The sequence below is a fragment of the Pinus tabuliformis genome, chromosome 4_2, assembly GCF_031772625.1.
Source record: "Pinus tabuliformis cultivar Carrire ecotype Pingquan chromosome 4_2, CPIR1, whole genome shotgun sequence".
Classification (NCBI taxonomy): domain Eukaryota; kingdom Viridiplantae; phylum Streptophyta; class Pinopsida; order Pinales; family Pinaceae; genus Pinus; species Pinus tabuliformis.
In genome coordinates, this window is record NC_142304.1 from 742,328,188 (window position 1) to 742,400,276 (window position 72,089).

Consider the following 72,089-nt stretch of genomic DNA (forward strand, 5'->3'; position numbering starts at 1 on the left):
AAGCTATGCATGGGAGAATATGTATTGAATAGCCCAATGCTTTCCATTCCAATGGGAGGTGCTGATGTTGTACCAGGAGTCAAATGGCTACAATCCTTTGGTACAATAGCTTTTAATTTTCAAGAACTTTTCATGAAATTTTATATTGAAGGAAAGGAAGTTGAATTAAGGGGTATTGCAGGGAAACTGGGAAAGATAATCAACTCTAATGGTATGAAAAAGCTTCTAAAAAAGGAACAATGAGGTGTAATTGCACAATTATGTTCGCTAAATGTTTCCACAACGACATCACCTATTTCTCCAAATCTCCAAAAGTCTTGGACAACCATTCCAATGTATTTGAGTCTCGCAAAGGTATCCCACCTATTTGTGATCATGATCATGCTATTCATTTGATTCTAGGAAGTGTTCCTCCAAACATCATGCCGTACAGATATCCCTATGCCTAAAAGAGTGAAATTGAACGTATGGTTGCAGAAATGCTATAGGATGGTATAATTCAACCTAGTTAAAGTTCTTTCTCTGCTCCAGTAGTATTGGCTCACAAGAAGGATGGATCATGATGCATTTGTCTGGTTTATAGGGAGCTCAAAAAGCTCACTATTAAAGATAAATTTCCCATTCCTATCATTGTTGAATTATTGGATGAATTGCATGGATCAATTTACTTCACCAAGTTGGATCTTCATTCAGGATATCATCAAATCAGAATGAATACTAAAGACAATCCAAAAATAGTATTTAGAACTCATGAGGGTCATTATGAATTTTTGGTCATGCCGTTTGGCCTTACCAATGCACCTTCTACATTTCAAGGTTTGATGAATTCCATTTTCAAACCCTTCCTTAGAAAATTTGTGTTAGTATTTTTTGATGATATACTAATCTACAGGAAGTCTTGGAAGGATCATGTTCAACATGTTGAGAGGGTGCTACAACTATTGGATGAGAAACAATTATATTCAAAAAGATCCAAATGTTTCTCTGGAGTATGAGAGGTGGAATATCTACGTCATATTGTATCTCATGAAGGTGTTAAGGTAGACCCTAGAAAAATTAGAGCCATTAAGGAATGGAAAATCCCCACATTGATAAAGCATCTGCAAGGATTTCTCAGGTTGACAAGGTATTATCGCAAGTTTGTTAAGAATTATGGGAGAATAGCAGCACCTCTAACAACATTTTTGAAGAAAGATGCATTTTCATGGACTCTAGAAGCAACAAAGGCCTTCGAACATCTTAAAGAGGCAATGTGCCAAGCACCAGTCTTAGCTACACTGGACTTCACAAAAACCTTTATTGTGGAATGTGATGCTTCAAGAAATGGAATTGGTGCTGTTTTAATGCAAGATGAAAGACCCATTGCTTTCGAAAGCCATTCCATCAAGGAAGAGTATTTACAAAAATCTATTTATGAGAAGGAAATGTTGGCAATACTACATGCACTTAAGAAATGGCGACCCTACCTAATGGGAAGACACTTCAAGGTAAAAACGGATCATGATAGCCTTAAATACTTTTTAGAACAAATATTGTCCTTTGAAGAGCAACAAAAATGGGTCACAAAGATGTTGGGTTATGACTTTAAAATCATCTACAAAAAAGGGAAGCAAAATGTTGTGGCAGATGCACTTTCAATAAAGGATGAGGATGTGGAAGCATTGTTGTGTGCCATTTCTATTATCCAACCAGATTAGATAAATGAATCAAGGGAGAAATGGAAGAATGATGAAGAAGTGTGGGCACTTATTCGAAAGCTACAACAAGATTCCAGTACATCTAATACATTTAGCTGGAAAAATGATTCGTTATGGTACAAAGATCGCTTATACCTCTGTAAGAATTCCCAACTCAAACAAAATATTCTTATGGAATTGCACAATTCTCCCTTAGGAGGGCACTCAGGATTCTTAAAAACTTACCACAGGGTTAAGAAGAAATTTTTTTTGGATGGCCTTAAATTGGATATTCAAAAGTTTGTGGTGGAATGTCTTCTTTTCCAACAAAATAAAGTTGAAACAATTAAGACCCCAGGTCTATTATAACCTTTATCCATTCCAAGCCAACATTGGGAGGAGGTTACAATGGATTTTATCACAAGTTTACCTAGGTCTGAAGGAAAGAGTGTCATCATGGTGGTAGTTGACAGACTTACCAAGTATGCACACTTTTGTGAATTATCACATCCATTTAAAGCCAGTATAGTTTCTACTGCATTTATGAACACAATGCAAAAGCTACATGGAAACCCAAAGATTATTGTAAGTGACAGAGATCGCATTTTCACTGGAAATTTTTGGACAAAATTATTTTCTTGTCTTGGTACTCAGTTAGCTCATAGATCATCTTATCATCCTCAATCTGATGGGAAAACTGAGATAGTAAACAAATGTTTGGAAGGATATATTCATTGCTTTGTATCTGATAAATAGACACAATAGGTCAAATGATTGCCTTTGGCTGAATGGTGGTATAACACTTCCTTCCATACTGCAACAAAAATGACCCCATTTATGGCACTTTATGGATCTCAGCCACCATCCATCACATCATATTTAAGAGAAAATTATAAGGTTCAAGCAATGGAACATCACATCGAGCATCAACAACAAGTTCTCAAACTCTTAAAGGATAACCTCGTGTTGGCATAAAATATAATGAAACAACAAGCAGATCAACATCACAACGAAAGAAGTTTGGATGTAGGTGACTGGGTATTCCTACGGCTACAAGCATATAAACAAATCTCCCTCGAGAAAGCTAAGAAGGATAATAAACTATCACCAAAGTATTATGGTCCATACAAGGTGTTGCAAAAGATTGGTACTATGGCATACAAATTGGAGCTTCCTGCAGCTTCTCGAGTACACCCTGTTTTACATGTTTCATGTTTAAAGAATGTTATAGGCGACAAGCTCCTAGTTCAATCAATATTGCTAGAACATGACGAGGAAGGAAAAAATATATTGGAACTGGAAGCAGTCACAGAAATAAGAACTCGACAACTACGAAATTGATCAATTTCGGAGTATCTCATCAAGTGGAAGAACTTATCCGCTGAAGATTCCACATGGGAGGATGAGAATTTTATACAAAAGCATCCAGAACTACTCAAGCATTGAGGACAACACTTTTTTGAAGCAGAGGGCATATTGGGTCCCTATAATACTAGTGATTCCCCCATTACTATTGTAGTTGTATCCCTTATCAATATTGTTATGCCCCTATTGTCCCCATATTGTTATACTATACCCCATAGAATCCCTCTATTGTTATTTTTGCACCTTTATATTATTATTATTAGGTCGGCTTGGTTATATTGTGACCCCTTAGACTCCCATATATAGAAAGGAGGTTTTTCATTTGAATCATCAAAGAATTGTTCATTTTTGTAATGTAAAGGAGGTTGCCCCCTCGAATAGGTTGAATTCTAAGGCGTTGATCTATCATTTCTATCTTTTTGTGAGTTGGTTTCATAACAGTCTTATTGGTGCATTCCTCACAATATAGCATGTTGGATATTCTACCATGGATTAAACAATTTGTGTACAATTGAGTAAGTGAAAAAAAATTCATAAATTGTTTCTAAGGTTGAATTTGCAAAGGCTTTAACAACAATGAAAAGTACTTGGCTATGCTACTTTATGGATACCTTTGTATTTCACACAAGTTGTATATGATAATGTGCAGGGGATTAATAAGTAATGTGGATATGTTTGTTTTATTAAAGAAGAAAAAATCAGTGGGCACCATATCATTCATGAGTAGAATATTATGGCAAGAATTTCAATAAGAGGATGGATAGCTCTTCTTTTTCATTTTACAACTATTAAGAAATACGTGTGGAAACAAAGAGTTGTGCTACCAGATGTGTAATTTTGGAGAATGAATTCATTGGTTCACTAAAAAAGAGAGAAAAACAAATCTTACCAAGATAGATGATCTACACCAATCCCTTGGAGCTTTGGTCAAGGATTTAGTTGAAATGACAAAATAAAGGATTATCGAGAACTAGTTGAATTCTGAAAATTTTCAAAGCTTTTCTTGCATGGGGACATGCAAAAACTTAGGTGTGGGGGAATATTGGCCCTCCAATTTGTCATGATTTTGCTAATGAAACCATCCATTTTTGCATCATTCCACTCACCCATTGTCATCATTCTCAACCATATTTCTTCTTAAACGCACCAAATTCCGGCATACATGTTTACATGGTTGGTTTATTATTATTAATTTTTCCATTATTTGTAATGAGTTAAGAACTTTGGTTGGTTTTACTAATGATAGTCTTGTCAATGCATGTTTCTATAGCTCAATCAAGTTTCTGTAGCTATCACTATGGTTGACGTAGTAGTACCACTCTAGAAGGAAATATCGCACATCGACATTGTTTCTAAATGTTCCAATATGGATATTTATTGGTTAAATTCCAACCAGCTCCCACATGTGCACCTCTAGAATCAAATCAAAGGAAATACGCAATAGATTTGACCAGTCAACTTCAACCGCATTTTCTAAGAAAATGAAATAGAATTTCGAAAAACGAAAACATGGGTTTTTTTTAGCACTAGAAAAACTAGTTTCTCAATTAGAAGTTCTCTCAAATTCATTACCATTTGAGAGATTTTTTGAGGTTATTTGAAGACTTAGTTTATAGATTATGTGGATAAATGATTTTTCAATTCATCATTTAATGCATAATCAAAAGATAAGTGAGAACATGCTTTTATTTAGAAAATTCATTACGTGGATAGATGATTTTTCAATTCGTCATTTAATGCATAATCAACAGATAGGTCAGAACATGCTTTTCTTTAGAAAATTTGTGGAAAGAAGATCATTATGAATAGATCTGGGTTCATCTTTTATCCTAAAAGCCATCAAAACATATTTGATTTTATTCTCAAATTGATTTGTTGAGATATCATGGTCAGAATTCATGCAATGAAATTCTCAATTTTTAGTTGTTTCAAAATTCAATAAAACATTGTAATATTTTTTTATAAAGGAGGATATTTTCAATGTATTAAGCTCAGGTCTGAATTTGTAATTATTTTTGAAAGTTATCATTGTGAAAACTCTATTTACATGCTACAAATAATACAAACTTTGTCCATGGCGTTCATGTAGTTGTTAATTGGTAATTCTCTTCTCTTTATCTGAATTTTCAACACCTCCCAGTCCTCAGGAGGCCCCCCTGGAGATCTGTGAGAATAATGTAGACATTTTCCATTGCTTTAATTTAATTTCTTTCTTCTCTACGCTTAAATAAAAATTCTATTTAATTTTAATGCTTTGTTGCTTTAGATTCAATTCATTTCATTCAGTTTACTTGTTTGCCTCTATTGTTTTTCTACAAGACAAACACTTCTTAAAAGAGAAAAAAGAAAAAAATGATTTACTTTGACTTTGTTTTTCTAGCTTAGTCTCATATTTATGTTTAATAGTTTATGATTTTCTCTAGTTCAAGTTTATTCATCATAACATTTGTTATCCCTGCTTTCTAGATCTATTTCCATAATAATGGTAATCGAGGTTTATTTTTCAACTCTCATAAATTACCGTTGTCTTTAATTCATAGACTAAAATTGATTTTTGAATTTGATAGATTAGGATTTCTTTTGAATTTAATATATTAGTTTGATTTCAAACATAATAACCTAGATTTGATTTTAATTGAAATAGACTAGCATTAGCTTTTATGACTAATCACATATAATTTCAAGAGCTTTCATAGTTAAAATCGCTTTTCTTTGAATCTCCTTACAATTCAATTCTCAATTTGATGTTTTTATTAGATAAATTATTTGAAAAAAAAACATGTGCATGTGCTTACCAAGATCTCATAAATAGAATCTAATTTATTTTGAAGTTTCCAATTCTTTTCAGTTATGCATAAATATTGAAAACCAATCTCCTACCACATATGATGTAGTCTACTTCGCAAGCTCACGTACTCGGATTGAAATATAAATACAAGTAATTTAACAGTCAATTAAATTACCCAACACCCATAGTGACACTTTCTATATTGGGTACTTCTATGGCAGGGACATCTACAGAAGTAGAAATCACAGTGGAAACATGGTCTAGTGAATCAACAGAGCAATTGTCAAAGGCCATGGGAGATTTATCTTTGAAAGATCAATAAATTTAGAAACTTAAGATGCAACTCCAAAAGATTCAAGAATGGGAAATCAAGTCTGATGATGCATATTTGGCTGAGATTCAAAATAATTATGTTAACTAAGAAAGTAGAAACTTATGAGAATGGATCATTGATTGCAAAAACTATATATGAGGCCAAAGAAAAAGCATGGGTTGACATCAATGCATCAGTAACTGAGCTATGGACATCCATTGAAATTATTTTTGAACAAGAATATTTATTGAAGAGATCAAGAGTAGAAGTAGTTTAAATAAAAGAAGAATTGGACCAAAAACCAGGAGATGCCACAATGATAATTAAAGTATTAGACTCTAAAATAAAGGATGAAATTGAATAATTTGGGATTGAAGACAAAATTGAAGCAGTCTTGTTGGTAGGAATGGTTTATCCAAGTGGATATTGGTAGCCACCTGCCTAGTCCTCTTTTTTGGGTTCTGTTATATTCTTTACACGACTACCCACGTACTTAACTAGGGGGTTAGAGCGGGGGTGGAGCCCCCCCTTCATTGTGCCAATTGCATAGTAGGGGGGTCATAGGAGGGACAGCAGCCCCCCTGTCTAGGGGGTTTGAGGGGGGTGGGTAGCCCCCCTCTACGAGGTCCGAGGTAGCGGCCTGAGGAAATTTGTTTTGGACCCTATAGTAGGTTGGGTGGACCTACCTATGGTTTTTTGCATGGTTTTCGCACATGGTTTAGGTCACAATGATTTTCGGTCCATGGTTTTGGACGCAATGGTTTTCGGTCCATGGTATTGGATGATTCGGCATGTATAAATATGTATTGTAACATTGAAAGGAATATAATGAAAAATCAAGTTGGTAGTCCCTGTTCATTGGGAGATCTGTGGGATTGATTCTGGTGGTTAAATAAGATGGCGAGCAGTGGAAAGATAGAGATCGATAAATTTAATGGTTAGAGTTTTGAGTTGCGAAAACTCAAGATGGAGGATCTGTTGGTGGATAAAGATCAGTGGATCGTGGTAGATTCGGGTACTAAACCAACAAGAGTGTCCAATGAAGAATGAAAGAAGTTGGATCGGAAGGCAAAGAGCACAATACAATTGTGTGTCTTAGATTCAGTATTGCTGAATGTATCAGGGGAAGCTACAACTAAGGCTTTGTGGTACAAGTTAGGGACTTTGTACCAATCTAAGTCTCTCGTGAATAAACTATTCCTATGGAAAAAGTTGTATAGCCTGAGGATGAAGGATGGAGACTTGGTGACAGAACATTCGAATGCATTTAATACTATGTTAAGTCAGTTATTATCTATTGATTAAAATTTCATATGAAGATAAGTTCATCAGATTGTTGTGTTCTCTACCAGATTCGTGGGATAGTCTGGTTATTGCAATAGGTAGCAATGCAATTGCCTTACAGTTTGACGAAATAGTCTCATCCTTTCTGACAGAGGAGATGAGATGGAAAAAATATGGAGAGCCAAAATGGTTTTGCCTTGTTTGTACGAGGAAGGTCCTAGAATAGAAACAAAAATAAGTCATCAAGTGGGAGATCTAAATCTCCAAGAAAACCTGTAAAGGTGGTGTGCTCGAAATGTGGGAAGGAAGGGCACTACAAAAGGGATTGTAAATCTAAAGCTCCTGACAAAGGAAAGGGATCTGATGATGCTCCTTCTGCATAGGTGAAAACCACCTCAGATGAAGGTGGGGATGTGTACTTGGCTTCTTCAAGTACACATGTAGATCATGAGGCATGGTTGATTGACTCAGGCACATCCTTTCACTTCACACCCCATAGAGAGTGGTTCTGCAAGTATGAGAAATATGATGGTGGTGATGTCTTCTTGGGGGATGACAGGAAGGCTAGAATTGTTGGTTGCATAAAGTTCAAGTTGAAGTTGTAAGGTGGAAGGGTTAGTACACTTCTCGGTGTTCTACATATTCCTGCATTGGCTAGAAATCTGATTTTTGTAGGCAAGCTGGATGATGTAGGTGTAAAAACAGTGTTCGAGAAGGATACATGCAAGATGGTTCGGGGAGCACTAGTATTGATGCGAGGAGTTCAAATTGGAACTCTGTACAGGCTGCAAGGTAGCACTACTGTTGATGGGTGCAATAGTTCTGTGGTTCCTAAAAGTGGAGCAGAAAATCTAGTGGTCTCTCGAGAGAAGACCATGTTGTGGCTTCAAAGGCTTGGACATATTGGAGAGAAGGGCCTTTGAATACTTCATGGTAAAGGAATGGTAGAAGGTATGAGTAATAGCTCTCTGGATTTTGATTTATGTGAAAATTTTGTATATGGGAAGCAGAATCAGGTCAGTTTCCCCTCTCGTGGTAATAGGGTGAAACATATATTAGAGCTTTTGTACAGTGATGTGTTTGGACCTGTGAAGGTTCCATCACTGGGTAAGCCTATGTACTATGTATCATTTATAGATGACTACTCAAGGAATACATGGATATATTTCCTTAATAAGAAATCTGAAGTCTTTGACAAGTTTAAATAATTTAAGGCTCTGTTGGAAAACCAAACAGAGAAGAATATAAAGGTGTCGAGGTCAGATAACGGTGGAGAGTTTTGCAGCAAGGAATTTGAATAATTCTGTAAGAAATGTGGTATAGCATGACAGAAGACTACTCTATACACACCTAAGAAAAATGGAGTTACCGAAAGAATGAACAAGATGTTGATGGAAAGGGCAAGAAGCATGCTCAGTGGTGCCAAGTTAGGATAGGAATTCTGGGTAGAGGTGGTGGAGACAACATGTCACCTGGTCAATAGATCACCTCCATCAGCATTGGAGGATAAGACTCCATAAGAGGTATGGACTGGTAAGAAAACCTCTCATTCACATCTGGGGTATTTGGATGTGATGCATATGTACATGTTCCAAAGGAGAAAAGAACCAAGTTGGATAGTAAATCTGGAAATTGCATCCTTATTGGGTATAAGGATGGTTTAAAGGGTTATAAGCTTTGGAACCCAGTACCAAGGAAGGTTGTGTACAACCGAGATGTGGTGTTCAGAGAGGTGAAAGATGTTATTAAACATGAAGTCCAACCAAAGGAACCTAAGAAGATAGAGTTTGAGCTTAAGGAGGAAGAATCAAACTCTACAACAGAAGAGGAATCAGAAGATGAACAGCCACAAACTCTGGTTGTGAAAAGATCAGCTCGAGAAAGAAGGCAGCCAGAAAGGTATATTCCATCTAATTTCTGTTCAAGTTTTGTTTTATCTATTACTGATGATGATCCCAGAACTCTGAAGGAAGCAATAGATTCAGAGGATGGAAAACTCTAGAAAGAGGCCATGGTTGATGAAATGACATCTTTGCATAGAAATGAGGCTTGGGATCTGGTGGAGTTACCGGTTGCAAGGAAACCCATTAGCAGCAAATGGGTGTTCAAGAAGAAGACAAATGTAGAAGGGAAGGTGGAGAAATACAAAGCTCAGTTGGTAGCAAATGGTTATTCCCAGGTGCCGGGAATTGGTTTTGGTGATATTTTTTCCCCTGTTTCCAAGGTAGTTTATATTAGATTACTTTTATATATTGTTGCTACTTTTGATTTTCAGGTAGAACAGATGGATGTGAAGACAAGATTTCTTCATGGAGATTTGGAAAAGGAGATCTACATGAAGCAACCTAAAGGCTTTGCGGTGAAGGGTAAGAAAGAACTGGTATGCAAGTTAAAGAAGTCTCTGTATGGGCTAAAACAATCACCAAGGATGTGGTATCATAAATTTGATACAGATATACGGGGACTTGGCTTAACCAAAAGCAAGGCAGATCACTGTGTGTATTTTAAATTAATTGGTGACCATGTTATTTATCTGGTCTTGTATGTGGATGATATGTTGCTGGTTGGAAATGACAAATAAATTATCCAGGATTTGAAGACCCAATTGTCCTCCAAATTTGACATGAAAGATCTTGGTGCTGCAAACTATATTTTGGGCATGGAAATTAAAAGAGATCGGGAAAAGAGGAAGCTCTGGTTAAACCAGAGGAAGTATGTCAAGGTAATACTAGAGAGGTTTAATATGTAGGATAGTAAACCAGTGAAGCTTCCTATTCTTGTAGGTGTAAATTTATCTGCTGAACAATGTCCCAAGGCACAAGAAGAGGAAGAAGATATGTCTCGTGTTCCATATGCAAGTCCAGTCGATAGGCTCATGTATGTGATGGTCTGTACTAGACCAGACATTGCACATGAAGTGGGAGTATTGAGTAGGTTTATATCAAAACTAGGGAAGGAGCATTGGACAACAGTGAAGCGGGTTTTCAGGTATTTGCGTGGCACTAGTGATTATGGTTTGTGCTACCAAGGAAGACCAGGATTGGACAGAGTTTTGGATATCCGTGGCTTTGTTGATGTGAACTGGGCTGGAGATCTAGATCAGATAAGATCTACAAGTTGGTATGTGTTTAACCTATTTTGAGGTGAAGTCAGTTGGATGAGTAAGAAACAATCTGTAGTGGCACTATCAACTACAGAGGCAGAATACATGGCAGCCACTCATGCAAACAAGGAAGGAGTTTGGGTGCAGAGATTGTGTTCAAGTATGGGGTTAGTACAGGGAGCCATAAGGATAGACTGTGACAATCAAAGTGCATTTTTCTTAGCAAAGAACCCTGCTTACCATTCAAAGGCAAAGCACATTGATGTTCAGTATCACTTTGTGGCGGATATGATAGAAGACAAAAAGGTGTTGCTAGTAAAGGTGGACACTTTGAAGAATACTACAGATGCATTGAAAAAATATGTGAGCTTTGAGAAGTTCTCTTCATGTAGAGAAACAATGGGCATTGCAGGGCTAGATAAATGACTAAGCTCTCCTGTGGAGAGAAAAGAACAAGTGGGATAATGTTGGGTTGTGTTATATTCTTTCCACGACTAGCTCACATAGTTAACCAGGGGGTTAAAGCGGGGAGCAGATCCCCCTCTTTGTTGTGCCGATTACATAGCAGGGGGGTGTGGAAGCTGCCCCTGTCCAAGGGGTTTGAGGGGGTGGGTAGCCCCCCTCTATAGGGTCAGGGGCAGCGCCCCAGAGAAATTTTTTTGGACCCTATATTAGGTTGGGTGGACCTACCCATGGTTTTGTGCATGGTTTTCGCACATGGTTTTGGATGCGATGGTTTTCGGTCCATGGTTTTGGACGCGATTGCTTTCAGTCCATGGTATTGGATGCTTCGGCATGTATAAATATGTATTGTAACATTAAAAGGAATATAATGAAAAATCAAGCTGGTAGTCCTGGTTTTGGGATCTAGGGGAAAATCTCTGTGTATATGTGTTTTATGTTATATGCCCTCGCATTGTTTATTTTCTATTGCTAGAATTTGTATGTAGGTAATTTCTGTACGAGGTTAAAACCTACACTCTTGGACCCAACACATTGTCTCTTTTAGTTTTTCAGTTTCCTTTATTGTAGCACAGTTTCTATTTTTCGTATTTTTTTAGATCCTGAACTTTTTAAGGAAAACAGAGAGACCGACGTTTTCAAAATGAGGTATTATGATGACCAACGAAGATATGCCAAAGTTACGGCCCCGAGAATTTGATTTACCGATTTACCTAAACAGGTCCCATAGTTTTGGGGCTTCATCTCCTAGGGTTAGGGTTTTGGATGTGTACAGTTTTCCATTGTTCTTAATAATAAATAGGCCTTTAAGCTTCATTGAAACATAGTTCATAAGCATGTAATCGACGCTTCTCTTCTCAGAGATAAGCTACCCTCACCCGAGCTAGTTTATTTCAATTTTGTTTGCCAACATATTTCAGTATTCTGATATTAATGAAATGAAGTGTTATTTATGCTGCATATTTGTATTTGTGGTTATATCTATAATTTGTTGCATTCTTGTTTAAGTCCAGATCAGTGGTATCAGAGGGCTCTGCTCTTTCTCTATTTTTTCTTTGCATGTCCCCAATGGGGTTAGGGTAGGCTTCAATCTAGTTGAACGTTTACAAGACCAGCCTCACAAACCATGATGGCTTCCCATAACAGAAAAAAAGAAAGATGAGGGGGCACGAGATCCTTTCAAAGCATTACTTGAGGATGACATCGAGCAAGAGAGGAACATGATGATGGATGACTTTGCCCAGGTCCTTTGATGGCTACCCACAAGTAACGTATCTTCATCTAGCAGCCACTCTGGAGGTGCCACTCCTCTTAAGGTACAATCTAACTTCGATATTCCCATATTTGAGGCCCAGATAGATGCAGACATCGTAGATAAATGGTTGAATCTATTAGAATGTTATTTTTCAGTTCATGATTTTTCCAATCAGGAAAATATTACTTTTTCACTTCTCAAAGTCCCCTGACACATCAAGGATTGTTGGGAAACCTATTGTGAACAAAAGGATGAGAGGGAATCCTCATTATTTTCAATTGCACCCATTTGCAATTCTTTTTGAGACGCCATCAAGGAACAATATTACCCTATCATGAGATGTGAAGATAAATACATAAAGTGGACCATACTACGGTAGGGAAGGGACCAAGATGTGTCAGATTTCACAAAGGTTCTCAATATCCTCCACACGAAGTTGGGTGTTAAGGAATCTGAGTAGCATTTGGTACTCAAGTACCATGGCTGTCTACACAAGTGTTGAAATTTCTAATTATTACCTGTTAGAAATTTTATCTGTATTCTCTAGTTTATTTCACCTACTTTTTTAATTACTAACAAGTTATTTGATCATATAAACACTAAAATAAGCACATTATAGTCTCAACCCTCTACAGATGAAAAACTAAAATAAATATACAAACACACAAGGGCACCATTATTTTTGGACAATCATCCCCAGAAAAACCCAACTTGGGAAAACGATGCAACAGTTCTGAGGGTTTCATTATTAAGTAGTTTTCTTGAGTAAAACTAAGGTACCAAACTGGCTCACCCAACATAGATTTCTATCTGGTAGTAATACCTCTCTTCGGAAGCATATATTCACCAAGTTTTCCCCATGAAAATCCTTCCAATGCTTCTCCAAGGATCTGCGTCAACCTTTCTAGGCTCTGCGTAGCTATGGAACCCCCTGTTTCATCACTCTACCTCTCTGTGTCAGCTCTTTGGCCTTCTGTGTCAACCACGCAGGCCCTGCTAGCCTCTGTGTAGTCTCTCTAGCCTTTTGCGTGTCTCTTGTTGGCTCCGCATAGCCTCCACTATCACTACGTTGGCCCTATGGTACTATCACTACCTCTCTGATATGTACTCACCACCCCTTGCTGTAACTTAGATCACTTGTTCAAACTTTTTCAGTAAACCCCACTCCAGAAAATCAAACTGACTGATCAATCTTGGTGTATCTACAACTCACCCTCAAGCCTCCTCTTATACTTTTCCTGTTGAGTCTTCAGTAATCGATATTAAGTCTCTAATCAATGGCTAAGATTAGATTTGGCTTGATCCATGTCATTTAGAACCTTCTCACCCAATTTTATATTAATACCCATTAATATTTTAATTTTCCTAAGTTTAGACTTACGAACCCCACTAAAAATATTAATTATTTTAATATCTCTCAAATCAGGTGGAATTTCCCCAAACCATTTCCGGGTCTTGGATATCTCATGTTCTTTAGACTCTCCACCAATTTTCATTGCTAGATCACATTCGATGCTACAAACAATTAACACTCCCCCTTAGCAAGGAATGTGCTCTAGTAATGCTCCACACTGAGCATCACTCTGATTATACGACACCAATGCCCGTGCTGATGCTAGGCCCCCCACGCAACACACTTTGCACTATTTTATCCTGTATGACTGCCCATGGCCCTGCCACTACTGCTATTGCATCTGTACAGTAGCTCCCTATGCATCTTTGTTGTTGCTAGTCCTTTCTCCCAACATTGCATCTACATTGCAACCCCCTCTCATCATGCTGCATTGTGCTACTACAAACTTCTACTACACTTCAACTTAGTTATTGAAATGTAAGTAACTAATCCACCCAAATACTGACATCCCTATAAGGCTAGAAAAAATCTTGATGTTGAAGCTCTTTTTACCACTATCTCATGCTCCCTCTACTACCTCTACATTGTTGCAATAACTCCCTGCCTCTCGCACCACTGCAAACCTCTATGTGACATCCTGCACTACTGCAACCCCCTTTGTGCCCCTCGTATTATTGCAAACTTATCTATGCTACTCGAAGACTACTGCACTGTAGCACTCTCTGTTGCTTCATCCGCATCTGTTTCTACTGACATTTGCCATCCTCCTACTCTTAGTTAGGGGCTCGCGTAGGGAGGAATAATCCAAGAGTTTGGGTACCTCAAGAATCCTTCCCCTCATCACCTGTAGTCTTCCTGACTACAGCTCGATGTCTCCCCGCCTCTTCTCTAGAGGTACATGGGCACTCATGGCACAATCTTCATCCTCTTCTACTTCAGGTTCTGCCTTAATTGGCGCTACCTTAGAGTCAGATGCCTCTCACTTATTCTTCTTCCTCGGACACTTTTTCACATAATTCCCTACTTCCCCATAGTTGAAGAACTTTATCTTGGAGAGGTCCTTTTTCTTCCTCTTCTCCTACTTCCTCATAGATGCTAGAGCTACATCCTCTTTGTCCTCTTTAATAACCTGGAATCCATTGTTGCTACTTCTCGTCTTGGACAATTGTCTGATCTCTTCTTGGTCAAGATTTGTCCACAATTCTTCCTAATCTGGAAGATTCTCCCTACCCAGAATGCTTTGGAAAAATGTCTCCCACTCTTTGAAGATTGCGTTTAGGGTGGTCCTCACCATCAAATCCTCATCCGGTGTGGCTCCTATGGAAGTTAGTTGGTCTCGGATCTCCTTCAATCTACCAAGGAAGTGATCTATCTACTCCCCATTCTGCATTTGGTATGACCGCAACTGGTTCTCAAGTAACATCTTCCTCTGCATGGAAGTGTGTTGATACAATGTCTTCAAGGTGTCCCACATTTCCTTTTCCATTTCCTTCTCAGCAATATGTTGGACCACATGATCCTTGACCCCATTGAGGATTATGCATTTCGCCTTGACCATTGCTTCCTCGTACTTTTCATTGTCAGTTGGGTCAACTAGGATAGCTACTATTATCAAGGCGAAGGCCTTGATGTGATGTCTATATAGAATGGACATGATCCTGGCCTTTTAGACCACAAACTTGGACACCCTATCCAATCTATCCTGATCCCTCAGTCCATTCATGGACATCTCTCTGCTCTTCCTTTTCAACTCCTCCGAGTATCTACTTCACTCTCGAAGTTCTCTCTTCAACTCCCTCTTAGTCGGTACTTCCCGTCTAGAAGTTCTCTGCTAGACTCCCTCTGAGTCTTGATTTCCCTCCTAGAAATCCTCCTACCAACTGTCGAGTTAAACCTCTCTGATATCCTATGCAACTGCAACAGTAATCTGGATTTCTTGGCTAGAAATCCACCTAGGTAGCGACTCCCTCTACCTTGTTTTTTCCCAGTTAGGTATTGCTCTGTCTAGAAAGCAACAACACCCCACCAACTTCACTCCTTGCAATCTGCACACAACTTCCTATGCCCCAGTAACTGAAGAACTGAGCCGCTAGCATAGAAAATTTTAGGGGCGAATGTTTGCCCTTTGGCGAAATTAAGGGGTTTTAAATTTTTAGTGGGCGAATATTTTGTATCATAGTACATTTTTACAAATCACCTCAAATAGGCCACCTTATTTTAAGGGAGAGGGTTAAAAAGGTAAATTTAGCCCTTGAAATTAGGAGTTACAACCTTCCATTCTCCCATTTTCAAGAATAGGTTTTATTTAAGTGAATCCTATGGGCCATAGGCCCAAATACCATATTTATAAAAAAGGTATGGTAAATTAATAAAAATATAAATAAATGAGAGGTATGGTAAATAAATAAAACATTTTTTATATTTACTTCATAAGTCACCTTATATACATGCAAGGGTGTAAACAAATAAAAATATAAATAAACGAGAGGTATGGTAAACAAATAAAACATTTTTTTATATTTATTCCCTAAGTCACCTTATATTTACGAACACTCAAAAAATGCGTTATATTTAGGTGAAACCTATGGGCAAAATACTATGGGACAATACCATGCAAAAAAACATTATTAACCCTAATATTAGTATTAATAAAAATAAAAATGGCACATGGTATTGACCGATGGTATTCACCTGGAATGTAGAGTATTTAAATGGGGGAATTAAGCCAGCATAGATCCGTATTTAGTCTGGATCTACTAACCCCCGAGAGTTATCAAATATCATGATATGCAAACTAGCATAGAGTGAAAAATTATTTGATCTGATCAAGAGTAAAAATGGATGTTGTAATTTAATGTACATTAAACATTTTAGCTTGGTTAAAATAAAAGTAAAATAATAATCAACTATTAATTTTATTAACTTTTATAAATTACCAATAGTAACTTCTAAGCTCCAGGTTTATGATAACCCATGGTATTGACCCATTGTAATACCATGGTATTCATGTGAGCATAGACTATTTAAAGGGGAAATTCTATGATCTTAGATCCATCTTAATTCTGGGTCTACCAAGTGCTTAGAGGAATAAATAGATTTCATCCCCCTAAGAGTGGTAGATGTGGAGTTAAGATGGATATAGGTTGGTTTTTATGATAATGAAGATATTAAATATACTTAGGAAATTATATTGTAAAAACATCTTGAGGTGAATGGTTAAAGCATAGACATTGGACAAGTATATTTGTATACTTCTGTTTTAAACTGAAACAAATCCAAGGCTAAAAGGAATGGATTGATTGCACTAGTCATCCTTTTATAACTTTCCAACATATGCTGGAGTAAACAGATTGTAATTTGGGTAATTTTTCTAATTGCAAATAGGAACTTACTTGTGTATTGGCAGGGTGGTTACAAGGTCCCTAGAAGTGATGAATTTGAATTTTTCTTGGTTTTATATATAGTATTAGGTTTTTTCTCATGCTTTCTATGAATGGCACGTGTGAATTTTATCCTACACCCACTAGGTTATCGATATGTAATTTCGGTAATTTTGATTTCAAAATATATTTTAAAGAAATGCAATGATTTCATTTATGTATTCAATAAACACAAGATTTTATAATTGAGTGAAATATTCACCATGCCTGGTGAGAGATTCGCCAAAAAATTATATATACATATCATATTATTGATAAAATTGCCTTCCATTTTTCCTATATACCATGGAGATTTGCCCATTTATTATACATGTAAATTTAGGGGGAGTTCTTAAAATTTTTCCTGGCCACTAGGCTCTGCACAATCCTGAGAAGAATGATTTTCTCCCTTGGCAAACTGCATCAACCCTCCTACTCTATTTGTGGCTCTTCATGAGCCTTTTTTACCTCCTTCTACCTCTGCGTTGGGCTCTCTGTGGCTCAAAATGATGACACAGACCCTCTGCATCAACCTTTCTCTACTGCTTTCTACCTGGGAACAACTTCTATGACTCGAGATAGTTGTTTTTGTTGTAAATTATCTGATTCAGTTTGTGCCTTCAGCTTGCTGTGATCTGCAACACTCTGATACCATGTTGAAATTTATAAGTATTACCCATTAGAAATTTTATTTGTATTCTCTGGTTTATTTCACCTACTTGTTGAATTACTAACATGCTATTTGACCATATAAACATTGAAATAAACATAATATAGTCTCAACCCTCTACATATCAACAACTGAAAGAAATAGACAAACACACAAGGGTGTAGAGCTATAAAAATGGTCTATTTCACCTCTAATTACCTCACATTAATATGTCAATCTGGGAGCATTTTGTTATTTCAAAGAGTGTCTCAGTCTGAGGCTATCATTTGCTAGAGTAATGCTAGTAGTACAGTGTTAAGAAATACAAGAGTAAATGGATGCTTGTCTACAGCTTAACTACTTCAAAAGAGTAAATCACACACTCAAAAGACTAAGTAACTTATCAGTCAAGGGTTCAGTAGCAATAACCCATCCCTTTGGAAACTGATGGAAAAGGAAATCAGAGAACAGATCATGGATCTGGGAGCTAGACAACAAATGCCAATGCTCACTACAGCCTTAGATCATCTCCCACACCAAAAAAACAAATGTCAGTAAATGGAACGACAGATAAGAAAATGGAACAACATAAGAAATCGAACAGCAAGTCTGTAATGGAACAACAATTCTGAAATAGGACAATAGCTAAGAAATAGAATAGCAACTAAGTCTCACAAGCAATAACAAAATTAATCTATCAAATCAAATGCATTAATCGTAACCAAACGGAAATCTTTCACTCTTAAGGCAGATCGAACAACACACACCAATGGAACAACACCGATTACTGATAAACTATGGAACAATGCTTGAAAACCATATACGCACACTGGACACTTAAATAGTAATCTGATCCAAGTATCAATCTCAGTTAGAAGGAATACGACTGTATTTCAAAATGGGACAGCATTGGTCATAAATCAAAAACTCTGTAATGGAATAGTAACAGTATTCTGTTAAGACTAGTAATATCAGATCAACTCTGAAAAGAACAGTAATATGATGCAGAGTCAATACAATAGTTCTGTCTGTGGAAACCTCAATGAATTAAACACAATAGAGCATGTGATGTAAACTTAGAAAACACATCAAATTACCAAATAACATCGAGAAGCAAACCACGCATAAACCAACGTAGTAATACGGGAGCAAGTGTCCTCCAGGGCCGGGCCCTTAGCCTCCAGGGGTACACCGCTTGAAGTTAATCTAGACTCAGAGATGAAGTAATCACCAAGTTTGTATTAATGCATAAAGCAAAATTACAATAAACTAGTTCTTATCGAGACTCGATGATCAAAGTTTTGATCTTAAAAGAAATTACATAAAAACATAATCATGTCTAACTCTCTTCCGAGCTAACAGTGTTGTCCCTTTTATAAGGGTGACTACAGAGATTTCTAAGTGCAAAAATAGATAAAACAACGATCCCTCAGGATCAAGGATCCTGAGGGATTCGCTGAACCGTTAGGCCTCAGTCATTTCCTTTCTTTCCTGCGCCGAGATGATATCTCCACCTCCTTTTCTGGGCCAATTCGCTTTGATTTTCTTTGCCTTGTTTGCATTTGGTCTCCTGTCAAAGGGACGGTGGTTAACCCGTCCTTGTCCTTTCCTTTGGAACGGCAACTTCTCGTTTTCACTCCATCCTGCATAAGGAAATGACAATTTTCAGCGTTTTAGTCTTGCATATTAATCTCACATGTTTTGTTATAATTATTTATCATTTTCCGAGTTCATGATGCAAAAAGGTTTGCAAGTTAAACTAAAAGGATACTAAAATAATCATCAAAAACATACCTTTTTTAGTACTCCACACATCCCCCTTCTTACCCTATTTCATGCCCTCATGAAAACGTTGTAGTTGACATGCAAGGCAGTGAGAGAATAGGCTGGAGATGAAATCTCATGTGAAGGCCTACAGCCACGATGAGTAACTAGGTAGTCAACGAAATGGCCTGTCTCACCCTCGGGCATCTCATACAGTGCTTGGTATCCGGGTGTAGGGTGCCAAATAATTGGACTCCGGAACCTATATCCTAACCAGGATGGCCCTGCCCTCAAAATGATTTCGGCATAGAGGTGCAAGCGGTTGGCAGCTAATTTAAAATTCTCATACTTAAATAGTTCCCTGAGCTGGATATTCGAATTAGAGATTTGATACCAAAATTTAGCTTCATCAATGGTAAGGTATTTGATCGAAAGAAAGTATTCTAATCCCTGTTGAATGAGTGCCTCATGCAAGGATCCTAATGTTTCAATTACACCTGGAGTCTTCATGAGGTTTCTATGTGCTTTCCACAACTATACTAGGTTCCTAGGCTCAACCCTTACCCATAAATCTAAGCCGTTTTCTTTCCTCTGGAAAGTATTATAGGCTTTAAGCCATTTAATTTGATTAACCCCAAATGGGATGAATGCCTGCAATTGGATGTCTCCAACAAAAGGGCCAGGGTTCAGCTTGGTCTCCTGGTCTAATACAAGGTTATGTAAATAGAACTCACACAACAGTCTCTGGACTTTTACCCCGTAGTGCTTACAACAGTCTATTAAATCATTGACAGTGTTAATTTGTATGGGAGCACCTGCTTTAACAGCTTTTATTTTTAATTACAAATACCATTCCAGTAGAAACAGGGCATAATTCTTGGCAGGGGCTCTACATGCTAAGACATCATTGTATAAAGAACACAAGGTATCCATCTACTTGATAACAATATCTAGCCTACGAGTTACCTTTGCGACTTTCTCTTGTTCCTTCCACCAACCTTCAAAAGCCTAGCTTTTGGATTGATTGACGTTCCTAAGCTGCTGCTATAGCTCTTCATACTTTTTGCGAGGGACCGTTTGCTCTCTAAGCTTTTCTGCTTCTTGCTGAGCTTGCTTCAACACCTTTCGCAGGGTTACTGTTTTTAGATCTCTTCTCCATGCAGCAGTGGAGGCCGGGAGTTTTACCTGAACTTTCCTATTGCGTTGCTTTGAGTTCAGAACCCTTATCACTCCTAAAAGTGGTGCCTCCGTTTGAATTTCCTTATCACAGGTAATCATGTCATCCATTTCTATTTTAACGTGAATATCAGTCTGTTGGAGTTCCTTTTCAATTGGAACAACAGTCTGTTCCTTAGCATCATTTGGAACAGCAGCTTGGTTTTCGATAGGGTTTTGAACAGCAGGACGAATTCTGATCCTCCGCCCCTTTGCCTTGCGGGGTTTTGCTGGAGTGGTCACCTTTTTCCTACCTGAAGTCCTTTTTACCCTTTGCCTTGCTTTCAGGATCCTAATCTGCTGGTGGAGCTGGACTATTATATTCAATAATCTCTACTATTCCTTTCGCAGTTCTTTGATTTCCAAAATTTCCTTAGAAGGAACAACAGGCTGTTCACTGTGGCCTGGACTGTGACTAGTCCCCGGATCTTCCTTCTGGGGTGTTTCTTCATTGTTCTGCTCTGGCTGTTCTGGGGCAGGAACCCTAACTGGTTCTGTCATTTCTTGGGCGACTTCTCTTTCTGCCCCTGCTTCCTCTGGAATTTCTTCTGGTGTCTTCTGGTTAGGAACGGATTGTTCCTGTTCAGTATCTCCTATCGTCTCTTTATCATGAACAGGCAGATTCTCTTCTTCTGCCTCCTTTGCATGTGGTTCTTCAAGTGCATTTTCCTCCTGGGGTTTCTTTTCGTCATGGAGGTCTGATGGACTGGAAGGTTGGCCATATTCGCCCATATTGGCCAAGACTTCAGCCAATTCATCTTCTCCCACTGGGTCCTGCAATGGGCTACCTTCCTGCTGTTCCATTTCCTCCTCCTGCTCAGATTGCTCAGCTTCTGTTTCAGAATGCTCGACTCCTTCTTCATTTTCTTCTTCAGATTGCTCGGCCTCTTCTTTCTCTTCCTCTTCAGATTGCTCAGCCTCTTCTTTCTCTTCTTCTTTAGATTGCTCGGCCTCTTCTTTCTCTTCTTCCTCAGGTTTCTTTGCCTCTTCTTCTGGCCATGAGGGTTGCTCATCTTCAATTTCTACCGGCCGGCTGGTGTTTTCCTGGAGCTTCTCCAGCCTCCCTCGTATCCATGCTAGCCGGACCGATTTCCTGCGTTTTTCTGGCCGTTCGGGTGTACCGGTGGCATGCTTACGCTTTGCCAATTCCTTGCGTTTTTCTGGACGCTCGGATGTACTGGTGGCATGTTTCTGTTTTGCTAATTCTCTGCATTTTTCTGGACACTCAGATGTACTAGTGGCATGTTTTTGTTTTTCTAATTCTCTGCGTTTTTCTGGACGCTCTGGTGTACTGGTGGCATGTTTACATTTTGGGGATGGTGCTGTCAACCCCCCATCTATAATGGCAATTGGCTCTTCCCAGCTGCTATGATGCTGGGTGAGGCTATGATTGACAATTAACCGAATCAAACCATGATGAATAACAACTGAATCTACATGATGTGCCTTTTTTATGCTCCGTGCAACGTCATGAAGTAATGAATTCAAAAATGCAGGTAAATTTACAGATCATTTCTGCTTTAGTACAGCTAAGAGTTTAAGATGTCGTGGTCTTACCATGTCTTTTTTGCCTTCACAGGTGATGTAGCTTTGAACGGTCCTTGCTAATTCTGCCCAAGGCTCTCCTAGCGTTGCTGGCAGAACTCCCTTTCCTTTAAATGCCAGGCTCTGGCCTTCATCCTGGAAGATTTCTATAATCTTCTACAAGCTCTCCTTTTTTAACTTCCATACAGGTCTGGTGGCTGGTACTCCTGAGATTTCTGCGATTATGTCATCGGTGACTGCTATATGTCTCCCCCTCACTGTGGAGTAATCCTCTTGCAAATTCTGCAGGAATTCAATTGCCACCGTCTCGTTAGACTCCTACAAGCGGTTGAGATAAGTCAGCCACCCTGCTCTTGCCAGGATTTCCCGGGCAGCAGCGGAGACTGTCAACACCTGCAGTTCCCTCTGGATCGATCTTCCTCCCATGGTTTCACTGTAAACTCTCAATGGAACGGCAGCTGTTCATGTTGTTGAAACACAGAGAGGCTAATAGACGCAAGACTTGTGCAAAAAAAAAAAAACAGAGTATATAATAGAAATGGCTTATGAACAGCAATTCGTGGAGAAAAAATAAAAATAGCATGCTATTGATCCATGCCATACCCTAGTACACAATTTTCCTGAATAGTGAGTTGACACGTAATCCAGGGAATAATGAGGTTAACCTCCCCCCCGCAATGTGATAGGCTGTCCCAGCCGTCAAATAAAGGAGCAGCGCCCGCTCTGAAACAGAGTCATAAAGGAACAACGTATGGAAATATGCCATGTTTACAAAAATAGCGAATTACCGAAATCGAGGTGTAGAGTTAGATCGCTTATTACGTAAGAGGATGCTGTGATATGATGCGAGGCTAGGAGGATAGGACATTTGTCGTACTTTCCAAATCTCCTACGGTCATTGTCAATTACTCTGCCATGATTGGTGATAATAAATTTACATGCGTTATATAATTCAGGGAATGATATATGATTAATTACCAAGGTATAAGGAACAGAAGGGTGTTAATAACTCACCTATTGGTGTAAATAATGTGACTTCGATACCATTAACAGTGCTCTACTACCGAAAGGTGTCTATAACCTTGCCAGAGTTGTTTATTTCACCCATGGAACCATGATCCTTTGTGTATACTTAGGGAATGTTGTGTGATGTCAAAATGTAGGCCATTATGCTGGCTTGGTGACCAGTTAACCATAATGCCATTCACGAGGAAGGAGCGAAAAGTGGGCAGGCCAGCTCGTGATGAGATCTCCTGTTCCAATGGTTGTTTATTTGATATACCTTTTGGACCATATCCCTGGTGTGGTGGCCATAGTGGGAATGCCACTTCGCTTTCATCCTCATGATCATGGTAGGTTGGCTCTTGATGAGACCCTTTATCCTGCATTTGACAACTTATAAGTCATGTTTACTTTTTTCTTTCTTTTTCATAAAGTATTTTCCCTTATTTATACACAAGGGGTGGTTCAACACTCCTTAAGAGTAGGAATGGTGGAGGAAGTCTTAACATCTCAATAGGAAGATATAAACCCTTTGCTCTTATTCCTAAATAATAATCAAAGAGGATAAAAAAGGGGTCATCATGATAAAGATGAACAATCATATTAGAATTAGTAGAACAATGACAACAAAAGATGATAAATAAGTGTGTCCTTCCTTTCGTCCTCTTACCAATGTAGAGCCTTATAAAGATAGTGATTTATGATTAGTTGATTTCAGTATGTTGTGATTTTGTATCCATTGCATAAGTGCATAGCTGTATTCTAAAAGACTTGAAAGAATAGGAGCAATAAGCATCCTTAATTTAGATCAGCAAAAGGAACAAGCTATCTCACAGGGAGAGAAAAAGCATGCAAGTGGTGTTCCTTTTGGAAAAAGGAACAACAAAAGACCACAAATAGCAGAAAATGTCGTTCCTATGAAAAAGGAACAGCAGAACACACAGATGTTGTTCCTTTGGAAAAGGAACAGCGAAACATTCCAATGCCGTTGCTTTGAAAAAGGAATAGCAAAAATCAAAAAAATGTTGTTCCTTTGGAAAAGGAACAACAAACACACGGAAATGCCGTTCCTTTTGAAAAAGGAATAGCAGCAACCAAAACTATTGTTCCTTTGAAAAAGGAACAACAAAAGACGCAAAAATGTCGTTCCTTTGGAAAAGGAACAGCAGAAATAAAAAATGTTGTTCCTTTGGAAAAGGAACAACAAAACATGCAAAAATGTCGTTCCTTTGGAAAAGGAATAGAGGAAATCGAAAATGTTGTTCCTTTGGAAACGGAACAACAAAAAACGCAGATATGCCGTTCCTTTGAAAAAGGAATAGCAAAAATTGAAATGTTGTTCCTTTAGAAAAGAAACAGTAGAACAAGCAAATGTCGTTCCTTTGGAAAAGGAACAAAAACAATCAAGAATGTTGTTCCTTTGGAAAAGGAACGGCAAAAATCGAAAATGTTGTTCCTTTGGAAAATGAACAATAGAACACACAAAAATAAAGAAAAAGATCCAAATTACAACGAGATGATCGTTGATCCAACGGAATTTGCTCTTTTGAAAAAGGAACAGCCGGAAGAAAATGTTGTTCTTTTGAAAAAGGAACAACAAAAAATGACAGCAAAACATTAATTCAAAAATATGTACAAAAAAATGATTCAAAAAAAGAACTTATGTACAAACTGTAAAAAGAAATGAATTCCTTAATGAATTACAGGTGAGGAAGACTTCTCTTCCTCTCCCAAAATCTCCATATTAGAGTCTTGGCGTAGCTGCTGGCAGAAGGACTCCCGAGTGAGTGGTTTGCGATAGAGACGACCTCGGTGGCCAATTGCCTTGAAGGCATATCCAGAACCGTCAATAGTGATTAGAGTAAGGGTCCCATTGTCATGTACCTTTTGGATTTCATATGGTCCCAACCAACGAGTCTGGAGTTTCCCAGGGAAGTCCTGAAACCTGGAGTCGTACAACAGAGCCCAGTCTCCCTCGTGGAAGACTTTATTTTTAATGAGAGCATCATGCCATTTAGCTCACTGCTGTTGGATCAGGGCAATGTTTTGAAGTGCAGAGAGCCTAATTTCGTCCAACTCATTGATCTGCTGCAATCGATTAATCTGTGCCTCGGTTAGATCTAAGCCAACTTCCTATGTTGTTCGTAATGTTTGGATTTTGAATTCTATGGGGACAATGGGTTGTTTTCCAAACACTAATTGATAAGGTGAGTAACCAGTGGTGCTTCTCCATGTTTTTCTGTAACCCCACAGTGCTTCAGGTAGTCTGGCAGCCCAATCACGTCTATGTGATGCAATGGTTTTCATTAGAATTGCTTCTATTATTTTATTGCTGCTTTCTACCTGTCCATTCGCTTGTGGGTGGTATGGAGTAGTGATTTTATGTTGGACATGATAGTTGTTGAGTGTTGCAGCTATTTTGTTCCTAGCAAACTGTGGTCCCACGTCTATAATTATTTCTCTTGGAAGGCCATAGCGTACAAATAGATGGAATAGGAACTGTATGACAGAGTCCTCTGTAGCTCTAGGCAATGCTTCTGCTTCAACCCACTTGGTGACATATTTTGTTGCCACCAAAATATATGTTTTCTGGTTTGATGATGGGTTAATTGGTCCAACAAAATCAAGAGCCCATCGCTTGAATGGTTCAATGACTAACTGTGGTTTCAGAGGCATCTCATCAGACTGACGAGGGCGTCCTCCTCGCTGGCAACTGTCACAGGCTTGGACAAATTTCTTTGCATCTTTGAAAATCGTGGGCCAATAATAGCCTGTCTGCAGCACTTTATGTCCAGTTCTGCGCTCAACGAAATTTCCACCACATGGTCCATCATGACAGGCTTTTAAAATTTCAAAAATTTCGTCTTCTCGGACGCATCTCCTGATATGCATGTCTGCCCTGTGAAACAAATAGCGCCCAATCCACGAGAATCGAGCACTCTTTTGAACAATCTGTTTCCGGTCATTAGGGGATAGATGTTTCGGTAGTTTACCTACTGCTAGGTAATTGGCAACATCGACATAGAAGGGTGTTTGAATAGCAACAACAAACAGATTTTCATCCGGAAATTGATCTTCAACTGTTGTTGCATCGATTAGCTTTGGCATTCTTGAGAGAAAATTGGCTACAGGATTTTAATACAATGACGACGATGGGTGGTTAGGGTTATCAAAAAATATAGCCCTTCGTTGGCAGGTCAAATGAATGGGTCCTTACTTTAAGCTTATGGCTGCTTACCTCGAATGAAAGCGGTTAGTTCAGTACCAAAATGTATGTCCCGACCTGGCCTCACCCTTCCTAACCTCACCCTCAAGCTTCTTCACTTTGAAGTGCCTACCGGATGTTTCATAGGCCAATCAAATAAGGAAAGATGTCTGTCTATCCCTCCTTGGGCTTATTTACTAGATATTTTATGGTAGAATGATCTGTATACAAGATGACAGGATATCCAGTAATGTAATGTCTAAACTTGTTGACAGCATGTATTACAGCTAGGAATTCCTTTTCAGTAACAGTGTAATTTAATTCAGCAGGGGATAAATTTTTGCTGATGTAATAAATTGCATATGGTTTTTTATCCTCCTCCTGCCCAAGGACCGCTCCAATGGCTGTATCTGAGGCATCAGATGATATCTGGAATGGCAAATCCCAATTTGGTCCTCAAAGGACTGGGGCTGTGGATACGAGCTTCTTCAGATCCTTGAAAGCACGTTCACATTTTTCTGTCCAAAGAAAATCAACGTTACCAGTTAGTGCATATAGAGGTGCAACATTGTGCGAACAATTTTCTATAAATCTTCTATAATAACTAGAAAATCCAAGAAAACTATGTACCTCTATGTCAGTGGTAGGAGTGGGAATAAGCAAAAGTATTTGGATTTTGGCTGGCTCTACCTGAATGCCAGCTGCTGAAATATAGTGGCCTAGGATAAGTCCTTCAGTCATCATCATATAATATTTTTCGTGGCTTAAACAAAGCCTGGTAGCAATGCAGCGTTGTAGGACTTTTTCTAGGGTATCCAATGCTGGATCGAAATCATCTCCATATGGTGTAAAGTCATCCATGTATACCTCAAGTCCGTCATTTATTAAATCTGCAAAAATACTAAGGATAGCCCTTTGGAATGTGGCAGGAGAATTGCATAAGCCAAAAGGTAGAACTCGGTAGACAAATGTTCCCCAAGGAGAAGTAAAAGTAGTTTTGTCTTGGTCTTCAGGGGCAATCTGAATCTGATTGTATCCACTGAAGCCATCCAGGAAAGAAAAGAATTTCTTTCTTGCTAAAGTATCTAATACTTGGTCGATGAATGGGAGAGGAAAGTGGTCTTTTTGTGTTGCTTTATTTAGCTCCCTGTAGTCCACACAGATTCTCCATTTCCCATTCTTTTTTGGTACCACCACAAGCGGAGAGACCCATTTAATATCAGAGATAGGATAGATAAAATTGACATCTAAATGTTTTTGAAGTTAAGATTTTACCACATCTTTTAGATGAGGATTAAGTCTCCTTTGAGGTTGACGAACAGGTCTGGCATCCTTTTCTATATAAGTGTGGTGTGTACATAATTGGGGGTCAATTCCTTTCATATCAGGGCAATCCCATGCAAATGCTTCTTTATATTTCCTTAACAAATGGATGAGCTTCATTTCTTGTTCAGGTGTGAGGTTGGCATTAATATTTAAGGTTTTTCCCGATTCAATTTCCACAATTTTACTATTTGCAACAGAAGTAACAGGTATTGTTTGATCATGTGTATCTTTCAGAGGATCTTCTTCTAATTCATTATCAAATGCTGCTTCTATCATGTGACACTGTGTGCAGGATCTAGATTCAGTTTTACTAATGAAATTATTAATGGCATCGTCTTCTGTTTGGTCTTTAAAATCAAGTGCCTCTTGTATAGTTAATGGAGATCTAATGTTATCAGTAAGGTATGATACAGGGTGCTTATTAGTTTTGATTATTGTGACACTTGGTTGCGCTGGAGGATATAGAACTAAATTCTTGATATTTGGTCCTTTGGTTATGGTCATATTTCCTTGCCAGCAGCCAATATAAGCATCAGTAGTGGCAAGCCAAGGTCTACCTAAAATCAGTGGATGTACGTCAAGTCGGTTTGTAGGATTTATTATCAGGAAATCAGTTGGATATTCCCAGGAATCAATAGAGACCATGACATCATGTAGAGTACCCTCCGGCCTAACCATAGATTGGTCAGCCAATTCTAGCAAGGTAGAGGTGGGTTCTACAGATGTAATGTCTAGCTTTTGGCAAGTAGTGGTTGTTAAGATATTAATTGCAGCTCCTAGATCAACTAAGGCATTGGACAGGGTCTGACCATAAATTTGGACAGTTACAATTGGATTTCCTGGGTCTTCATATTTAATGGATGTTTCTTTCCCTGATAGCAAGTCAGATAAAGTACCAACTACTTGGACTCTCGGATTATTTGTTATATTCCTCCTTGGTTTCTTTATGCACAATTCTTTGACAGTTTTTGCATATATCGGGATGTTTTGAATGGCTTGGAGGAATGGAATTTTTATGTACATATTTTGTAATTCTCCCAGAATGTCAAAATCAGGATATTGTATAGGTCGAGGTATGACTAATCATTCTGGGAACGGAGGAGAGGATGTGGTTACTTGATTATGTGTTTGTTGTTTATTCACATCCTCTTGTTGTGATAGATGTTCTCTGGGTAACTGATCTTCAATATGAACTGTCTTATCTCCCTCAGTTTCAATAATACGCCCAGATCTTAACTGAAGATCATTACACTCCCTCAGATCGGCTCCTATTTCTGGTGTTTCTATAATTTGGAGAGATTGGACTGGTCTGTTATTTGGATTGGGATTGGGTTGGGCTGGGAGTTGCGGTCTCAGATTAGTCTGGGGATTTTTTTGTAAGGCTGGCAGTGTAGGTTGGGGGAGCGGCAGTGTTACTCCTTCTGTCAAAATTTTATTATCTCTTACAAACCGATCATGTTCTGCCGATTTTACTCTTGTGCTACCTCTCGAGCTCCTGATACATAAATCAATAATGTCAACAAAATTTTCTTGATGAATATCCCATTTTCCCATAATGTTTAATGTTTTGATCCATTGTTCCTTCATGCCCCTTATTAATGTTGTTTTATAACCCCACCACCTAATCCCATAAACCATCTTAAAGCAACCCCTTTTAATGTAGAGGGAAATAATTTTAGTTTCTAGGGGTCGGTGGTGTAATCATATCCTCTACACAACACATCAAATTCAAATAAAAATGCATCCGGATCTTCTGATGTAGGACCATGAAATGTAGGGATATGTTGAGGAGGGATTGCTTTCATAGGTGCATTTGCTGCAGAATCCACTATAGGGTATTGTAATGTAGAGGTTTGAGTGTTTGGCTGATTTTGAGCCATAGGGTCGAATATATGCCAATAACCTTCTGGGATATCTAGGAGGGTATTCCTAGGTTGAGAGGGAATGGCTTTGATAGGAATAGTTTTAATAGCACTTCCTCTATATGGGATAATGAGAATGCCTGATGTCTGAGGAGATTGAGTTTCTTCAACAATGATTTTTGCAGCACTTCCCTTGTCTGGGCTATTTAATGACTGAGTTGTTCCAATAGGAGATCTTGGTTCCTCAGTTTCCCCTGTCTCTCCTTCTCCTTCACAAAGATTGTTGAAATTCCCTTCCTGCAATAGTTCTGGAGTAGAATTTTCAATTTCTTGAAAGTCCTGCTCTTCAGTTTGACTATGCACCTCAGCAAAGGCTACAGATGGTTATCCTATGGCCTGAAGGGATCTAGTAGGCTGTTTAGAAATGATTTTCCTGGGTCCTACTGATGGCTGAGATTATGCTTTCTTGTATATTTCGCCTATGAAGGTTGTTCAGCCAAGGGTCATCGGCCCCTTAGCTTTTTCTGGCTTGGGTAGAGGTTGGGTATTTTTTTCTGGCTTTTTCTGCTTAGTCATGCACTCAAATTAACTACTAAATTCTATTCAAACAAAACAACAGCAAATCTGTTAGGAAAGCGGACAGGGGAGCAGGGCTTTTACATGCTCCGTACATAGGTTCTTACCTTCTGTTTTTAAAATCCAACTCTTCCCTAGCAGGTTCGTACACTACTCTGAAAAAAAAAAAAAAACAAATGGCTACACTCTTTCCCCGGCAACGACGCTAAAATGTAGAGCTATAAAAAGGGTCTCTTTCACCTCTAATTACCTCACATTAATATGTCAATCCGGGAGTGTTTTGTTATTTCAAAAGTGTCTAAGTCTGAGGCTATCATTTGCCAGAGTAATTCTAGTAGTACAGTGTTCAGAAATACAAGAGTAAATGGATGCTTGTCTACAACTTAACTACTTCAAAAGAGTAAATCACACACTCAAAAGACTAAGTAACTTATTAGTCAAGGGTTTAGTAGAAATAACCCATCCCTTTGGAAATTGATGGAAAAGGAAATCAGAGAACAGATCGTGGATATGGGAGCCAGACAGTAAATGCCAATGCTCACTACAGCCTTAGATCATCTCCCACACCAAAATAACAAATGCCAATAAATGGAATGACAGATAAGAAAATGGAACAGGAAATAAGAAACCGAACAGCAAGTCTGTAATGGAACAACAATTCTGAAATAGGACAACAGCTAAGAAATAGAATAGCAACTAAGTCTCACAAGTAATAACAAACTTAATCTATCAAATCAAATGCATTAATCGTAACCAAACAGAAATCTTTCACTCTTAAGGCATATCGAACAACACACACCAATGGAACAGCACCGATTACTGATAAACTATGGAACAACGCTTGAAAACCATATACGCACACAGCACACTTAAATAGTAATCTGATCCAAGTATTAATCTCAGTTAGAAGGAATACGACTGTGTTTCAAAATGGAACAGCATTGTTCATAAATCAAACAATCTTAAAGAACATAAATCCCAAGATGAATTCTGTAACGTGAATAAACAGGTGCACAACACAAAAACTCTGTAATGGAATAGTAACAGTATTCTATTAAGACTAGTAATATCAGATCAACTTTGAAAAGAACAGTAATATGATGTAGAGTAAATACAATAGTTCTGTCTATGGAAACCTCAATGAATTAAACACAACAGAGCATGTGATGTAAACTTATAAAAACACATTAGATTACCAAATAACGTCGATAAGCAAACCACACGTAAACCAACGTAGTAATACAGGAGCAAGTGTCCTCCAAGGCCGGGCCCTTAGCCTCCAGGGGTACACCACTTGAAGTTAATCCAGACTCAGAGATGAAGTAATCACCAAGTTTGTATTAATGCATAAAGCAAAATTACAATAAACCAGTTCTTATCGAGACTCGATGATCAAAGTTTTGATCTTAAAAGAAATTACATAAAAACATAATCATGTCTAACTCTCTTCCGAGCTAACAGTGTTGTCCCTTTTATAAGGGTGACTACAGAGATTTCTAAGTGCAAAAATAGATAAAATAGCGATCCCTCAGTATCAAGGATCCCGAGGGATTCGCCGAACTGTTAGGCCTCAGTCATTTCCTTTCTTTCCTGCGCCGAGCTGATATCTCCACCTCCTTTTCTGGGCCGATTCACTTTGATTTTCTTTGCCTTGTGTGCATTCGGTCTCCTGTCAAAGGGACAGTGGTTAACCTGTCCTTGTCATTTCCTTTGGAACGGCAACTTCTCATTTTCACTCCTTCCTGCATAAGGAAATGACAATTGTCAGTGTTTTAGTCTTGCATATTAATCTCATATGTTTTGTTATAATTCTTTATCGCTTTCCGAGTTTATGATGCAAAAAGGTTTGCAAGTTCTACTGAAAAGATACTGAAATAATCATCAAAAACATACATTTTTTAGTACTCCACAAAGGGACACCGATATTTTTGGAAAATCTTCCCCGGAATAACCCAACTTGGGAGAAATGATGTAGCAGTTCTGAGGTTTTTTATTATTAAGCAACTTTCTTGAGTAAAACTAGGGTGCCAAACTAGCTCACCCAATAGAGATTTCTATCTAGCAGTAATACCTCTCTTCGGAAGCAGATATTCACCAAGTTTTCCCCACGAAAATCATTCCAACGCTTCTCCAAGGCTCTACATCAGCCCTGCTAACCTTTGTGTAGCTCTAAAACCCCCTGCATCATCACTCTTCCTCTGTGTCAACTCTCTAGCCTTTTGTGTCACCCACGCAGGCCCTGCTAGAATTTGTGTAGTCTCTCTAGCCTTTTGAGTGGCTCCTGCTGGCTCTACGTAGCCTCCTCAATCACTATATTTTCCCTATGGTACTATCTCTACCTCTCTGCTATGTACTCACTTCCCCTCGTTGTAACTCAGATCACTTGTTTGAATTTTCTTTAGAAACCCCGCTCCAGAAAATCAAACTGACTGATCAATCTTGGTGTATCTCCAACTCACGCTCAAGCCTCCTCTTATACTTTTCCTGTTGAGTCTTCAAAAACCAATATTAAGTCTCTAATCAATGGCTAAGATTAAATTTGGCTTGATCCATGTCATTTAGAACCTTCTCACCCAGTTTTATATTAATAACCATTAATATTTTAATTTTCCTAAGTTTAGACTTACGAACCCCATTAAAAATATTAATTATTTTAATATCTCTCTAACTGGGTAGAATTTCACCAAAACATTTATTGGTCTTGGATAAATCATGTGCTTCAGCCTCTCCACCAATTCTCATGGCTAGACCACATTCGATGCTACAAAAAATTAGCACTCCCCCTTAGCAAGAAATGTGCTCTATTAATGCTCCACATTGAGCATCACTCTAATTATACGGCACCGGTACTTGTGTTGATGCTAGGACTCCCACCCAACATCCTTTGCACTATTTCATCTTGTACAATTACCCATGGTTGTACCAGTGCCACTGTTGCATCCGTACGGTAGCTCACTTGCATCTATGTTGATGTTGGTCCTTTCTCCCAACATTGCATCTACACTACAACCCGCTCTCATCATGCTGCATCATGCTTCTGCCAACTTCTACTACATTGCAACTCAGTTAATGAGAAGTAAGTAACTGATCCACCCAACTACTAACATCCCTCTAAGGCTATAAAAAATTCTAATGTTGAAGCTCTCTCTACCGTTATCTCGTGCTTTGTCTACTACCTCTACGCTGCTGCAAGAACTCCTTGCCTCTCGCATGGCTGCAAACCTCTATGTGACATCCTGCACTACTGAAACCTCCTCTCTTCCTCTCAAACTGTTGCAACCTTATCTACGCTACCCCAGGACTACTGCATTGTAACACCCTCTGCCACTTCATCTGCATTCGTTTTTACCAACATTCGCCATCCTGCTACTCTCATTTCGGCGCTCCTGTAGCTAGGTATAATCCAAGAGTTTGGGCACCTCAAGGATCCTGCCCCTCCTCACATGTAGTCTTCTTGACTATAGCTCAATGTCTCCCTACCTCTTCTGTAGAGGTACATGAGAACTCATGGCACAATCATCATCCTCTTCTACCTTCGTTTCTGCCTTCACTGGCGCTACCTTAGAGTCAAACGCCTCTCCCTTATTCTTCTTTCTCAGACACTAGTTCACACAATGCCCTAGTTCCCCATAGTTGAAGAACATTATCTTGGAGAGATCCTTTTTCTTCCTCTTCTCTTGCTTCCCTGCAGATGCCAGAGCTGCATCCTCTTCTTCCTCTTTCTTGATCTAGAATACTTTGTTTCTACTTCCTATCATGGACAACCATCTAATCTCTTCTTCGTGAAGAGTTGTCCACAATTCTTCCCAATCTGGAAGATTCCCCCTGCCTAGAATGCTCTAGACAAATGTCTCCCACTCTTCGAAGGCTACGTTTAGGGTGGTCCTCACCATCAACTCTTGATGCGGTGTGGCCCCTATGGAAGTCAGTTGGTCTCAGATCTGCTTCAATCTACCGAGGAAGTGATCTATCTACTCCCCCTTCTATATTTTGTATGACCGTAGCTGATTCTCAAGTAACATCTTCCTTTGCATGGGATTTTGCTAATACAACGTCTTCAATGTGTCCCACATTTCCTTTTCCATTTCCTTCTCGGCAATATGCTGGACCACATGATCCTTGACCCCATCAAGGCTTATTCATTTCGCCTTGGCCATTGCTTCCTTGTACTTTTCATTGTCAGTTGGGTCAAATGGGATAGCTATTGTTCTCAAGGCGATGGCCTTGATGTGATGTCTATCTAGAATGGACATGATCCTGGCCTTTCAGACCACAAAGTTGGACACCCCGTCCAGCCTATCCTAATCCCTCAGTCCATTCATGGCCATCTCTCTGCTCTTCCTTTTTGACTCCTCCGTGTATCTACTTCCCTCTAGAATTTCTCTTTTCGACTCCCTCTAAGTCACTACTTCTCGTCTGGAAGTTCTTTGCTAAACTCCCTCCAAGTCTCGATTTCCCTCCTAGAAATCCACCTACCAACCGTCAAGTCTCACCTTTTCGATCTCCTATGCACCTCCAACACTAATATGGATTTCCTGGCTAGAAATCCACCTAGGTAGCGACTCCCTCTACCTTGGTTTTGCCTCATTAGGTATTGTTCTGTCTTGGCAATAACAACACCCTACCAATTTCACTCCTCACAGTGTGCCCACAGCTTCCTATACCCCAACAACTGATGAACTGAGCCTCTAGGCTCTATGCAATGTCGAGAAGGCTGATTTTCTCCTTTAACCAACTGTGTGAACCCTCCTGGTCTCTTCTTGGCTCTTCTTGAGCTTATTCTGCCTTCTTCTGCCTTTTTGTTGGCCTCTATCTGGCTCAAAATGATGACGTAGACCCTCTGCGTCAACCTTTCTCTATTGGTTTCTGCCTAGGAACAACTTTTGTCACTCGGGATGGTTGTTTATGCTACAAATTCTCGGGTTGGTTATTATCTAGTTTATTTCGCCTACTTATTTAATTACTAACAAGTTATTTAAGCATATAAACACTAAAATAAACATAATACAGTCTCAACCATATACAGATAAACAATTGAAGAAATAGACAAACACACAAGGGACATCATTATTTTTGGACAATCGTCCCCGGAAAACCCCAACTTGGGAAAACTAGTGCAACAGTTCTAAGTGTTTTATTTAATAAGAAGCTTTCTTAAGTACAACTAAGGTGCCAAACTAGCTCACCCAATAGATATTTCTATCTTACAGTAATTCCTGTCTTCGAAAGCAGATATTCAGCAAGTCTGCCCCACGAAAATATTTCTAGCACTTCTCCAAGGCTCTGCGTCACCCCTGCTAGCCTCTGCATAGCTCTAGAACCCCCTATGTCAGCACTCTGCCTCTCTGCATCAACTCTATGGCCTTCTGGGTCACCCACACAGGCCTTGCTAGCCTCTGCACAGTATCTCTGGCCTTCTACGTGGCTCTTGCGTAGCCTCCTCAATCATTGCGCTAGCCCTCTGGTACTATCTCTACCTCTCTACTATGTACTCACCGCCCCTCACTGCAAGTCACATCACTTGTTCAAATTTTCTCATCAAACCCTACTCTAGAAAATCGAACTGAATGATCAATCTTTATGTATCTCTAGCTGACCCTCAAGCCTCCTCTTATGCTTTTCCTGTTGAGTCTTCAACAGCCTAGATTAAGTCTCATATCAACAGCTAATATTAGATTTGGCTTGATCCATGTCATTTAGAACCTTCTCACCAAGTTTTATATTAATACCCATTAATATTTTAATTTTCCTAATTTTAGATTTAGGAACCCCATTAAAAATATTAATTATTTTAATATCTCTCTAACTGGGTGGAATTCCCCAAACCATTTCTAGGTCATGGAGATCCCATGCAGTTTAGCCTCTCCACCAATTTTCATGGCTAGAGCACATCTAATTCTACCACAAATAAACAACAAGTACATCCAAGAAGAGATGGAGTTCCTAGACATCTCCTTGTTCGCATGACATATCGATACGCTGTCAAGATTGAGTAGAAGTTTAAACGGAAGAAGTAAGACTTTGGATCTAAGAATCCAAAGCAAGGAAAACATGCCCCCAAACCAAACAGAAAAGGCCAAAGCCAAGATGGGGTGATCCAGGACAACCTGTCGAAGCTGCAATCAAAGAAAAACACCATGAAGACAAAGAAGGGCACAGGAAAATGGTGTGAGTTCCATAAGAGCTCCACTCACAACACAAGTGAGTGTTTATATAAGCAATCACTCTTAGCCGAGCTGAAGGATTCCGAATTAGACGCATTGTTATCACCAAAAAATTGATCATCTAGCCTAATTTACTAGATGGATTGAATTACACCATGTAAAGCCAATTTTACCATAGTAAAATTGCTTTCACTGTGAGAAATTACTTAATAAACCACCTTTGTTAAGTAATTTATAGTTAAACGCATGAAGAATAATTAAATAAATCGCTATTTATTTGATTTTCTTCTAAGAATAATTCATTAAACCATTGTTTTATTATTGTTCCTTGTCAAATTTGACCCAATCATAAAAAATAAACAAATAAATCATTATTTATTTTATTTTTCTCTAAGAATAACAAATTAATCACTAATTAATTATTATTCTTTGTTAAATTTGACTAAATCCCTTAAGAAAAATTAAATAAATCTTTATTTGTTTATTATTCCTTAACTAATTCCTTGAGATGATAAATAAATCATTTATTTATTTATTATTTCTAAATAAAAGTTTAAATACTTTTTCCCTCCTAAATAAATATAATAAAATATTCCAAGTTGTTATTCCAAGAATGCGATCAATAATATCTTATTATTTCTCATTATTCAAGGATAAGTCGGTATTTTGTTATAAATAGAAGGGTTTTCCATTCATTATCCACTTTTGATTATTTTCATTGTTGCACTCATTGTTGTAACTCTGATTATTTTCATTATTGCACACCATATCTTTGATGGGTTTTCACAGTATAGAGGAGAGAGACTCTACACAAGCTGAAGACATTTGAGGATAGCCAAGAACCCATCCCATAGAGGGGGACTAGTAACATTTATTTTTTCCCTCCACAGGTGTTATAATAAAATTATTCTTTACATATCTGGTTTCCATTAGATGATTGGAGTTATTACTCTTTCCTTTTGTTTTTTAACTATGATTGTAGCATAGACTTGGACTTTGGCAAGTCTTGTTTCTATCAGTTGCTGCAAACCTACAATTTTTAGTAGCCATTTATATTGTTGAGACTATTTGTAATCCATTGAGAGTGTTTGTAATCCATAATCTTAAGTGGGTTCTTTTCGTACATCTTTGAGAAGAAAACACTACAACAAAATTTGCGACTCCACTAGGTTTCTATACTTCAGATCTAGAAACCTAGGTTGTCCTTGGTTTTCAGCTTAGGGTTTCCTATTTTTTAGATTCTCTTAATGTTTCCTAGTTTTTTAACCCTAGATCTGATAAATTTATGACTTCCGCAAGATTTCTGGTCATTTTCGCAGGTCATAGGAACCGGCCGCGACAAAGGCAACACCTTTTTATGAGATTTATTAACTAGGATCCACAGAACAAAAATCGTAGTTTTTAGCCCAAAAAGTGTGATCTAGGCTTCAGAATGCACCTTTCAGCCCAAATAGTGTGATCCCTGCAGAGAAACAAGTTAGTACCTACAATTTCTGGGTTTTATTTTTTTTCTCAAATCTATTTCTAGGTTTTGTAGAGAGCTGTCTATTAGGTGTCAGACCTCTGTCTCATCCTGCTTAGGCCTTGATCCACTCTATTTTACTGGTCAAAATCAAATTTATCCTCCCGTAGGGATTCTAGTACACTTCCTATAGGTTTTAACCCCGTACAGAAATTACCTGCATATGAATTCTAAAACACAGAAAATAAATAATGCGAGAGCAGAACTCATAAAACACATATACACAGAGATTTTCCCCTAAATCCCAAAACCGAGACTACCAGCTTGATTTTTCATTATATTCCTTTCAATGTTATAATACATATTTATACATGTCGAAGCATCCAATACCATGGACTGAAAATGAATGTGTCCAATACCATGGACCGAAAACCATCACGTCCAAAAGACATGTGCGAAAATCATGCACAAAACCATAGGTGGGTCCGCCGAACCTAACATAGGGTCCAAAACCAAAATTTTCCAGGGCGTTGCCCCGGACCCCATAAAGTGGGGTTACGAGTATACCTCAAACCCCTTGTGACCCCCCCTCTCTACAAATTGGCACAAAAAAAGGGGGCTCTGCCCCCCCTCTAACCTCCCGGTTAACTACGTGGGCTAGTTGTGGAAAGAATATAACACAACCCAACATTCTCCCACTTGTTGTTTTCTTTCCACAAGGGGCCACAAGAGAGCTTAGTCATTTTTCCAGCCCTGAAATGCCCATTATCTCTCTACACCAAGAGAACTTCTCAGAGCTCACAAATTTTGTCAATGCATCTGTAGTATTCTTCAAAGTGTCCACCTTTAGTAGCAACACCTTTTTGTCTTCTATCATATCTCTCACAAAGTGATACTGAACATCAATGTGCTTTTTCTTTGAATGATATGTGGGGTTCTTTGCCAAGAAAATAGCACTTCGGCTATCACAGTTTATCCTTATAGCTTCCTGTACTAACCCCATACTTGAACACAATCTCTGCAACCAAACTACTTCCTTGTTTGCATGAGTGGTTGCCATGTATTCTGCCTCTGTAGTTGATAGTGCCACTACAGATTGTTTCTTACTCATCCAACTGACTACACCTCCAAATAGGTTAAACTTATACCCACTTGTAGATCTTCTCTGATCTAGATCTCCAGCCCAGTCTGCATCAACAAAGCCACGAATATCCAACACCCTGTCCAATCCTGGTCTTCCTTGGTAGCACAAACCATAATCACTAGTGCCACGCAAATACGTAAAAACCCGCTTCATTGTTGTCCAATGCTCCTTCCCTGGTTTTGACATAAACTTGCTCAATACTCCCACTATATGTGCAATGTCTTGTCTAGTACAAACCATTGCATACATCAGCCTACCGACTGCACTTGCATATGGAACACGGAACATGTCCTCTTCCTCTTCTTGTGTCTTGGGACACTGTTTAGCAGATAACCTCACACCTACAGGAATAGGAACCTTCACCGGTTTACTATCCTACTTATTAGACCTCTGCAGTATTGTCTCGACATACTTCCTCTGGTTTAACTAGAGCTTCCTCTTTGCCCGATCTCTTTTAATTTCCATGCCAAAAATATAGTTTACAGCACCAAGATCTTTCATGTCAAACTTGGAGGACAATTGGGTCTTCAAATCCTAGATAACTTCTTTGTCATTTTGAACCAGCAACATATCATCCACATACAAGAGCATATAGATAACACGGTCACCAATTAATTTAAAGTACACACAGTGATATTCTTTGCTTCTAGTGAAGCCAAGTCCTCGTATAAATGTATCAAATTTTGAATACCACATCCTTGGTGCCTTTTTTGACCCATACAGAGACTTCTTTAACTTGCATACCAGTTCTTTCTCACCCTTCACCGCAGAGCTTTTAGGTTGCTTCATGTAGATTTCCTCTTCCAGATCCCCATGAAGAAATGTTGTCTTCACATCCATCTGTTCTACCTCAAAATCAAAAGAATCAACAACAGATGAAAGTAATCTAATAGAAGTTACCTTGGCAATAGGAGAAAAAAATATTACCAAAATCAATTCCTGGCACCTGAGAATAACCTTTTGCTATCAACCGAGCTTTTCATTTCTCCACTTTTCCTTCTACATTTGTCTTCTTTTCGAACACCCATTTGCTGCCAATGGGTTTCCTTCTAGCCGGCAACTCAACCAAATCCGAAGCCTCATTTTTGTGCAAAGATGCCATTTCATCAACCATGGCCTCTTTCCAGAGTTTTCCATCCTCTGAATCCACTGCTTTCTTCACAGTTCTGGGATCATCATCAGTAACAAACAAAGAAAAATTTGAACAGAAATTAGATGGACTATACCTTTCTGGCTGCCTTCTTTCTCAAATTGATCTTCTTACAGCCAGAGTTTGTGGCTCTTCATCTTTTGATTCCTCGTCTGCTGTAGAGTCTGACTCTTCCTCCTTTAGCTCAAACTCTATCTTCTCAGGTTCCTTTGGTTGGACTTCATGTTTAATAACATCTTTCACCTCTCTGAACACTGCATCTCGGCTATACATAACCTTCCTTGTTACTGGGTTCCAAAGCTTATAACCCTTTAAACCATCCTTATACCTAATAAAGATGCACTTTTTAGATTTACTATCCAACTTTGTTCGTTTCTCCTTTGGAACATGTACATATGCATCACATCCAAATACCCTCAGATGTGAAAGAGAAGGTTTCTTACCAGTCCATACCTCTTGTGAAGTCCTATCCTCCAACGCTAATGAAGGTGACCTGTTGACCAGGTAAGATGCAGTATCCATCACCTCTGCCCAGAATTCTTGTCCTAATCCGACACCACTAAGCATGCTTCTTGCCCTTTCCATCAACGTCTTGTTCATTCTTTCTGCAACTCCATTTTGTTGAGGTGTATATGGAGTAGTCTTCTGTCATGCTATACCACACTTCTTACAGAATTCTTAAAATTCCTTACTACAAAGCTCTCCACCATTATCTGTTCTCAACACCTTTATCTTCTTCTCTATCTGATTTTCCATGATAGCCTTAAATTCTTTAAACCTATCAAAGACTTCAGATTTCTTCTTAAGGAAATATATCCATGTATTCCTTGAGAAGTAATCTATAAATGATACATAGTACATAGACTTACCTAGTGATGGAACCTTCACAAGTCCAAACACATCACTGTGCACAAGTTCTAATATCTGTTTTGCCATCTTACTACCAGAGGGGAAACTCACCTAATTCTGCTTCCCATATACACAATTTTCACAAAAATCAAAATCCAGAGAGCTATTACTCATACCTTCTACCATACCTTTACCATGAAGTATCCGAAGGTTGTTCTCTCTAATATGTGCAAACCTTTAATGCCACAACATGGTCTTCTCTCCAGAGACCACTAGATTTTCTGCTCCACTTTCAAGAACCATAGAACTGTTGCACCCGTCAATAACAGTACTACCTTGTAGCTCGTACAGAGTTCCAATTGAAACTCCCCACATCAATACCAGTGCTCCCTGAAAAATTTTGTAGGTATCCTTCTTGAACATTGTTTTTACACCTGCATCATCCAACTTTCTTACAAAAATCAGATTGCTAGCCAATGCAGGAATATGCAGAACACACGGAAGTGTTCTAACCCTTCCACCTTGCAACTTCAACTTTACTTTTCCACGACCAATGATTCTAGCCTTCCTATCATCCCCTAATAAGACATCACGACCATCGTATTTCTGATACTCGCAGAACCACTCTCTATGGGGAGTGAAGTGAAAGGATGCACCTGAGTCAATCAACCATGCCTCATGTTCTACATGTGTATTTGAAGAAGCCAAGTACGCATCCCCACCTTCATCTGAGGTGGTTTTTGCCTATGCAAAAGGAGAATCATCAAATCCCTTTCCTTTATTAGGAGCTTTAGATTTACAGTCCCTTTTGTAGTGCTCTTCCTTTCCGCATTTCCAGCACACCATCTTTACAAGTTTTCCTGGAGATTTAGATCTCCCACTCGATGACTTATTTTTATTTCTATTCTGGGACCGTCCTCGTACAGACAAGGCATCACCATTCTGGCTCTCCATATTTTTCCATCTCATCTCCTCTCTTAGCAAGGCTGAGACTATTTCATCAAACTGCAAGGCAGTTGCATTGCTACCTATTGCAATAAACAGACTATCCCACGAATTTGGTAGAGAACACAACAAACTGATGCACTTATCTTCATCTGAAATTTTAATATCAATAGATTCTAACTGACTTACCATAGTATTAAATGCGTTCAAATGTTCTGTCACTGAGTCTCCATCTTTCATCCTCAGGTTATATAGCTTTTTCCACAGGAAGAGTTTATTCACCAGAGACTTAGATTGGTACAAAGTCCCTAACCTGTCCCACAAAGCCTTCACCGTAGCTTCCCCTGATACATTTAGCGATACTAAATCTGAGACACACAATCGTATTGTTCTCTTTTCCTTTTGATCCAGCTTCTTCCATATTTCATCAGACACTCCCATTGGTTTAGTACCTGGATCTACTGCGATCCACTGATCTTTATCCACCAATAGATCCTCCATCTTGAGTTTCCACAACTAGAAACTCTAACCATTAAATTTCTCAATCTTTATCTTTCCACTGCTTGCCATCTTCCTTCACCACTATACTCTATCTCGCAGATCTCTCACTGAATAGGGTCTATCACAGGCCCATGCAAAACCCCTCAGTAACAAAGGCGTCCCCTTGAAGCCAAAACTGCTCTGATACCAAATGTAGGTTTTAACCCCATAAAAAGATTACCTACATACGAATTCTAAAACGCAGAAAATAAATAATACAAGAGCAGAACTCATAAAACACATATACACAGAGATTTTCCCCTGGATCCCAAAACCGGGACTACCAGTTTGATTTTTCATTATATTCCTTTCAATTTTATAATACATATTTATACATGCCAAAGCATTCAATACCATGGAACGAAAACCATCGCGTCCAATACCATGGACCGAAAACCATTGTGTCCAAAAACATGTGCGAAAATCATGCACGAAACCATAGGTGGGTCTGCCCAACCTAACATAGGGTCCAAAACAAAAATTTTCCGAGGCACTGCCTTGGACCCCATAAAGTGGGGTTACGGGTACACCTCAAACCCTCTGTGACCCCCCTCACTACACAATCAACGCAACGAAAGGGGGCTCTGCCCCCCCTCTAACCCCTCGGTTAACTACGTGGGCTAGTCGTGGAAAGAATATAACACAACCCAACACTTCCACCTTTCTAGGAGGAGTTTAGCTAAGTGAGTAGTCTAGTTTCTGTAGCACTTTCAGCCACATTCTCAAGATATGTACCTTTATGTTTTAGATCTGTTAAGATGGGTTGTTACCATCCATAGTATCACATTTCCACTTTCCCAAGGGTCCCATCGATTTCCCTAGGTGTAACACCCATCTCCCTATCTTTTTGTAGTGATCTTCCCTCTGGTTTTTGTTGTTGTTGCACGACCTTCTAGCAGCATAGTGTTACTTAATCCTAGTCACACCGACATTTAGATATCTTGACCATTTCGGTGTATTTCCTATCGATTTAGCCACCAAGCAGTATAGTGTTTGCCAACCCAGTTTGGGTGGGATTTAGTTAATTATTTAGTTATTCATTTTTTGTTATTTATTTCAGTTTATTTTTAGCAAGATTTTTTCTTTTTACAAACATGATATGGGCTTAATCAATTAATACACTTACACACACAAGCACACCTTAAGCAAAGGGCGCTTGGTTTACACCACCAAGCCAAGACTTAACATAATAAATTTATCTCTCTGCATCAAGACAAAGATATATTGATAATCTCCAATCACAATTCATGTGTTCCGTGTATCCTACCATCATTGCACCACCAAGGCATGTGTTGCGAGACTATTAGGCCTTCACCCCAAGTTTCCACTTGGGCATATTACTCCTCCCCGTTGGATTCGAGTTCATAGCCCTCTGAGTCTCCATACCTACTCTCATCCTAGTTCTTCTGATTCTGAGCCTCCTTCATCGCATATCGTCACCATGTTTGGACCCACAGTTGGTGCATGAAACTAGCTCGATGCTGGCTATGGTTCTATACCAGTAGTCACATCAAGTGAAAAGTCTCAAGAACCATTCTAGTAGCACCCATGCTCCCCTTTATGGCTGGGTTAAGTCTACTGATTTTAACTAGCTAATAAATGACCCTATACACCATGATGTTTTTTGGCCCTCTATTTTGATTAAGCTTCCTTCAGACATCCCAAAGTTTGAGTTAATGCTGGAGAGGATCCTAACACATGTGGTGTTCGTCCAACTCCATAACTGATGACGCCATTCATCCTCGGCTCTTCCAATGCACGCTCACTAGAGACACTGCAAAATGGTATGTTGACCAACCCTCCACATCTCATTCCATTTTCACGATGCTTGCTAAAGCGTTCCTTTCATATTTCCAGTTACCTCTCTGGTACGACACTAATATGGAGCTATTAACTATTTTCCATTAGTCCTCCACCACTCATCTTTCTGACCATGTTCAAGAGTGGCGTTGAAGGAGGAGCACATGTCGTGCTCCTCCTTTCAAAGACCATGTCTATTTAGATTGGTTTCTTAAGAGACTTTTATCCCCCATCGGGAAAGATGTCGCATCCCATTTTTCTCAGACCAAGGAATAATCTCTCCAGACCGCTTTGAGATATGATCTTATTTATGCTCAAAATAGTTATGTCTATACATTCATTCCAGACCTCCCTCATCCTGGAAGTGCCAATGCACTGGGGTCATATCATGCCGCCTACGGTATCATTGGATCCCTTTCACACTCTTCGACATATACTCAGTAGAGTTATGGCTACCCACAGGGGGGCACCAGTTCCTCCAACACTTATGCCCCTCCTGTAAGCAACATGTTTCCTAGACCCCAACCCGTCTACCAAACTGTTTCTCCTCCTTATGCATAGCCAAGAACTCCAACCCCTCAACCATTGGCATCGTAGCCTCCCATGCATCCTCAGCCCCAGCAGCCACCACCGTGTTAGGGTCAAGTGTTTTCACAACAGAGTACTACCAATACCCAAAATTTGACGAAAATGAATAAGGGGAAGGGTAACAATGGTATCTAGGGTAATCAAGGTAACGAACCTAACACTAACAACCAGCAGAAGGGCAGCCAACCCAAGTAGAACAAGGCTATTCATAGGAAGAAGCCTTGTTCATGTTGTGGTGTACATGGCCATTATACACATGAGTGTCCCCTTTTACCCCAGATGCGCCAAATGTGGGAAGCTCAAGGAGCTTCTAGAGGTCAACAATCCTTGCAGAATCATGTGCCATCTCAATCAGAAATGATCACAAATCCTTTCCCTCAGCAAGGATTTGTTGCTACTCAACCTGAGCTAGGTCAAGCAACCCATCCTCCCCAACCTTATGGTCCTGGTGACTACCAAATCCTCATGATGGATTCTGACGAGGTCAATATCTCTAATAAACAGCCAACCCCTCAGCACTCTATTGTTACCATCCCAGCCAAGTCACCCAGATCCACCCACCCATGACCTCCTCCATTTGTGGGTACCTCTCCTATGTTCCCACCGAGAACGATTCCTCTAATTCTTAACCATCCAAGGGTTGTTCCACTGGGACATTTCCCTGCAGGCTAGATACCTTTCTTATTCCCCCTCTAGGAATATTTTCTATGCCTGTCATGCCTTCATTGGTCATTCCTAACATGAATTTGGAGATCCCAGTATGGTACATTAATATCCCAATGAACACTCTGCCTGGTCAGCTTAGACCATATCACACTTTGACCCCAGTTCAACTAGTCCCCATGACCCATTCTTCTTCTTCAGTTCCATTACAACCTCAACACGAACAAGATCCTGTTGGAAAGGCATCTAGACATGGGGGAAACACTAAAAGGAAAGAACTCAAGGACAAGGCTCCCCGACCTCCTCCAGCCCCTAAGGCCCCAAATCCGACACCCCCGTGCACTTTATGTCAAGTTGTTGGGCACGTCACCAACAATTGTCCTGAACTTTGTCAACTTAAACCTTTTGTTCATGAAGTATTCCCTAAGTCAAATATTGTAGAAGTCCATGTTAACTTACTGCTCCCACCTAGAAACTCAAAATTATTTGCGCAAACCACCCTTGTGGCCTGTGTGATCATCATGGTCACTATTCCCATTGTTTCCCTTGTCTCAATGAATTTCACAATTTCCTTGGGGTGATTCATGAATACGAGGCCACTCGTATTGGAGTCTCTACTCCTCTACCTATGGATTTTGGTACCACCAGTTAACCAGAACAAGTAGACTCAGGCCCCACTATTGTGATACCTCCCCCTGATGTTGAGCTGACGGATGCCACAGGCCCCATTGTTTACCTGTTGTCATCCTTGAGTACTTCACAGGCAAACCTTTCTAAGGTTTCTGCATGCATTTCTATTGAACCTCCTTCGATAGAATCCCAAGTCTCAACATCAATAGATCCTCCATCTACCAGCCTACCGTCGACCATTCAAGATGATGCATATGTGAGCCTTCTTTCTTAGGTTTATGCACCAGGTAACATCCTTGCATCATGTAGTCAGTCTTCCTCCCGTCCACGCATCTTCTAGTTTGATGAGGACATCATGGAACCTATGTCTACCCCTGATTACCCTTGAACTTAGGCAAGGGGGCATTTCTTTAGATGATTTTGAATGCTATTTCCTTCCTAATTCTCTCAATGCGCTCTACCTCAAGAAATTTCACTCATAGCACATCCCTTTGATTTGTGTGTCTTTATTTCTCCCATGAAGTTAGATATATTACATCATCTCATCAGTTGTCTTTTGCACCTTTCAGGTGGATCCACCATCTACACCATATGTCAGTCATGCTAACGATGCAAGTCAATTCTCCCATAATCTAGCCTTGGTAGTGTTATCACTTAAGAAATGATTTCTAAATTCAGAGCATCAGTTCTATTCCAAAGGATTGGTGTTAGTCTTGGTCTAGTCTTTCCATGGTTGCTTTAGTGTCTAAGATCTAGAAAAGAGTCTTGTTGGTATGGTCAAATAAGGTCAAAACTCCATTCTTGCCCATCACTGGTCCCACATCACACATTATTTCCATGTGTCAAGCTTATTTCAAGGTTTAGATTTTACATTTGTTCCTAAGTCATAATGTTAGATGGTGGTTAAGTCTCTTTTATGGTTTTTAGAGTCTAAGTCATAGGGTTAGAGTCTCATTTCCATCATCAAATAAAGCTCAACAACCTTGTTTTACACTTTATGGATCTCATATCATGTTTTGAAAGTCATGTGTTTAGCCATTTTGAAAAAAAATTTAAACTTGCTACGAATCCACATTTTCGTAGCGCAGACAATGTAAAAAACTAGTTTTGCGCTACGAAATCACTGAGGTAGCCTTTTTCAGTAGAAAAATTATTTTAAGTAGTCAATTTCCAAAAGGTCTCTTGAGAAACTGAAAGCATATTTTGGAAAACTCAAAGAGGTTTTTCTTCCTAACATACTAGAATACCAAAACCTCTTTCTGTTTATTCAAATGCATTTTGAGGTGGGAGGAATTTATGGTTGAACTTGCACTATGAAACTGCTGTAGGTGCAGTTTTTCACAAACAGACTTTTCCTGTTTAACACCTGCTTTTCAAAGACATATTTTGGGAAGTAGGAAAGGTATTTCAAAATACCAAGAGAGGTTTTTGTTCATAACGAATTGGTTCAAAGAGGTATCCTTCATTTTTTCAAAATAAATTTTGTATGAGAAGATACGATCTCTATCCCAACACCTATTTTTCAGCCAGAATAGAGCAAGGGACAGTCTCCTACTTTCTAGGAACAACAAAAGGATGAGTCATCAAGGGCCAGCTAGAAGGTTATGAGCACCATAAAATTCGACTTCATGTATTTTTAGGTGTCAAAGAATGCTTTAAATGTTTATATAAGGTTGTTGTAATCATAATAAGGAGTTACACTCCTAGTTGTATTAGGTCTCTAGGACTGCTAGTTAGCTGTCAAATGCATTTAAAGGTTTGTTTTATGGTTAGAATAGGTGTCACTGATGGAAAATTCGAATTCTGTTGATGAGGGATGATGGAATCGTAATTTTAAATGCTATATATGAAGCAAGAGGTCGAATTAGAAAAGGGTTGAAGACTTTTTGGCCTAGTTGCTGCTTTATGCTATGAACTATAATCAGTAATGCAGAGAGGTTTTTCTGAACAGATCTGAGTTCTCATGGGGTTAATGTTGTCTTGATTTATATGTTACTTTGAATCATTTGCAGTAGATCTCATTGCTATTACTTAGAATTCACACCTATTTGCTCTGACTTCTTTTAGAAATGAGATGATTGTGTCTTTTTGCTGTTTGTGAGTAAACAATCTTTGAACTACTAGCAACAAGTTTCATTACCATTACTCAGATTTCATAACCCTATTCTATGACTTCCTTTAGTAATGGAATTATTGTGTTTATGCAGTAGATCTCATTTCTATTACTCAGAATTCACAGCCATGTGCTCTGACTTCCTTTAGAAATGAGATGACTGTATCTTCTACATTTTGTTAGCAAACTATCTTTGAACTACTAGCAGTAAGTTTCGTTACTATTACTCTGAGTTCATAACCCTATGCTCTGACTTCCTTTAGTAATGGAATTATCATGATGACCTATTTCCTTGAGTGAATTATCTTTGTTTGAAATCCCCATTTGCCTCAGCTTTCATGTCAAGAAACCTTGCCACTGAATTTATTGACTTGTTGACTCCATAGCCCAATGGTAGCAAGCCTTCATCTTTTCAACCTACAAACACACAAAACCAAGATATAGTTAGCCATCTATATTATCATCAATCAATATCATTAATCCTTTGAGAGAGCCCTATCAGGCTGAGGAGGCTAAGCCTTAGCTAAAAGATTGGTTTGAGATAGTTACACTGAGATAGTTTGATCAGCAGCCTATCAGGGTCCTATTTTGGTGATAACATTTTGGTGCGTCTGCCGGGAGCCTGAAGTCTATTCATTCCTGAAATTAAGAAGCTGAACTTTTGAAGGTAGCAGGAGCTCAGACATCTTTTCGAGGCTGCAAATCTACCTTGGCGACTCCACACATCGAATAACAAATTGGAAGGTGACTCCACTGCTAGAAGATCAGTAGCTTGATGAAGTTCCAAGATGAGTTCCACTGCAAGAATGAATGCCAGATATGCTCCTATGAATCGGTCTCATATCCCTGGTTTTCCAAATCCTATGCCAAAGGTTGATTGGTTAGAGGATCTTCCAATATTCAAAGATGAAAAGAAAGACAATGTTGCTCTTCATTTGGTTAGGTTTCATATGCACGTACGCAATCTTAAGGTTCAGTTCCCTGAAGATTGTCTCATGAGGATGTTTATGAGCACTTTAGAAGGAAAAGCATGGTTGTGGTATAAAAGTTTGGAAAATGGTTCAATATGTTCTCTTGCTAATTTTCATGATGAATTCTATGAGATGTATAAAGAGTGTCATCCTTCCTTATTGCTGCTCAAAGATTGCTATAAACATTCTTTAAGTCTTATTCAGTATTTGGAGGATTGTTATGATGATGATGAATTTATGGATGAAGAAATTTTAGAGGCTCTTCATAACAATGCATTTCAACACCAATAAGAAGTACTGGAAGATAGATTTTATAACCCTCAGGCAGAGGAAAAGGTTGTTCATTTTTGTAATTCCTTGCAGTAGCTTGCGTCAAATAATGATCTTTATAATGAAGAAAATTACATTGTTTGTGGGCATCATGCAGAAAGGCAGTTGGATAGCACATCAAAGGGGTCTTGTGTGGTTGAGAATCAGTTGTCTAAATATTTAGAGTGTTATGATGATCATCAAAATAATCATGTCTTCTTTGACCCTATAAGTGAATGCATGGCAAAGCTTTGCACACCAGTATTTCATTTTTATTTGCATTTTGAAGATTAGGTACATTATAAGTTGATTTGGTCATCTCACTATCATGGTTATTTTGAGGTCAAATGCAGTCAAGAGCCTCCAATATCAGAAAGGACAATTGATTCGCTTTATTGGAAGTTTCATGTTCCTTGAGCTACAAGTGGAGATTGCAGCTGATAGGGTAGGTAGGAATGTGCAAATAAGCTCAAGGTAGGTTGACTGAACATCTATTTCAGTAGGTGCAGTTTGAATTCTTCTTACAAGAAATCATTCACGGCTTGAGGAGCAGATTGGGCAGAAGTTTAGAGTTTTATTCTAGAGAATGGATAGCGACACTGGAGCTACAAGTTCTTAGTGTACCACAGGGGCACACTATCCCAAGTGGAGCCACTGTTATCACTTAAGAAATGATTTCTAAATTTAGAGCATCAATTCTATTCCAAAGGATTGGTGTTAGTCTTGGTCTGGTCTTTCCATGGTTGCTTTAGTGTCTAAGGTCTAGAAAAGAGTCTTGTTGGTATGGTAAAATAAGGTCAACACTCCGTTCTTGCCCATCACTGGTCCCACATCACACATTATTTCCATGTTTCAAGCTTGTTTCAAGGTTTAGATTTTACATTTGTTCCTAAGTCATAATGTTAGATGGTGGTTAAGTCTCTTTTATGGTTTTTAGAGTCTAAGTCATAGGGTTAGAGTCTCATTTCCATCATCAAATAAAGCTCAACAACCTTGTTTTACACTTTATGGATCTCATATCATGTTTTGAAAGTCATGTGTTTAACCATTTTGAAATTTTTTTGAAACTTGCAATGAATCCATGTTTACGTAGTGCAGACAGTGTAAAAAACTAGTTTTGCGCTACGAAATCACTGAAGCAGCCTTTTTTCAGCAGAAAAATTATTTTAAGTAGTCAATTTCCAAAAGGTCTCTTGAGAAACTGAAAGCATATTTTGGAAAATTGAAAGAGGTTTTTCTTCCTAACATACTAGACTACCAAAAACTCTTTCCGTTTATTTAAATGCATTTTGAGGTGGGAGGAATTTATGGTTGAACTTGCGCTACGAAACTGTTGTAGGTGCAGTTTTTCACAAACAGACTTTTCCTATTTAACACCTGTTTTTCAAAGACATATTTTGGGCAGTAGGAAAGGTATTTCAAAAAACCAAGAGAGTTTTTTGTTCAGCACGAATTTGTTCAAAAAATATTCCTTCAGTTTTTCAAAATACATTTTGTATGAGAAGATACGAGCTTTGTCCCAACACCTATTTTTCAGCCAGAACAGAGCAAGGGACAGTCTCCTAGTTTCTAGGAACAACAAAAGGATGAGTCATCAAGGGCCAGCTGGAAGGTTATGAGCACCATAAAATTCGACTTCATGGAGTTTTAGGTGTCAAAGAATGCTTTAAATGTTTAGATAAGGTTGTTGTAATCATAATAAGGAGTTACACTCCTAGTTGTATTAGGTCTCTAGGACTACTAGTTAGTTGTCAAATGCATTTAAAGGTTTGTTTTATGGTTAGAATAGGTGTTACTGATGGAAAATTTAAATTTTCTTGATGAGGGATGATGGAATCCTAATTTTAAATGCTATATATGAAGCAAGAGGTCGAATTAGAAAAGGGTTGAAGACTTTTTGGCCTAGCTGCTGCTTTATGCTATGAACTATAATCAATAATGCAGAGAGGTTTTTCCGAATAGATCTGAGTTCTCATGGGGTTAATGTTGTCTTGATTTATATGTTACTTTGAATCATTTGTAATAGATCTCATTGCTATTACTTAGAATTCACAACTATGTGCTCTGACTTCTTTTAGAAATGAGATGACTATGTCTTTTTTCAATTTGTGAGTAAATAGTCTTTGAACTACTAGCAGCATGTTTCATTACCATTACTCAGATTTCATAACCCTATTCTCTGACTTCCTTTAGTAATGGAATTATTTTGTTTATGCAGTAGATCTCATTGCTATTACTCAGAATTCACAACCATGTGCTCTGACTTCCTTTAGAAATGAGATGACTGTATCTTCTACATTTTGTTTGTAAACTATCTTTGAACTACTAGCAGTAAGTTTCGTTACTATTACTCAGAATTCATAACCCTATGCTCTGAGTTCCTTTAGTAATGGAATTATTGTGATGACATATTTCCTTGAGTGAATTATCTTTGTTTGAAAACCCCATTTGCCTTAGCTTTCATGTCAAGAAACCTTGCCACTGAATTTATTGACTTGTTGACTCCATAGCCCAATGGTAGCAAGCCTTCATCTTTTCAACCTACAAACACACAAAACCAAGATAGAGTTAGCCATCTATATTACCATCAATCAATATCTTTAATCCTTTGAGAGATCCCTCTCAGGCTGAGGAGGCTAAGCCTTAGCTAAAATATTGGTTTGAAATAGTTACACTGAGATAGTCTGATCAGCAGCCTATCAGGGTCCTATTTTGGTGATAACAGGTAGCCTGGGCCATTTTTACCCCCTTGCATATGTTAGTCCTTTCAAATGGCATGTGCATTGGATTTGCTGCCAATAATCAAGCCGAATATGATGCAGTGACAGGTTTGTTAGTTGTTTCCGTCACTCATCGCATCCTTCATCTTCATGTTCATTTAGATTTGTTGCTACTTGTCATGCAATTGAATGGTGTTTATCATGCGCATAACCAAGTCCTATTTAGAAAATATCTACGAGTGAAGCTATTGGTACGCGAATTTGAAACCATTACTTTCAGTCATGTGCCTAGAGCCCAAAATCACTATTTAGATATCATTGCAAACAACATTCTAGACTGGCATTTATCACATGTTTACCATAGAGCACAACCATAAACAAAACAAATGGCGAACCATCATCATCATCTAAAATGCATAATCATATTATTTATCATATAAGTGTTTGGAGCCCCTAGCTGTAAATACATCCAGTACGCCCATACCATACTAGGGGGCACATATACCCCTACATCTCCTTATCATCCTTTGAAGGATCTCATTCTAAGATGCGCCGAGATTCTTGAATCCCTTTTTCTAGCACTCAGAACGAAATGGTGCTCCAAAAACTCCTCCTGCTAGGGGGCATCATTCCCACCTTTGCATACAAGACCTATCCCCTCCATCACATATGTTTGTGAGCAGTATTCCATGCTCAGGGACATGATTTTTTTTCCCCTGGCCATCTTCTCAATTAAGTCTCTGCTTAGATCCCACCAAATCTAGGTATGGTCGATTATCCTCCCATTCCTTGGATACTTTCTCCTACCTACCTCTCTGGTGATCCATATTCACTTCACATATCATAGATGTTTGATACCATATCTTTAAATATTCTACTATATGTCCACAAAGTTTTCATGTATCACTTAGTCAGTGAGAATGATTCTAGACTGCCTCTAGTAGTTCATTCTCGTTTTACTCTCCCATTGATTCCTCACCAGGAACCATCATTCAAAGAAGCATTAAGGCCATATTCAGATAAATAAGGCCACTTGCCTAAAAGTTGCAGATCATTACTCTGATGATCGGTTTGTCTGCTACGATCTCCAAAAGATTTAATGCCTTTTCCTCCTCTCCAAATTCACCATAGTTCACTTAGAAAATGAATCTAAATTGGAGAGAAACACCCTTTTATAGGAAAACCCAGATTTTTTATGTTGCAAAATGCAACCAAACCGTAGCTCTATTTGATGAACCATCAACACAATTGGAAAGCTGTCACCAAGCTCTAAAATGGTCTTCCTCAGTTTTTGATGATTTGGCACTTCACCCGGAAACCATTTTTCCAAGAAGGTTGCTTTGTCGTCTCTCAAAATTGAATTTCGTCATAAACTGACACTTGTACTTTGAGGCCCACCTCCTCTTAATACTTGTCTCCGCTAGATGATTCTTTCAGTTTTGTGGAGCCCTTCCTTGTTCAGCAGGGCTTCTTCGGTTGTTCTACCCTCCCTCCCACCCATTTTTTTAAGGGAAGGGGCTTTGTATCTCATGTACTCAAATATTATTGTATTCACTCCTGGCTCATGTTTTTCCAAAGGTATTATGTATATGGGGCACATTATATCCATTTTCTGGCTCTGTTATGCCAACATGTCATGTACCATTCAGTATGTACTTCATTGCTCAGTTTCATGTTTCTGGGTGAACCATTATTTTTGTACTAAGTTATCTCAACGAGTATGGGTATCCCTCCCCTGCCTCATTGAGGTCTGGTACCACAACATAAAAGGATACTTGCATTAGTCTCGCCCCCTCTGTCCCTATCCTCTTTCAATTCAGCTTCATTGGTCACTCTCTCTCTCTCCTCGACTCCCCTGTGTTGTCTAAGTTATTGTGGCTCTACAACATACTTCGGTCATACATTTTTATCCTAACACTCGTACATTGGGGGGAAATCTAATATCACCAAAAAATTAATCATCTAGCCTAATTTACTAGATGGATCGATGTACACCATGTAAAGCCAATATTACCATAGTAAAATTGCCTTGACTATGATAAATTACTTAATAAACCACCTTTGTTAAGTAATTTATAGCTAAACCCATGAAGAATAATTAAATAAATCACTATGTATTTGATTTTCTTTGAGGAATAATTAATTAAACAAATGTTTTATTATTATTCCTTGTCAAATTTGACCCAATCATGAAAAATAAATAGATAAATCATTATTTTTCTTATTCTTCCCTAAGAATAGCTAATTAATCACTAATTAATTATTATTCTTTGTTAAATTTGTCTAAATCCCTTAGGAATAATTAAATAAATCTTTATTTGTTTATTATTCGTTAAATAATTCCTTGAGACGATAAATAAATCATTTATTTGTTTATTATTTCTAAATAAAAGTTTAAATTCTTTTTCCCTCCTAAACAAATATAATAAAATATTCCAAGTGGTTATTCCAAGAATGGGATCAATAATATTTTATTATTGCTCATTATTTGATGATAAATCAATATTTTGTTATAAATAGAAGGGTTTTTCATTCATTATTCACTTTTGATTGTTTTCATTGTTGCACTCATTGTTGTAACTCTGATTATTTTCATTGTCACACACCATATATTTGCTAGATTTTCACATTACAGAGGAGAGAGATTCTACACATGTTGAAGACATTTGAGGGTAGCCAAGAACCGATCCCATAGAGGGGGACTAGTAACATTTATTTGTTCCCTTCACAGGTGTTATAATAAAATTATTCTTTACATATCTTATTTCCATTGGATGATTGGAGTTATTAATCTTTCTTTTTGTTGTTTAACTATTATTGTAGCATAGATTCGAACCTTGGCAGGTTTTGTTTCTATCAGTTGTTGAAGATCTACAATGTTTAGCAACCATTTATATTGTTGAGATTGTTTGTCATCCACAATCTTAAGTGGGTTCTTTTCATACATCTTTGAGAAGAAAACACTACAACATGCATGTTCTGACTCTAGGTCAGAACTCGACAATGGGAATGAAAAAGGGAAGTAGACCATTGACGCAGAGCCCAATGCCACTGTGGCCACCACCAAGATCTAGAGGAGGGGGATCACCTCTTCCACCCACATATGTGGGTGAAAGGTTCTCTGCTACAATTCATTGTCGATAGTGGGAGGCAAAAGAACCTCATTTCAGCAAGAGGTCGTGAAGCAGTTGGGCCTGCCAATGATAGCACATCTTTAGCCATACACCATTGGGTGGATTCACCAAGGACGAGATCTCTGCATTAGCCAGAAGTGTTACCTTACATTCAGCATCAATCCCTGCACGGATGAGGTATTGTGTGATGTTTCTCCTCTTGAGTTTTGTGATGTATTAAAAGGAAAACCATACTTGTGGAAGAAACTTGCTTTATATGAGTCTAGACCTCACTCTGTGATTATTACTTTGGGAAATAAGTTGTATAGGAAAATGGAGGTAGCCCCTCCTACCACTATCTCTTTGATCACTGCAAAGAAATGCAACAAGATCATTTCCCAGACAAGGAAATTTATTTTCCTTATGATTCACCCTCACGACAAGAAGAAGTTTGTGGTCACGGCTTCTAGACAGGACTCCTCTACACAGGAGCAGTAGATTAACAAGGTCGTGGAGGAGTAGAGGGAGATTTTCACCTCACGTACAGGGGTACCTATGCACTATCAGGTCAAGCACTCCATTGATCTAACCCCAGGCGTGCTACTACCCAATGGACCAATCTATCAATGCTCTGTTTTTCAGAAGGATGATATCAAGAGGCAGATTTAGGAGGTCTTTCAGAAAGATAACATTAAGCCAAGCTCATCACACTATGGGAGCATAATTGTATTGTTACAGAAGAAGGATGGGACCTAAAGACTCTGTTTTGACTATCAAGTGGTGAAGAAGATCACTCTCCGGAATAGGTACCTAATCCCATGGATTTATTACCTTCTGGACCAGCTCAAGCAGGTCAAATATTTCAGCAAGATTGACTTGAAGTTTGGTTGTCACCAGGTGCCTATCAGACCCAACGATATATGGAATACTTCCTTCAAATCCAAGGAGGGAATTTTCGAATGGTTGGTCATGCCTTTGAGGTTGATGAATGCCCCTGCAACCTTCATGAGATTGATGTACGACATATTGAAACCCTTCACCAATGAATTTGTGGTGGTGTATTTAGATGACATCTTGATCTTCAGCTAGAGTTGGGAAGAGCACCTCCACCATATTCGATGGGTCCTTCAAACCCTGCGACAACACAAGTTATGTGCCAATTTGGAGAAATGCACTTTTGGCATGACAGAGGTTCAATATCTGGGGTACATCATTAATGAGCAGGGTGTGCATGTGGACAAACCAAAGATACAAGTCACTCAGGTTCGGCCAACCCGAACCACTCTAACAGAGCTTTGCATCTTTCTAGGTCATTCCAATTTCTACCACAAGTTCATGCTGGGGTTCTCTTATATCACTTGGAATTTAAGTCAAGTTGCCAAGGGAGGAGAGAAAGCAAAGTATTTTTGGTTTTAAAACCAATAGAAGGTGTTTTCTAAGTTAAAGCATCGACTTTGCTCTACACTAGTGCTCACATTACCAAATTTGCAACAACCATTTGAGATTGAGACAGATGCCTCCGACTATGTTATTGGTGTAGTTCTTACTCAATAGGGGCATCAAGTGGCTTACCATAGTGAGATGCTTTCCGAAACAGTCTGAAAGTATCCCACTTATGAAAAGGAAATGTATTCCATTGTGAAGGTCTCTCGTCAATGGAAGCATTACATTATGGGGAAGAAAATAGTCATCCACACATACCACTGACCCATGCAATTCATACAAACACAAGGGAATTTGGAGAATGATCGCCATAAAAAATGGTGCACATACTTGCAACAATTACATTTGAACATTAAGTATAAGAAGGGAATCACCAATAATGTTGCAGACTTCTCGAGCTGACCACCAATCATGGTACTGAACACTGTGCTCAACTCTTGTGGGAACGAGACTTTAGGGTGGCCGCATCTTTACAATAGTGATCCAGAATTTAGTAGAACATACCAGACACTCCTACAAGGTAAGAAAGTTCTAAATTTTCACCTCTAGGATGCACTGTTATACCACCTAGGACACATCTATGTTTCTTCAAGGGAGCGTGCCAAGATGACTTGGGAGGCGCACTACAATCGGGTCACTGGACACTTTGGAGTAGAGAAAATAGTGGCAGTATTGTAGAAGTATTTTTATTGGCCAAGCCTTTCTCAAGATGTTTGAAGGTACATTAAATCCTGCATTGCTTGCTCCATTGTGAAACCAATCATCAATAAACAAGGCCTATATACTCCTCTGCCTACTCCTAGTTGACACTAGGGATCTATCTCCATTGATTACATGTTAGGCCTCCATTCTACTAAGCATGATAATGAATCTGTTTTCATTGTCGTCGATAGATTCTCTAAGATGGCCATTATGGCATCATGTAAGAATAGTATCACAATAGAGGCCACCGCTAAGCTCTTCTTTGAAAGAGCGTGGGTACACTTTGGGATCCCATAGTTTGTTGTCTCTAATTGGGATATCAGATTCCTACGTGAATTTTGGTCAAGTCTCTGGTTGATGATGGATACTAAACTCACTAAGTCTGTGGCTTTCCAACCCCAAACTAATGGCCAAAAAGAAGTTGTGGACAAGATGATCACACACATTCTATGCATGTACAACTCGAAGCATCCACACACATGGGATGAAAGCCTCCCATATATCTAGCATAGCTATAATAAAGATCTCCACGGATCAACGGGCCATGACCCCTTACATATAGTGGTGTAATTTTATTCATTATGTCCCATTAATGTCGCCATACCATTTTCAACTACAGAGGCTGATTAGGCTCATGTCCAGTCGTAAACCAATATGGATAGCAGCTTCATTGAGCATATTCCAACACATCCACCAGCGAGTCCATAATATATTGGATAGATCTAATGCTGCATACAAGCAACGCCATGATCATCATTCAGTGTCGCACAAGTTCCGGGTGGGTGAAAAAGTTTGGCTGCATTTGTAGAAGGAGCGCCTCGCTGGACCCCATGGAAATCATTGCCTTCTCTAATATGTACCATACACCATCACCAAGGCTATAGGGGAAAATGCCTTCGAGCTCAACATTCCATTTTTCCTTGGTCTGCACCCATTATTCAATGTAGACCACCTTGATCCATACTTTCCACCATTGTTGGACACATCTAACATTATAGCTAAACCCAGATTGCCTGGAACATGCCACAACTAATCATACCATGTACACACATATTGAGAACACTCACAAGTAGGATATACAACTATATTGGGTTATCAAAGCTGGCCAACTCTTGCACCAAGGCAAGTGGCTCACCAAGGACCAATTTCAGCAGAAGCTTCCCCATCTCATGGAGGCACTCAATGCAATGGGGACCATTGCTTCCTAATGGGGGAGGACTAATCCAGGTGGATAGTGGTGGCCACCCACCTATTCCACTTGGACCACCAACAACATCTCTTTCAACTTTTCATTCTCCTTAATTGCAGCATAGTTTACTATTTTTGGTGGTATTTTGGTTCCTAACTTTTAGAGCTATTTTGAGGCCCTAAACGACATTTTTAGGGAAAACAAAGAGATCAAAAAGGTACCAAACCAACCAACCTATTTCTTTTTCGCCTCCTCTTTGAAATATTTTAAATGAGGTATTGTGATAGCCAAACTAAGATCATATGCCAAACTTATCACCCGAGGGAGTTAATGTATGAATTTACGCAAACGGGGCCCACAGTTTTGGTGATTCATCTCCTAGGTTTAGGTTTTTGGATGTTTACAATTTTCCATTGTTTCTTAATAATAAATAGGCCTTTGAGCCTCATTGTAAATAGTATAGAGGAATGTAGTTGCCACATCTCTTCTCAGAGATAAGATACCATCGCTTCAGCTAGTTTATTTCCATTCTGTTTGTAATCATATTTAAGTATTATGATATTAACGAAATGAATTGTTATTTCACTGGAATTTCTGTATTTATGGTTATATTGTAATTTGTTGTGTTCTTGTTTAATTTTGGATCAATGGTATCAAAGGGTTCTACTCTTTCTTTGCTTTTTCTTTGCATTTCCCTAATGAGGTCAGGGTATAAAGAGTTACGGATCGATCTAGTTGAACCTTTTCAAGACCAGCCTCACAAACTCCAATGGCGTCCCATTACAGAAGAAAAGAAAGATGAGATGGTAGGAGATCCTATCAAAATATTGCACAAGAAATCCCTTGAACGATAGAGGAAGACAATGATGGATGAATTTTCCCAGATCCTTCGGCTGCTACCCACAAGCGATGCATTTTCATCCAGCAGCCACTCTAGAGGTGCCACTCCTTTTAAGGTACAAGTTAACTTCGATATTCCCATATTTGAGGGCTAGATAGGTGCAAGCATTCTTGATAAATGGTTGAATCTGTTGGAAGGATATTTTTCATTTCATGACTTTTCTAATCGAGAAAATATTACTTTTTCACTTTTGAAAACTCCCCCACACATCAAGGATTGTAGGGAAACCTACTGTGAACAAAAGGACGATAGAGAAAAAGGAACAATATTGCCCTGTGATTTTTTCCAATATGCCATCAAGGAACAATATTACCCTTTTGAGAGCTGTGAAGATAAATACATAAAATGGATCATGCTAAGACATGGAAGAGACCAAGATGTGTCAGAGTTCACAAATGTTTTCCATACCCTCCACACAAAGATGGGTATTAAGGATTCTAAGTGGAATTTGGTACTCAAGTACCGCGGTGATATAATAATAATAATAATAAGCAAGTACATTAAGGATCCTAGACATATCCTTGCTCAACACGTCATACCGATACACTGTCAGGATTGAGAAACATTTTAAATAGAATAAGCAAGACTTTGGATTTGTGAATCTGAAGCAAGGAAAAGGTGCCCCCAAACCATAGAGCCAAGGTCAAATCCAAGGTAGGACAACCCTCCAAAGCCGAAGTTAGAGAACAACACATGAAGACAAAGAAGGATGCATGAATTTGGTGTGAGTTCAGTAAGAGCTCCACTCACAACACAAGTGAGGGCCAGTCCAAGTAGTCACTAATGGCCAAGTTGAAGGCTTCTGAATCATACAGATGTTCTGACTCTGAGTCAAAACCCGACAATGGGAATAACAAAGGGAGGCATACGTTGATGCAAAGCCCAGTGGCACCATGTCCACTAGCAAGATCTAGAAGAATGAGCCTGAAGATCCAGAGGAGGGTGAAAGCCTCTTCCACTCATAGATGTGGGTGAAAGTTTCTTCGTTGAAGTTCATTTTTGACAGCGAGAGTGAAAAGGACCTCATTTTAGTAGAGGTTGTGAAGTGGTTGGGCATACCAATGATAGCACATCTGCATACGTAAACCATTGGGTCGCTTCACAGAGGATGAGAGCTTTGTGTCTTCCTGCAGTGCCACCTTCCCTAGAGTGTCAAGCCCTTCACGAATGAGGTACTGTGTGATGTTTCTCCTCTTGAAGTTTTTGATGTATTAATAGGATAACCACACTTGTGGTAGAAACATGTTGTATATGAGTTTAGACCTCACTCTGTGATTATTAATTTGTGTAATAAGTTGTATAGGATACCAGAGGTAGTCCCACCTACCACCATCTCATTGATAACTACAAACCAATGTAGTAAGATCATTTCCTAGACTGAGAAATTTGTTTTCCTTATGATTCAACCTCAGGGAAAGAAGAAGGTTGTGGTCACAGCTTATAGACAGGGATCCTCAGCATAGCAGTAGTAGATGGACAAATTCATGGAGGAGTACAGGGACATTTTTGCCTCAACTACAAGGGTACCCATCACTGTCAGGTCAAGCACTCCATCGATCTGAACCCAGGTACGTCACTACCCAATGGACCAATCTATCGATGCTTTGTTCTAGAGAACGATGATATCAAGAGGCATATTCAAGAGTTGTTGCAGAAAGTGCACATCAGGCCAAGCTCATTACCCTGTGGGAGCCTGATTGTATATTTACAGAACAAGGACGGGATCTGGAGACTCTGTATTGACTATCAGGTGTTGAACAAGATCTCTCTGGAATAGCTACCCAATCCCATGGATTTATGACCTTATGTACCAGTTCAAGGGGGGTAATTATTTTAGCAAGATTGACTTGAAGTCTAGCTATCACCAAGTTCCTATCAAATGCTCTGATGTGTAGAAGACTTCCTTCAAATCCAAGGAGGGTATTTTCAAATGGTTGATCATGCCTTTTAGGTTGATGAACTCCCCCGAAACCTTCATGATATTGATGGATGACATCTTGCGACCCTACACCAATGCATTTTTGGTGGTGTATTTAGATGTCATCTTGATCTTCAACCATAGTTGGGAAGAGTATCTCCACCATATGCGACAGGTCCTTCAAACCCTATGACAACACAAACTATGTGCCAATTTGGAGAAATTCAATTTTGGCAAGACTAAGGTTCAATATCTGGTGTACATGATTGAGTAGAAGGTTGTGCATGTGGACCCATCCAAGGTAAAAATCATTCAAGATTAGCCAGCCCCAAGAAATATAACAGAGCTCCGCAACTTTCTAGGTCCTGCCAATTTCTACTGCAGGTTTGTATTGGGATTCTCTCATATCACTTGGCCTTTAAGTCAAGTCACCAAGGGCAGAGGGAAATAAAAGTTTTTATGGTCTGAAACCCAACAAAAGTCATTTTCTAAGTTGAAGCATCGCCTCTTCTCTGCGCTAGTGATCACATTACCACACCTGCAACAACCATTTGAGATTGAGAGAGATGCCTCTGACTATGATATTGGTGTAGCTCTTACTCAGCAGGAGCATCCAGTGGCTTACCACAGTGAGACAATTTCAGACATAGTCTGAAAGTATCCCACTTACAAAAAATAAATGTATTCCATTGTGTAGTCTTGTCATCAATGGAAGAATTACATTCTGGGGAAGGAAATGGTCATCCACACAAAACACCAACCCCTGTAGTTCATATAGAGATAAGGGAAGTTGCAGAATGATGGCCATCAAAAATGGTCCACATACCTGAAAAAATTCCATTTAAAAATTAAGTACAAGAAGGACAACAACAATAATATTCAAGACTGCCTCAGCTGACCACCAATCATGGCATTGATCACTATGCTCGACACCTATGGGCATGAGAATTTAGGGTGGCCGCATCATTATGAGAGTGATCTAGAATTCAGCAGCCCAAACCAGACACTATTGGAAGGTAAGAAAGTTCCAAATTTTCACCTTCAGAATGCATTTCTATGCCACCTGGTACACTTTTTTGTTCCTTCAAGCAAGTGTGCCAAGATGATTTGGGAGGCAAACTATTGTTGGGTTGCTAGACATTTCAGAGTAGAGAAAATAGTGGCAATACTGCAAAAGTATTTTTATTGGCCGGAACTTCGTCAAGATGTTGGGAGGTACATTAAATCATGCATTGTGCATGCCATTGTAAAACCAACCATCAAGAATAAAGGCTTATATTCTCCTCTTCCTACTCCTAGTCGACCTTGGGAATCGATGTCTATGGATTACATGTCAAGCCTTCCTTCTACTAAGCACAAAAATGACTTTGTTTTCATGGTCATCAACATATTATTTAAGATGGCCATTATGGTGTCCTACAAGAAGTGTATGACAACAAAGGTCACTGCTAAGCTCTTCTTTGAGCGAGTGTGGGTACACTTTGGGATCCCACAGTCCATTGTCTCTGATTGGGATAGCAGATTCCTAATTGCATTTTTTTCAAGTCTCTAGTTAATATTGGATACCAAACTCACTAAGTCCGCAGCTTTCCTCCCCAAACTGATGGCCAAATAGAAGTCGTCAACAGGATGATTGTACACATTCTAACTAGGGAAAATTTTAAGGATGGAAATTTATCTTAAATTTTAGAAACCTTGGCGAATCCTAATAGTCCATAATATGAAATCTATAAAATGTTTGGAGATATTTTTGTAAAAATATTCAAATTTATAATATTTTTATATAGTCTATATATAATTTTTTGGTGATTTTTAGGGTAAAATAATTTCATTCTATAAAATTTAGGCGAATCAATTTTACAAAAAAATGGAAATTAGTGAATCTTTTTTTTGCAAAAAGTATAGAAAATTAGCCCATGGGCGAATATTAGCCCCTAAAATTTTCCCTGATTCTAACCATGTACAACCTGAACCATCCATGCACATGGGATAAAAGCCTCCCCTATGTCTAGCTCAGTTAAAAAAGAGCTCTCCCCAACTCAACAGGGCATAACCCCTTTCACGTAGGGTTGGGATTTCAGCCATTATGTCCCATTGATGTGGTCATACCATTTGCTGATAATTAGGTAGGTTTGGCTCATTTCTAGTCTGAAACCAACAAGGCTAACAGTTTCATTGAAGGTGTTCAACACATCCACCACAAGTTCCATGATATATTAGATAGAGCCAATGCTAAGTACAAGAAATGCCATGATTAGCATCAGGTGTTGTACAAATTCCATCTGGTTGACAAAGTTTGGTTACATTTGCAAAAGGAGCACCTTGATGGACCCCACCGCAAGCTTCATCCACTCTGATATGCGCCATACACCATCACCAAGGTTGTATGGGAAAATTCCATCAAGCTTAGTATTCCACTGTTCCTTGGTCTGCATCCATTTTTCAATGTAGACCACCTTTGGCCATACTTTCCACCATTGTTGGACACATCCGATATTGCAGAACAACTCACACCAACAAAGTTAAACCCATCATGCATGGAACATGACACAACTGATCAAATCATGGACACACAAATCAAGAACACTTGCTAGTAGGAGATTTGACTATATTGGGTTATCAAAGTTGGGTAACTCTTGCAACAAGGCAACTGGCTCACCAAGGACCATGTTCAGCAAAGGTTCCCCATCTCATGGAGGCACTCAATGCAATGGGTATTGTTATCACAAAATCAACCCCCGATAGGCTACTAATTAGGTGGACCTTGAGTAATGCTTTCAAACCAACTTTTGGCTGAGGCTTAGCCTCCTCAGCTTGAGAGGGCTCTCTCAAATGGTTAATGATATTGATTTAAGATATGGATAGATGGCTAACTCTATGGTTTGGGATTTTATATGTTTATAGGTTGAAATATGGAGACTTCCTACCATTGGGCTATGGAGTCAGTGACAGATACAAGGATAAAAAATAGCTCTTCTTATAAAATTTAGGCTTGTATATAATTCAATGAAAGAGTGACACATTCAGGAAAGTCTCAATAACTTGAAGTTCATAGGAGTCAGAGCATGTGAGCATGAATTCTAAGTAATGATACATCAAGGTATTCAAAAGGAAAGAAATTAAAGTTATTGATCAGAGTTTAATACCTAAAGGAAGTCAGTGCATGAGTAACCATGAATTCTAAGTAATAAGTATTAAAACATTGAAGAAAAACATCCAAAGATAGTACCCAAGAACTCAATTCACCATAGTTTAACACTTAAAGGAAGTCAGAGCATGTTCCTCCATGAATTCTGAGTAATAAGCATTAAGACTATGGAAGTAAAACATATCAAAGATAAAATATAAAGCTCACTGAAGTACACTGAGAATCTCAGCTTCAGAAAAGTCCAACTGCTTCTGTATATATCAGTCCCTGCACAGCATTTACAAAAGTAGTCATTTTCTATAACATTTTCCAACCCTTGTTACATTAGATTTTCTCCAATATATAGAGTTCATTACAAGACTTAGATTCCTCCTCCAGCATGAGGGGAATTCGAATTCCTCCTAATTTTACACCTATTGACACTTAAAACAAATATTACAACTACCTGTTAACTAGCAGTCCTAGTGACCTAATACAACTAGGAGTGTAACTCCTTATTATGACTAAACCACCTCAACTAAACATTAAATTCATTCTTTGACAATTGTAACCTCATGAAGTCGAATTTTATGAAGCCTCCCATGTTATCACCTGACTGCTGATGACAAACCCTAGAAATTAGGGAACATGTTTCCCTGTTTTTAGGTTTAGGATTCTTGAAAGTTGGCACATGGGACAAAGCCTTAATCTCTTCATCCATGACAAATTTTATGAAACTAAAGGATTTTTTTGTAGTCCATGTTTTCTATAACAAAAACCTCTCCTGGTTTCTTAAAACACTTCTCCAGCTATCCAGAATCTGTCCTTGAAAGACATGTGTAAAATAGGAAAAATCTGTTCTCTGAAATTAGGGTTTCAAAGAAATCTTAGTATCTCCCAACTGAAAACACTTATGAAGAAAGTGAGATAGGTTATCGTAGTTGGGGAGTTGATGAAAAAAATCTCCTTCAAAATTCCAAAATACCTTTTCCTGTGACCACAAACTATCTTTGAATATCAGGTGCAAACTAGCAAATTCTGGTTTGTGAAAAACTGCACCTACAGCAGTTTCATAACGCAAGTTTAACCATAAATTCCTCCCACCTCAGAACGAATTTGAAGAAACTGAAAGCGGTTTTTACAGTTTAGTATGTTAAGAAGAAAACAATCTTTCGGTTTTTGAAATTGATTTCTCAGTTGCTCAAGAGACCTTCTGGAAGTTGACTAGTAAAAGCAGAAAACATAGATTTTTATGCTGAAACAGGCTGCTTCAGGGGTTTCGTAGCATGCTACGAAAACTCCTAGTTCAGAATCCCCAATTTCATAGCGCAACTAGTGCAAATTCTGGTTTTTACGCTATGAAAACACCTAGAGTGAGTTTTTCACTACGAAAACCTTGACACAAGTTTGACACATGGAATTTTAGGTAATGTGGCACCAGTGATGGGCAAGAACGGAGTGTTGACCCTATTTGACCATACCAACAAGATTCCTTTCTAAATCTTAGACAGTAAAGCGACCATGGAAAGACTAGACCAAGACTAACACCAACCCTTTGGAATCTTAGTGATGTCAAAACACATGGTGAGGCTTTTAGGACATGGAATGAGGCTGTGAAACTTTTTTTTTTGGAAGAGAGAATGACACTTATTGAGATGAGATGACTCAAAACCTATAAGACTATGACTAGAAACAAGGAAAACTTTCCAAAGCTTAGAAACAAAAATTTTAGGGTGATAATAGTTGCTCCACTAGGGATAGTGTGCCCTTGTGGTATACTAAGAAATTTTAGCTCCAGTGCCACTATCCATCTTTTAGAATAAAACTCTGAACTTCTGCCTAATTTGCTCCTCAAACCTTTAATGATTTCTAAAAGAAGAATTCAATATTGCACCTACCGTAACAGATGCACAATCAACCTTCCCTGAGCTTATTTGCACATTCCTACCTACCCTATCAGCTGCAATCTCCACTTGTAGCTCAAGGAACATGAAACTTCCAGTAAATCCAGTCGTTGATCTGATCTGACACTTGAATCTCTTGAATATGCTTGAAGCAAAAATAAACCAGATACTGAAATAACCAAGGTGGCATGAGTTGTAACTGTTCTTCAAGATGAAAATATAACTGGAAGCCTAAACAGTAATTATTTTCCATGTAGTCAACTATAGGGTCAAAAAAAACATGGTTAGATTGATGATTCTCATAATATTCTATATCTTCAAACAACTGATCCTCAGCTACACAACATTTATTTGATATGCTATCCAACTGCTTTTCTGAATGATTCCCACAAACAATGTAATTTTCCTCATTATTATGATCATTCTTTGATGTAAGCTGCTGCAAGGAATTACAAAAATGAACAACCTTTTCCTCTGCCTGAGGGTTATAAAAAATTTCTTCTAGCATTTCTTCTTGGTGTTTGTAATCATTTTCATACTCTTTATGATCAAAAGACTGGCAAGTTTGCTGCATCTCTACATCAATCTTGGAGGATGTAATATGATTTTCATAAGTAAACCCCTGCTGATTTTCATGTTGCATTTCATGGGATGTTATACTTTCTTCTTGGTGTTGAAATGTATTGTTATGAAGAGCCTCTAAAATTTCTTCATCCATAAACTCATCATCATCATAACAATCCTCCAAATATTGAATAAAACTCATAGAATGTTGTTATGAAACCAGCTCAAGAAAAGATAGAAAAGATAGATCAACACCTTAGAATTCAGCCTCTTCGAGGGGGAAACCTCCTTTACATTACATAAATGAACAATTCTTGGATGATTCAAATGACAAAACCTCCTTTCTATATATAGGAGTCTAAGGAGTCACAATATAAAATAGCCGACCTAACAATAATAATATAAAGCCACAAAAATAACAATAGAGGGATTCTATGGGGCACATAAATAACAATATGGGGGTAATAGGGGCACAACAATATAAATAAGGGGTATAACTACAATAGTAATGGGGTAATCACTAGTATTATAGGGACCCAACATGCCCCTCTCCTTCAAAAAAGTGTTGTCCTCAATGCTTGAGTAGTTCTGGATACTTCTGCATAAAATTCTCATCCTCCCATGTGGAATCTTCAGCGGATAAGTTCTTCCACTTGATAAGATACTCTGAAATTGATCGATTTCGTAGCTGTCGAGTTCTTGTTTCTGTGACTGCTTCTGGTTCCAATATAATTTTTCCTTCCTCGTCAAGTTCTGGCAATATTGTTTGAATTGGGAGCTTGTCGCCTATAACCTTCTTTAAACATGAAACATGGAAAACTGGGTGCAATCGAGAAGCTGCAGGAAGCTCCAATTTGTATGCCATAGTACCAATCTTTTGCAACACCTTGTACGGACCATAATACTTTGGTGATAATTTATTATCCTTCTTAGCTTGCTTTAGGGACATTTGCTTATATGGTTGTAGCCGTAGGAATACCCAATCACCTACATCAAAACTTCTTTCACTGCGATGTTGATCTGCCTGTTGTTTCATTCTATTTTGTGCCAACACGAGGTTATCCTTTAAGAGTTGGAGGACTTGTTGTTGATGTTCGATGTGATGTTCCACTGCCTGAACCTTAGAATTTTCTCTTAAATATGATGTGATGGATGGTGGTTGATACCCATAAAGTGCCATAAATGGGGTCATTTTTGTTGTTGTATGGAAGGAAGTGTTATACCACCATTCAGCCAGAGGCAACCATTTGACCCATTGTGTCTGTTTATCAGATACAAAGCAACGAAGATATCCTTCCAAACATTTGTTTACTATCTCAGTTTGCCCATCAGATTGAGGATGATAAGATGAGCTATGAGCTAACTGAGTACCAAGACAAGAAAATAATTCTGTCCAAAAATTTCCAGTGAAAATGGGATCTCTGTCACTTACAATAATCTTTGGGTTTCCATGTAGCTTTTGAACTGTTTCCATAAATGCAGTAGAAACTGTACTGGCTTTAAATGGATGTGATAATGCACAAAAGTGTGCATACTTGGTAAGTCTGTCAACTACCACCATGATGACACTCTTTCCCTCAGACTTGGGTAAACCTGTGATAAAATCCATTGAAACCTCCTCCCAACGTTGGCTTGGAATGGATAAAGGTTGTAATAGACCCGGTGTCTTAATTGTTTCAACTTTATTTTGTTGGCAAACCAAACATTCCGCCACAAACTTTTGAATATCTGATTTAAGGCCATCCCAAAAAAATTCCTTCTTAACCCTGTGGTAAGTTTTTAAAAATCCTGAGTGCCCTCCTAAGGGAGAAGTGTGCAATTCCATAAGAATCTTTTGTTTTAGCTGGGAATTCTTACAGAGGTATAAGCGATCTTTGTACCATAACGAATCATTTTCCAGCTAAATGTATCAGAAGTACTGGAATCTTGTTGTAGCTTTCGAATAAGTGCCCACACTTCTTCGTCATTCTTCCATTCCTCCCTTGCTTCGTTTATCCAATCTGGTTGGATAATAGAAATGGCACACAACAATGCTTCCACATCCTCATCCTTTCTTGAGAGTGCATCTGCCACCACATTTTGCTTCCCTTTTTTGTAGATGATTTCAAAGTCATAACCCAACATCTTTGTGACCCACTTTTGTTGCTCTTCAGAGGATAATCTTTGTTCTAAAAAGTATTTAAGGCTATCATGATCCGTTTTTACCTTGAAGTGTCTTCCCATTAGGTAGGGTCGCCATTTCTTAAGTGCATGGAGTATTGCCAACATTTCCTTCTCATAAATAGCTTTGCTTAAAAACTTTCCCTTGATTGGACGACTTTCAAAAGCAATGGGTCTTTCATCTTGCATTAGAACAACACCAATTCCATTTCCTGAAGCATCACATTCCACAATAAAGGTTTTTGTGAAGTCCGGTGTAGCTAAGACCGGTGCTTGGCACATTGCCTCTTTAAGATGTTCAAAGGCCTTTGTTGCTTCCGGAGTCCATGAAAATGAATCTTTCTTCAATAATGTTGTTAGAGGTGCTGCTATTCTCCCATAATTCTTAACAAACTTGCGATAATACCCTGTCAACCCAAGAAATCCTCGCAGATGCTTTATGGATGTGGGGATTTTCCATTCCTTAATGGCTTTAATTTTGCTAGGGTCTACCTTAACTCCTTCATGAGATACAATATGACCCAAATATTCCACCTCCTGGACTCCAAAGAAACATTTGGATCTTTTTGCATATAATTGTTTCTCCTCCAATAGTTGTAGCACCCTGTCAACATGTTCAACATGATCCTTCCAAGACTTGTTGTAGATTAGTATATCATCAAAAAATACTAACACAAATTTTCTAAGGAATGGTTTGAAAATTGAATTCATCAAACCTTGAAATGTTGAAGGTGCATTGGTAAGGCCAAAAGGCATGACCAAAAATTCATAATGACCCTCATGAGTTCTAAATGCCGTTTTCGGAATGTCTTCAATCTTCATTCTGATTTGATGATATCCCGAACGAAGATCCAACTTGGTGAAGTAAATTGATCCATGCAATTCATCCAGTAATTCATCAATGACAGGAATGGGGAACTTATCTTTAATAGTGAGCTTGTTGAGCTCCCTATAATCCGGACACATGCGCCATGATCCATCCTTCTTGTGCACCAATACTACTGGAGCTGAGAAAGAACTTTGACTCGGTTGAATTATACCAGCCTCTAGCATTTCTGCAACCATACGTTCAATTTCACTTTTTTGGACATAGGGATATCTGTACGGCCTGATGTTTGGAGGAACACTTCCTGGAATCAGATGAATAGCATGATCATGATCACGCATAGGTGGGAGACCTTTGGGAGTCTCAAATACCTTGGAATGATTGTCCAGGACTTTTTGGAGATCTGGAGAAATAGATGATTCCAATGTGGAAACATCTAGCGAACATAATTGTGCAATTACACCTCTTTGCTCCTTTTTTAGAAGCTTTGTCATGCCATTAGAGCTGATTATCTTTCCTGGTTTCCCTGCAATACCCCTTAATTCAACTTCCTTTCCTTCCGTAGAAAATTTGATGAAAAGTTCTTGAAAATTAAAAGCTATTGTACCCAAGGATTGTAGCCATTGGACTCCTAGTACAACATCAGCACCTCCCATTGGAATGGAAAGCATTGGGCTAGTCAATACATATTCTCCCATGGATAGCTTGATATTATGGCACTTTCCAGAGCAATTTATTGTTCCTCCATTTGCAATCATCACTTGACACTCTGGTGCTGGATATAGGAAGCAATTCAATTCTTTTGCTACCCTACAATGAATAAAATTGTGGGTGCTTCCTGAATCAATCAACACTATTACCTTTTTCTTCTTGATTTGTCCTTCTATCTTGATGGTTTGAGGAGTGGTAATTCCCGCCAATGCATTACAAGATATGGTCGGATTTATTTGTTCTTCATCTAGGCTTTGTTCCTGGAATATATCCTCTTCTTTTGACCTTTCTTGCTCCTTTTCTTCTTCCTCTTCACAATCTATGTAGAATAATTTCTTCTCAGCACACTTATGACCTTTTGTGTATTTGCTATCACAATTGTAACAAAGCCCTTTTGCTCTTTTTTCTTCCAATTGTTGTGGTGTCAACCTTGTAGGTTGTGGAAGACTAGGGGCAACAACACTTCCGTCTTTATAGTTGTGAGTGGTATGCTTCCTAGTTGCCATAATTTTGCTTTCCATTTTTCTTGCTAACCTGAATGCCTTCTCTAATGAATCAGGTTCCCAAAGGCGAACATCATGTTGGATATTATCCTTTAAAGACCCTATGAACACATCAATCCTATGCTCCTCTGGAATATCTTTTACCCTTATGTTCAATTTTTGGAACTCCTCAATGTGCTCCATTATTGAACCCTTTTGTTTGAGACTTATCAATTGGCTAAAAAAAGTGTTGCTTTTTGTATCCTCATAATGTGCTATCAATTCTTCCGTAAAAATTGCCCAAGTGATAAATTTTTTACGAGAACAAAGCCATTGATACCATACAAACTGATTTGGTTCCAAATATACAGTTTCCATACGTACCTTTTGTGTGTTTTGCACATTATTGAGATCGAAGAATTGCTCCATCTGTAATATCCATGTGGCGGGATCCTTGCCATCAAACTTCCTCATATCGATTTTTGGAATATGGTGATTCTTCGATCCAACATTAGCGTCTATGGAATCATGATTAACATTTCTTTTGTTCTCATCATGAGTTTCCTTTACTACCTTTTCACCATTAGTAAGTATTTCTTGTAGAAAATTTGTCAAATCTGTCTTCAAGTCTGTCATGCCTGTCTTCAAATTTGTGTTCAAATCTATCTTCAAATTGTCCATCTTAGCTTCCATGCCATTCATCTTAGCTTCCACGCCATTTATCTTAGCATCTGTTAACTTTTGTGAGCGTGACATTTGTTGCACTTGTTCTTGTAATTTTGATATATCATGTAGCATTTCTTCCTCTTCTTCATGAGTCATGCTAGAGCTTTCAGGT